The 69979-nt window shown below is 46.3% G+C and overlaps 5 protein-coding genes across 5 annotated transcripts; all 5 read left to right on the plus strand.

The window, feature by feature from the left end:
* The first annotated feature begins 8834 nt into the window (after positions 1 to 8834).
* Positions 8835 to 13074, plus strand: LOC135892140 (immunoglobulin kappa light chain-like). The gene is made up of 6 exons (XM_065419835.1): positions 8835 to 8871; positions 9140 to 9475; positions 10286 to 10591; positions 11404 to 11532; positions 11934 to 11980; positions 12979 to 13074. Exons 1-6 carry the CDS (start codon positions 8835 to 8837, stop codon positions 13072 to 13074), a joined length of 951 nt encoding a protein of 316 aa, XP_065275907.1.
* Positions 13075 to 26607: 13533 nt separating this feature from the next.
* On the plus strand, positions 26608 to 30339 carry LOC135892617 (uncharacterized). Its single transcript, XM_065420415.1, has 6 exons — positions 26608 to 26644; positions 26894 to 27226; positions 27761 to 28071; positions 29072 to 29195; positions 29520 to 29566; positions 30244 to 30339. Exons 1-6 carry the CDS (start codon positions 26608 to 26610, stop codon positions 30337 to 30339), a joined length of 948 nt encoding a protein of 315 aa, XP_065276487.1.
* Positions 30340 to 33984: 3645 nt separating this feature from the next.
* Positions 33985 to 37830, plus strand: LOC135892330 (immunoglobulin kappa light chain-like). The gene is made up of 6 exons (XM_065420052.1): positions 33985 to 34021; positions 34278 to 34604; positions 35425 to 35736; positions 36495 to 36638; positions 37040 to 37086; positions 37735 to 37830. Exons 1-6 carry the CDS (start codon positions 33985 to 33987, stop codon positions 37828 to 37830), a joined length of 963 nt encoding a protein of 320 aa, XP_065276124.1.
* A 6152-nt stretch (positions 37831 to 43982) lies between these two features.
* LOC135892619 (immunoglobulin kappa light chain-like) lies at positions 43983 to 47450 on the plus strand. The gene is made up of 4 exons (XM_065420416.1): positions 43983 to 44019; positions 44292 to 44618; positions 45970 to 46281; positions 47440 to 47450. Exons 1-4 carry the CDS (start codon positions 43983 to 43985, stop codon positions 47448 to 47450), a joined length of 687 nt encoding a protein of 228 aa, XP_065276488.1.
* A 12676-nt stretch (positions 47451 to 60126) lies between these two features.
* LOC135892620 (uncharacterized) lies at positions 60127 to 63028 on the plus strand. Its single transcript, XM_065420417.1, has 5 exons — positions 60127 to 60163; positions 60408 to 60740; positions 61283 to 61594; positions 61960 to 62018; positions 62963 to 63028. Exons 1-5 carry the CDS (start codon positions 60127 to 60129, stop codon positions 63026 to 63028), a joined length of 807 nt encoding a protein of 268 aa, XP_065276489.1.
* The last annotated feature ends 6951 nt before the right edge of the window (positions 63029 to 69979 follow it).

The following is a 69979-nucleotide window of genomic DNA, read 5'->3' on the forward strand; positions in this document are numbered from 1 at the left end:
TATTAGTTGTAATTGAATTATTCTGTGCAATTCATGCTGTGCTAATGAGACAATGAATATTCCCCTGTATGAACAGGTGGGTGCAATCATATAAGAAAGCTTTGTGAATGCTGGAAAAGAACTTGAGTAATATTAAAGTCGTATAAGGAAAGCAGGACAGCTGAAACATACCCCATGTCCTAGGCTCAGGCAGTTTCAGTAGGAATCATCATAAGTATGAATATCAAATCTGAATACTAATGTAACATCCCACCCCAGAAGGCAGGGAAGTACTAACACATAGCACTGATATGGTGCTTTTTATCCATAGATCTCAAAGTGCTTTTACACAGGAGAGTCATTATCCCCATTATACAGATGAGGAATCTGAGATGCAGAGAAATTAAAGGTCAGATTTTCAAAAATGTCCCTGATTTTCAAAAGCTAGGTTTTGATTGGAGCATTTTAAAAATCCGGTCATTTCTTTGGTCACCTAAACGGGAGCTATTGGGTGCTGACTTCTTTTGAAAATCTTGCCTCGGTGCCCAGTGATTAAGGGATATAAACCAGGTCTCCTGATTTCCAACCCAATGCCCTGGCTTACTGCCTGGACCGTATTGCCTCTTTGCACAAATACCAATAGCTTAGAGCTGAAACAGGGGGGATCGGTCACAATCTTGCCAAAAAAGAGGGTGATTTTTTTCACAACATCTCCTAGCATTGGGATATCATTGTTCTGAGCCATTGGAAACTCACCTGTGACAATTAGTCTGGTCCCATTCCCGAAGTTGGGCTGTAGATACATAAAGGAAAAGAGGCCACAGTAATAAACCCCCGAGTCCTCTCTTTGTACATTACTGATCATTAGAGAAAACGTGTTTGCCGCAGTGTTCGCTTCACTCGAGTATTTTCCATCTGGCGATGCAAACTCAGAACTCCGGTAAATCCACCGTAAACTTCCACCCTGTTCCTTGTACCACATTGTGCTCACTTCTTCTTCTAATGTTTTACAGTGCAGCTGGGCATTGTCCCCAGATTTCAGCCACAGCTGGCCTGGGCTTTGCAGGGTCTGTATCTCTTTTCCTGAGGCAGTCACTATACAGGGGAAGAAAGGAGTGGGTTAATACAGTGAGCACTGGAAAAGGTTGAGTTTTTGCAATACACTATATAGAGCAGAGGATCCAAGAATAAACAAGATGCACCTTTTTGTTAAAGATTCATTTTAATTTTCTCTATTTCTAGCCATTTATTTTGTTAGGATTCATGTAGCCTGTGCGGGAATTAATGTAATTTAACAACAAAAATCAACCTCAGAGTTCAGATTTCCAGTGCCCTGCCCTGCCCTAAACCCCAGATTACAAATGCCCACTCATGCTTACCCAAATCAGTGATAAAAAACCTTCCTTTTCACTAATTTTTACATGAGAGTCGTTTAACTTAGCCATTTGTGTTTCAGATTCTATTTTTGATCATTCTGCAGAAAAATATGTCAGCCTGTGTGTAATACATCAGCATAGAAAAAATGTAGATCCAGGACATTATCCAGAACCAGAAACTATTTTCAAGGGGTTCGTGCCTGGCATTCCGATTGTTTTAAAACAGAATATTTCATCACCTCTCAAGATTTCAGTTGATGAACTGAATCAACTGAAAGATGTGAATATCTCTCTCCCAAGTCGATGTTAGCACCTCTTGGAATTGCAGAAGATCCTTGTGCAGAAAATTAATTGTTTTTAATGTGGTAGAAAACAAGCGTGAAATAAATCCGGCTAAAATACTTACTTTGCAGATAGATTAGAATCACCCCAACTATCTGGTGGGACATCTTGTGCCTTTCTTCAGTAATGAATAGGTGATGCTGTGAGACAGACAGACGCCTGCTAGCTAATGGATCTCTTGATGAAAGACTTTGTCACGTGGAGAGGAAAATGTTCTATTTCCTCTTGTAGATCTGTGGGGCAACATGCATGACAGAAAAGGAGGGCCAGGAGGTACTGAGAACCCCGTTCAAAATCTTACTCTGAGAGCCAACAGAGCAAACCGGGGGAAGAATGTTCCTTTGCCTCTAAAATCTATTAGAGAAGAAATTCAAGTTCAGACTGGGTAACAGCATGATGTGTGTGTGTATAGTGCAGTCTGCTGTGTTCTAATTGGATGCCCATAATAAGACCCTCTTCTGACTGCAATTCTGCTTCACAGATGATTAAGGTCAGATGGGATTAGCATCAATATCACAGTGGTGTATGAAAATTGTTAATCTTGTGATTTATCCCTTTAAATTTCAGAGGGGGTTTTCTGGTCCTGCTCCCTGTCTGTAGGGAAGTGTGTAATCTGGGCCTAGCAACTCTCAGTCTGGAAAGAGCCAGCCTAGAAAAAGATGAGGTGAGTTTTGCTTCTCTGCCTTGCGGAGCAGCCTGCTTCGTCTCTCTCTGGTTTTGGTTTTAATGTGTGTTATCTAAGAATAAAAGTCGTGTTAAGCTGCAACCCTCCAGCAAGAGTATTTCATGTTTATTTAACATCTCTGTTTGTATGATGTGAACATAACAATCGCCAAGAGGCATTTCACATGGAGGTCATGGTTTCCCCAAGATTTTAGCAAAGGATGGAAGAAACCAGCAAACATGCTCATTGGGTACCCTGGAAGTGGGAAAATTAGCAAAAATAAAACTTTGTATGAGTGTTTAGTTATAACTCTAGATAAAGGAAAGGGCTGGGAATGGGGCCTACTGGGAAAGCAATGGATGGGGCTAGAGCAGGGGTCCCCAACGCGGTGCCCGCGAGCTCCATGGCGCCCGCCGTGGCATCCATGTGCGCCTGCCTGCTGGCCGCCAGACAAGCCGCCGCCGAAATGCCTCTGTGAAGCGGCAACGTCAAGAAGCGCTACCGCCGAAATGCTGCCGAATTTCGGCGGCATTTCGGTGGCGACGCCTCTTGATGTTGCCGCTTCACGGCGGCATTTCGGCGGCTGCTTGTCCGGCAGCCACGGTCCTCGGCGGGTAGTCGTCTGGCGCCCGCCCCACGGAAAAGGTTGGGGACCACTAGGCTAGAGTATGAGAGTGTGGTGAAGTGACACCATGTGGGACAATTCGGGGCAACAAGTGGTTTAGGACACTTACTTCAGATATACGCAGAATGCATGTTCCCTCACGTAATGTGCAAAATTGTTTACGAAGGGAGCAAAGTGAAATGCCCACTAAGATTCCAAATCCATCCCCTCGAAACGCTTTTCATCAACCAACGGACCAAATTTGGAGGTGAATCCTGGTCACGTGCCACCTGAGGCATGTTGCACATGTGCTAAGAAGACCCACGCAGTCTGGAATACAGCCGACCCGCAGAGATGACCGTACTTGGATATTAGGGCGGAGATTTACAAAGCCCCATCAGGGATTAGGTTGCCAAACTCACATTAACTGAGCATCCAAATTGCCCTTTCAAACCTCAGCCTCAATAAAACCCTACTGCAAATCAGGGCCAGATCCTTTGCTGGGTCCACTCTCCTGTTATCCTAAGTTGATCTTCCAGCCATATCTAAGCTGGCCCAGCCTGGAGGCTGCTCTAAACTACACCAGGCAGTAATGACTCCCAAGGATCCATTTGCCAGCTGGGGGTAACATAAGAACATAAGAACAAAGGCCGTACTGGGTCAGACCAAAGGTCCATCTAGCCCAGTATCTGTCTACCGACAGTGGCCAATGCCAGGTGCTCCAGAGGGAGTGAACCTAACAGGCAATGATCAAGTGATCTCTCTCCTGCCATCCATCTCCATCCTCTGACGAACAGAGGCTAGGGACACCATTCTTACCCATCCTGGCTAATAGCCATTTATGGACTTAGCCACCATGAATTTATCCAGTCCCCTTTTAAACATTGTTATAGTCCTAGCCTTCACAACCTCCTCAGGTAAGGAGTTCCACAAGTTGACTGTGCGCTGCGTGAAGAAGAACTTCCTTTTATTTGTTTTAAACTTGGGTACCCCAAGTGCAGCATGCTCCGGCCACAACCTACATGCCAAGGGCTGTTGGCTGCAAGGGCTGGCTCTGCTGCCTTTACACCCCCAGCACGTGCAGCCAGTTCCTGCTCCCTTGGTGTCACGGGAGCAGCACAAAGGGACCAGGGTGGGGGCAGGGTTTGACCCGTGTCTCATTGATACCTAGCTCCAGGGGAAGTTGAATGTGGTGCAAACACCTCTACTGGCCTAACTGGTTCACTGGGACTTCAGCACTTGCTTGAAGAGAGGAAGGACGGTGCGGTTGTCAAGGTGTTAGCCAGGGACTATGGGGCTCTCCGTTAAATCTCTGCTCTGCCACAGGCTCCGTGTGTGACTTAGGGCTGGTCACTTACATCCCAGTGACGTTCAAAGGATTTAAGAGCCTTAGTCCAAAGTGGGGCTTTGCCTCCCAAGTCACTTGGGGCTTTTGAACATGTTACCCCAAGTCTCTCTGGGCCTCCACTCCCCAGTTGTAAAATGGGGATAATTCTTCGTACCTCACAATGGGGTGATCAGGATAAATAAGTACAGAGCTAGATTAAAAGAGCTCTGCTGAACTGGGGGCCTAGTGCCATAAATGTGCATGCCCAATATCAAGGTCCTGTATATCAGGCCAATCAACTCAGCTAGAATTCAGGCTATGATTTTGGCGTGGTGTTCACGGGATCCACAAATCTGAGGAAACTCCATGACCCCGTGCAGTGGCGGCTCCTGGCCAGCGAGGCTGGGCCCGGCTCCTAGAAATGGACATTGTGACCTGGCCCACATGGTCTCGGCGTCACTCATCTTTGGCATATCTGCCCCTCCGTTTCCTTCTACTGGGGGGGAGGGGAGGGGAACGCACCAAACCTGAGTGGCATTGTTCCCATGTGGGCCAGATCACAATGCCCCGAGCTGGACCCAGCCCCCCGGGACAGGAGGTGCCACTGCAGGGTGAGTGTAGGGGGGTCTCGCTCTCCAACTCCCCCATCTTTCCCCTGCTCCCTCTTTCTTATAGCTGTTTTCCTATATCTCTCTGTCTGAAATTTATTACAAATTTTCATGATAAAATCATAGCCCTAACTGTAATTGTTACAGAAATTTAGCCAAATTGTGGTGGAAGCACCTAAATCACATAGGAGCCTAAATCTTGTTTTCAAAAGTGATTTAGGCACTTGGAAGACTAAGTACCATTGATTTATTTTTCAGTGGTATCTAGGGCCCTCAGAACTAGATTTTCAAAGGTATTTAGGTGCTTAAAGTTCCAGGTAGCCAACTAGCAGGGTTTTCAGAACCAATAGGAGTTAGGCACGTAAGTCATTTAGGCATGTTTGAAAATTTACCCTAAAGACTATTGCCCCCAGTCACACTTAACTGATATACGTTCATTTTGCATTTAATCTTCTCCAATGCAGGACAAAGAGAAAGCTACTGTAATTGTTTTGATTGATTTTTATTTCTACATTGTTTTCTAAGAAAGCAAATTGAAACTGATCTTAAGAAAATCTCAGGCTACAGGACAAAGAGCCATGTTTGCTGCAAAGGAGAAATGGTTTTAAAAAAAGATCAAAACCTGTTTGCTCGGATAATTGCACTTGCTTTTGTGGTCAGTTTCTACCCACTTATTTTGATGCTTTTGTTTTGTTTGTTCACCTAGCAAAGAGCTGGGGTGGATTTCTTCTTTTCAGTTCTATCCCCCTGCTTTTGGTTACCAAGGAAGTGTAAATTGCTCCCCCAATTTATCTGTAGCTAATTATCAATAAGGTAATGTGAATAATTAGCTGTATCCACTAGGCAGTTTTGGACTGAGACTCAGGAGAGTTGGGTTCTATTCCTGTCTCTGCTGTGGGGTGATCCTGGGCTGTCAGTCTCCCTCTCTGTGCCTCAGTTTCTCCATCTGTAAAATGGGGATAATGATACTGACCTCCTTTGTAAAGCACTTTGAGATCTACTCATGATAAGCCTGGAATTATTATTATTATTATTATAAATGAGGAGCCAAACATGCGCAGGTGTCAAAACAACCACAATCAGGAATTAATCATGATGTATTGTGCTGCATGAAGTGTTTGCAGTATACCCACGATGCCTCTTGTTAGCCCAGAGTTTGTGGGGTACAAGGCCAGATCCTGTGTTCCTGGTGCACCCAGCAATCAATGGGAGTTTGGGTGCACAAAAATGCGGGATCTGAACTGCACAATTTGGAGGCAGGTGACCAGGGCCGGCTCCAGGCACCAGCCGAGCAAGCTGGTACTTGGGGTGGCAGCTTGTAGGAGGTGGCATTCCACCCAATCCTAGGGCGGCACGGCCGCTTTGTTGTTGTTGTTGTTGTTGTTGTTGTTCCGCTCTGCAGCAAGCCCGGCAGGGCAGCCCGCGTCCTTCCCTCCCAGCCGACCGGAGCGGTGTGGAGCCCTCCCGGCAGGGGGCACGGCGGGAGGGGCCATGTGGCAGCGCCCCCATAAGCTCTGGCCGCCCCCCTTCTCTCTCTCCCCCGCTCCCTCCCCCCCCCCCCCGCTAGCCGGGGCACATCTGCAGGGCAGGGAGTCCCCCTGCACCCTGGCTCCGGCCGCGCCGCAGGTTGTTTTTTTTGTTGGTTTTTTTTGCTTGGGGCGGCCAGAAAACCAGAGCCGGCCCTGCAGGTGACAAAGCTGTTCTGAACTCTGGAAATTCAGCCACAGGGCTCTGGTTCCTTGGCCACTGTCCCATTTGGGTGATCACAAGAGCTGGTCAGGGGTCTCTAGAAGGAACATTTCTTTGTCAGAAAATGCCCATTTGTTCAAATGCAGATTTTTTTTTTCATGGAAAAAGAGTCGGTTCTGATGAATTTCTTGACGTGGAAAAAAAAGTTTTTCAAAAATTGCAAAAGGAAAAATTCCAGCTCCCCAGTTCAAAATGACGTCCTGTTTAGAAGTTTATGGTAATTCTAGTTGTATGGTCAAAATTCCGTTCGCCCAAACCAAAAATGATTTTCGGTTCAAGAACATTTTTGAGATTGTCACTTTTCGTCCTAGTTCGAGACAGGAACATTTTTCGATATCTTGAAAATTTGTGTGGGGTGGGAAATCCATTTTCTGCCCCAGCCCTGGTAATTACATGAGTGTAAAATTCCTCCTGTAGCTGCACTTGGCTACATTGCTCCTTTTCACTTCCTGCCTAAGCCACTGCGCAGTGCTGCTGTGGGGCTGTCAGACAGCTGCCCCGCTCCACCCCCACAGTGTCTAAAGAGATTTCTATATATACTATAAGGGCCCAATCCTGCCTGGTGCTGAGGCACCTGCTGTGACGTGCTGGGCACCTGCCCCACTCAGCAAAGTCAAGGAGAATGGTGGGTGCTTAGACGCTGTTAGAGTCAGCGTCTAAGTTCAGTTCCTTAAAGCATTTTCGCTGGGAACCTTAGAGCAGTAAATAGGGCTTTGTGCCATTGTCAGTCAGTGTTACTGGGAGGTTTATAACAGGCCCTTACAGGAACTGGGCTGGGCAGACATTGTGCTCGAATAGCGTTAGGATTTCTATGGTCTTATCTGTACAACCACTGACAATATGCAGCCCCTTAACAGCGAGCCCGGGGACCAGATTCTCATTTGCATTAAGCCTCTTTCCACCATGGTAATGCCCAGGGGCCTGGAAGTGGGTGTCAGTGTAATTTCTGCTCCTCTAAAGTCCTCTTTACATTGGTGCAAAGGGGAAGCTGTGTCATTGTGAGTAATGCCCTTGGGCTAGAAATCAGACAGAATCTTGTCCAGTCCAGCCGTCCTTCGTCAGGCCAAACTCCTGCTTCCACGTAACATTGCCTCAGTCAGGGACTGCAGGATTTAGCCCAGGTCGCTCCCCAACCATGGGAGGCAGGGGAGGGACAGGAAGAAGGAAGATGGACCCCAGCATTAGAGAGCTGCCTGCAAGGAGTTTGTGACAGATCGAGCCTCACTCTGCCAGGGGACCTGCCGTCAGTCAGTGCAGCCTCAAAATGCAGTCTAACGAGACATGGCCAAGGCACCTAGGGAATCTGGTCTTTCTTCAGTCAATTGCTCTAATAATCACTATCCCATGTCACCCACTATGATCAGCGGTTTCAGAAAGGACATTAACAGATGTACCTTTAATTTTCTCTCCCAACTTTGTGTGGCCCTAACAGCTCTCTAACCAGTCCCATTCAGTTCATTTTCAGTCAGTTTATTGCTAGATCCAAGGGTATGCAGGTGAGGCGCTTAACTTCCACTGATTTCAGTAGAAGTGAGGCACCGAACCCACTTAGCGATGTTTGAAAATCCCTCTAGGTGCCTCTCTGCATTTATAGGCACCTAAATACCTGTGAAAACTGGCCCTAAGTCACTTTTAAAAATTGTATTGTTCATTGTCTTATTTCTCCAACATGTCAGAGCTTTCAGTTTGATGATTAAAGGTGCAGTTAAAGTCCTCCAAACCTAGACTCCAAATTTTGTTACAGGTCAGTGTTGTAGCACCAAGAAATATGGTACAATAATGGCCCAAACATGGAAGGTTGGGGAGAAACTTAGTCCTTATGACTATCCCAGCTAAGTGAATTCCTTTGAAAGCCAATGGCACTTGTGCTCCAAAGTCATGTGGGTTTGTTTATACAGCTCATCCATAGGAGACATTGTGCCATATCCTATATGTTTAAATTTTTTTTTGAATCATTATAGTACACCCCTGTTCCATGGGAATGCAGAAAAATTCTACAAGAAATTCTGTCCCCTCTGTAGATTCTTTACCCCACCCATCTAGTATCTATCACCACAGCACATCCTCCTCAGAGGCGTTCCTCACTGGAAATGACCAAGACACTGAACCCAGTCACTGCAGCAGTGGACTAGGCATCAGCCTTTGGGCCAGTGTGTCAGGATTTTGTTCTACTTTTTTTATGAAAATGATCTTTGCCGAGTATCTGGTTTTATCTTCCTTAGGTAAAACTTCTGCATTAAGCTTTGGAATTGAGAAATCAGCCTCTTCAATAGGGCATCAGAATTGAATATCATATGTTTGGAAACTTTAGCTGGATTGTAATTGCATTTCCATTCACTTGTACAAAGTTATAGCCATTTTTTTTAGCATTTAGGCTGCAGAGCGTAGATGTTATCAGATTAAGTAAATTCTATTGCTGAGCTATCCAGTCCATCTGTGGCAGTTGGAGACCTGATGGAAACCGACTATAACAATATTTTATTTCTCCAGTGCTAGGAGTGCGGTTATATCTGTACCAGACTCAGCAGATCCAGTTTGTTGAAGTTAATGACACCGCAAAGATCCACTGTTCTTCCAAAGAGAAATTGGAAGGAGGAAGTAAAATGTTTTGGTATTTGAGAAGAGAAGGTGAGACCATAACATGCATTAAGAGCTGTTTCGAGGATCAAAATCAAAACGTAAGTAAATTTGCTTGCAAACACGAGACACACAGCTCGACACTGGAAATCAGCAATGTCCAAAAAAATGACTCTGGCATTTACTACTGTGCCTATATAGACAGCAGCTACCTGCTTTTTGGGAATGGAACCACACTGATTGTTGGAGGTAAGGAACCATAGCTTGTTTAAGGAGACTAATAACCGATTGACAAAGCATATTTCATGTTCTTATTAAAATGTGACAAGATACCACAGCTACTGATGAATGGTTAAAAAGAAAGAATGCTTTAAGCGAAACAGATCAGCTAAACATTAAATGCTATGAGTACAGAAGGGATATAATACACACACATTTTATAATTAAAATGTTTTAAAAGTTGGAAATGCCAAAAATAAACTATTGAAGTTTCTTGGAGACTGTTCAGGGCACCCAGGTTGGGAATATTTCTAACCTAAGAGCCATGACTGCATGAAACTATATTTTGAATTAATGAAATGTTTATAAAAGTGCACACAATTTTCCTCGTGGCTAGTGCAGATAATATATATGTATATGTATCCTAATTAGTGGTAGTGTGATGATTTACTATTTCCTTCTTCAATAGATTTGTATTTTTGAATTCATGTCTTAGTGACAAATTGTCTGCAGTGTTGTTGTAGCCGTGTTGGTCCTAAGATATGAGAGACAGGGTGGGTGAGATAATATCTTTTATTGGACCAATTTCTGTTGGTGAGAGGGACAAGCTTTTGAGTTCATACAGAGCTCTTCTTCAGGTCTGGAAAATGACACTGAATATATTTCCCAGACCTGACGAGGAGCTCTGTGTAACCTTCAAACTTGTCTCTCTCACCAGCAGAAGTTGGTCCAATAAAAGATTTTACCTCACCCACCTTGTCTTAGTGAAAGATTAACATCTTTAATCAGACTTCAGCTTATTTGATCATCACACTGAATTCTCCACCTCCTTCTGCTCAGACAGTTATACCAACAGCAGCTGGGTGATGCTTCTGGTCCCATTTCCACGTGGCACTCAAGTCACTGGGACAGCGAATCTGGCCTGTGTGATCCATGGAGTGTCCAGCCCAGTCCATGTTTCCTGGAGTGTTTCTGGGGAGCTGCAGGAACAGGGGCTGACGCGCTCATTGAAAGCAAAGGATGGATCTTTAACGCTCATAAATCACATCAGCGTCCCGAGGGACACCTGGACCAGTGGGAAGAATTTCACCTGTGAAGTCAAATTCAACTCTTCTGGCACCAGTGTGAAGAAAAGTACCAGGTATCCTGCAGGTGAGTGATAATGTATTTGAGGCTAAAGGAGACTCAGATGTGAAATACGTGTGAATTGGCCACAATCAGAGCTGCTTCTACGTACCTTTCCATCACAGAAAGCTGGAATAGTCTATGTCTTAGTTAGAATTTCTCTAGAGAATTTGGTTAAAGGTAACTTGAGACGATACAGGGATCACAAGACAACATAGCTCTGATTTCTAGGGCAACTTTCACCCAGATTGTACATATGAATCCCTGTAAAGAGCTAAATAATAATCAATATCAAAAGTAAACGGGAATTGAGACATTTGAGAAGACGTGCTCTCCAATGAGATATGCAAAGTGATGGAGAGGTGATGACATGAGGAGAGACCTACAGGGAGGATTTTATAGATGTGCAGAGAATTTTGGGAAAGGAAACGAGGAATTGCAACATTCACAAGACAGTAATTTTCTGTGGAAACTTTCACACCAGCTGTATCTGTAAAACACCCTCCAGAGTTAAATGATGAGCAGTGTCAGAGGGAGAAGGGAACAGAGGCACTTGAGGGAGACGAGAGCTCTTTTCTGGTGAGATGTGGAGAGGTGAGGAGAGAGCTACAGGGAGGATTTTGTAGATGGCAGAAGGTGCAGAGAAGATTCTGATTGCAGGAGAAATCATCAGCCTAACGAAAAGGACAAAACACAGAGACTGAAAGGTGCTGAAGGCTCCTGTAGCCTCGCTCCTCGGGGGTTAAGGTCCGGGGTGAAATGGGGTCAGGAGGGAAGAGCTGGATGCGGTGGCATCACGACCCTCTTGGCTGAAGTCAGGCACGCGTGCCTCTTTTTTGCTTCCTCCACAGCCCCTGCCAGGGAGTGCTCACATTACATTGTGCCCATTGCGGCTGGTGCTGGTCTGCTGCTGCTGTTGGTGTCTCTGAGCCTCGTCTGGACACTCTGCCCTTCCACTCTAGGTAAGAAACACAGCCCAGCCCAGACACTCTCCCACAGAGAGAAATCCTACTCCCCTGCTTGTAACTGTCCCGTCCAACACATGAACATGCTGCAAATGTCACAACTACCAGCACTGATTGCAGAATGTTTGTTTTCTGAAACTTGAATTTCCTGTGTCGGGAGAACGGCTTTGTTCTCCGTGACAAAGGGAGCGATGTAGAAAGGCTTCTACTGCCCATGGCCCAGGCACCTTGTCTATAGTTCACAAAGAGCACTAGCCTTTCTGATGAGCCTCTCTCCATGTGCCATGCATGGTGGTGCCCTGCGCACCCACAGCTCGGATGCACCATTAGTCAGTAAACTACAGCTGAGGGAGTGACCGTGGAAGAGGAATTTTTACTGTTGTCTTTGTTTGTTCCAGGATTCCAGCCCAGGGTCTCATCACCCCCAGCTTCAGAGGAGCACCAGGTACGGCTCTTTGCAAACTGTCTCTGTCTAAATCACTGTGTCTGTCTCAGGCATTTCTAATCCATATATCAACTTCATATATTTAGTAATTAATCTGGTTGTTCTGGAAGGAGAAGGTGAAAGTGAGATCTAGTAGTTGGAGTAGCTGAAAGGGAGCAAAGAGCCTTACTGCTAACTCTGGTACCAATTTACTGGGGGATAGTGGGCAAGTCACTTACTGCTCTGTGACTCTGTTTCCCCATGTGTAAAAAATGGATAACTAGACTTACTGCGCAAGGATGATGGGAAGTTTGATGTTTTATTGGTTCTGACTGAGTCCTTTACAGGGTTTTTGCAAACTATCTCTGCCTAAATCAATGTGTCTGTCTCAGGCTTTTCTAATCCATCAACTTCATATATTTGGCACTTCAATTGATTGTTCTGGAAGGAGGAGGTGAAAGTGAGATCTAGCTTTTGGAGTAGCAGAAGGGGAGCACGGAGTTTTACTGCTAACTTTGCTACTAAGTTAATGTAGGATAGTGGGCAAGTCACTTAGTGCTCTGTGACTCAGTTTCCCCCTACATAAATAGTGGATAACAAGACTTATGATGTTTTATTGGTTCTGACTGTGCCCTTTACAGGGTTTTTCTCTGCAGCTGGGAACATTTCTGGCACTTATAAGATAAACAATATAAGAAATTATATTTGTAAGGCACATGAAGATTTTCCAGTGACAGGTTCTACGGGCCTGATCCAAAGCTCGGTGACCTCAATAGGAGACTGTCCATTGACATGGGATTTGGATCTGGCAAAATGTTGTCAGTAGCTGAGTTCTTAAATTGAGAATCCAGCGCTGGTTTCCATTCTGATAACATGCACCATTTACAGGACAAGCAGGAGAATCAGAGATGAGGGAATTTTTCATCTGGCTAAATTCACTTGGATGTTCAGTTCTGTCTCAGCTTGTAGCCCTTCATTTTACAAGGAAGGGGCTAATTTTACTAACTGTCACCAAACAGGGTGGGATCTTATACGCTCATCTGGATTTCGATTCGCGGAATCGCAACGGGCGCACGATGCAGCGATCGGCCAGAGGGAAACATGTAAAACCGTGAACCGTCTAGTGCAGGGGAATCCACACGTGGGAACTGATGGCTGGTTCTCTGCTGATCGGACGTAGCAGCTGGAAGAAGGCTCTGTCCGTCTCCGTCTCCTTTCTTTTTTTTATCTTCTCCACTTCTCTGTTTAGAATATAAAGGTCAGAAGATCCCCACAGGGTCCAGGCTCATCAGGTAGGAAATCTCCTTTTGGGATATAAAGGCATCACGGTGTAGATGACTTTACATGTCACTTGTGTATTCGATTGGAAGCTCTTTGGGGGCAGGGACTGTCTCTTTGTTCTGTGTTTGTGCCGCCCCGAGCACCATGGGGCCCTGGTCCATATCTGGAGCTCATGGAAGGTTGGGCAATACCATCATCATCCATCTGCAGAGGGACCCGGACGCAGCTGAACGGCTGCAGCTTCCCTGCCCAAAGAGTGAGTCCGGATAGCAGGAGCCTGCAGAGGGGACGTGCAGCCCCTGTATATGCCACAGCTCCCAGCTCCCCTGATCGTCGGAAGGCGCATGCTCCCTTTGCAGTAACGTTATGTGGACATGCAATGGGATTTGGAACTGGCAAGATGGATACAGGAGAAGCTGGAAGGGATGAGAGTCTCTCCCCAGGCTAGGGCCGGAGCTGCTAATAGTGTTCCTTCTAGAGACTGCTGCTTTTCCCCAAGGGCGAGATCCACAGACCCCCATGTGCCAGCCCCTCTGCACCATCTAACGATAACAACACCTTATCAATGACTGGAACTCTCCTGGTGCCTGAGCCTACACGCGCTGCCTGTTTACATCACAACTTGTTATTCAAGCTGTCATTCTGTCACTCATTAAAAAGAGACATGAACCCCATTAGTGATGTGTGTGTTGCCTTTTTACCTGTTCAATGCATCAATCTGTTTATTGTGTAATAAGAAAGGTGACGTCTTAAATCCTTTGGGCCCGATTCTGCTCTGGTTTGCAGCAGTATAAACCTGGAGGAGCTCTGTTGCAGTCAGTGGCGTTATGCTGGATTTACACTGGTGACTCTGAGAGCAGAATCTGGCCTTTTCTATCCCACTTAGCAGCTGTGTTTCTTTTGAAGGACGATACAACAAATGTGCAACACACCACTTGTTTCAAAGAGGATGGTGATCAATTGTTCTCCATGCCCACCAGAGGAAGGGCAAGAAGTAATGGGAGATTTCCAACTCCAAGGGTAGTTCAGCTCTAGAACAGGCGTCCAAGGGAGGCTGTGGAATCCCCGTCATTGGAGGTCTTAAGAACAGGTTGGACAAACACCTGTCAAGGATGGTCCAGATTTACTTGGCCCTGCCTCAGCATAAGGGGCTGGACTTGAAGGCTTTTTGAGGTCCCATCCAACCTGACATTTCTATGATTCTATGAGTGCCAATAAAAAATGAATGACTAACGGTCTGAACCTGGTCCCGTGTTACCCTGAGAACTGAACCCACCGGGGCTACAGGAGGGCCCAGATTTCCATTGAAACTTAAACCTGAGGGCTGGAATAAATGGTGACTTGAACTCCCTGGCAATCCCATGATGCTTTGTGCAATACGAGAGCAGCTGGCTCTGGTGCCTTGGCCACCTTCCCATTTGGGAATTTTTTGTGGGTTGGTTTTGATAAAGATTTTTTTTACCTGAACAAAAGGTTTTTCCGAATGGTTGAAATTTTTTGTTTTGATATTTTGCAAAATGAAAAATTCCAGTTTTCCCAGTTCGCAATGACTTCTTGCTTAGAAATTTAAGCTAATTATAGTTGAATTATTTTTTAAATTTAATATGCTCAAAGTTGAAAGGAAAAATTTCATAACTGTGAAAAGAAAATGCCTCCACTCATCCAAACCAAAGATTATTTTTGGATATTTGGTTCAAGAAAGTTATTGAGATTTTGACTTTTCATCCCAATTTGAGATGGGAACATTTTTTTGATATCTTGTAGGGCTATCAGTGCTGCTCAGTGTGACCCTAGGGAGAGGGATGGGGTTAGCAGGGAGTGAATCTGCCACTATACCAATCCTCTCAACAACAGCCCCTGTGGAGCTGGGGCACTAGGACTACGGAGCCTGCTCCAGTGGCTCCACCATTGTTCTGTGACCCGTGAAGGAGACGATTCCTCCCCTCTTCCCCCCCTAGAGATCCCGAGCTCAGTTACTCAGGCTGGTAACAGGAGCTGGGGCTCAGGGCCTGCCTTACTCACATAGGCCGTCGCAGTGAACTCAGCTACTCTCATGTCTAAGCCGAGCCCTTAGTGGTTTTGAAAGGAGAGGTGGGAAGTTGTACCCACGAGAACCTGAACATCCACCTGACTGGGTGATACTCAGGTGTGTTACTGGTGGCAGAAGAGGGACCAGAAAAACCTAGATTCAGAACCAGCCTTGGCCCCCTGACACGCACAGCAGATGGAAGGGGCAGAACCAGACTGAAGTGACGCTTTCCAGTTGGGTGGAGGCTGCTTCCTAGGAGCTGCCATCAGCAGGACCATGCTGTCTGGCTAGCAGTGTCGTTCCATGGTGTGAGGGGAGATTATGAATGCGAAACTGTGTCTGGATGGAGCTGTGTGAGGTCAGGCTCTCTCCACATCCCTGTCCTGGAGCAGCTACTCCAATGAATTCCTTGGGAGACTGCTGCTTTTCCGTCTGTCTTCTCTCAGTAACAATGCTTTATCAATGGGAGGGGCTCCCCCAGCCACGGAGCCTACACATGCCGCCTGGTTTGATACTAACTCCTCATTTTGAAGCTGTAATTCTAAATGTTGCTTACTAAAAAATACACCCCTCTCCTCCCTCATGTTTCTGTTCCTTTCTCTAGCAACTGAGATGCACGACGCTCAGCATATTGTATATGACAGGTGACATCATACATTCTTTGGGACAGATTTTGCTCTCTTTGACATGGTGTACACCCAGGAGAACTCTGCTGAAGGCAGTGGAGTTACTCTGGGTTTACAGGGGGTCACTGAGAGCAGTATGTGCCCTTTGTATTTCATTTGGGGCCAGGCGATGAACCTCTCACTCCCATTGGGGAGCTGTTATTCACAGCGGGAGTGCCACTGACGTTCTAGGGACTGCTCACAACTGTAACGTCTCACCAGTGTGGGTACAGGTGTTACAGTCTGACCCTTAACATCCATGTTCTGTTACTGGATGCTAAACCAGCCCTGTCGCTCACCATGAGTGACAGTACAAATGTGACAACTCAGGACTGATTCTGATCTAAGTACTGACCCCAACACCACAGCACGACCGGCCTTGGGCTGGGATCCCTTTAGATTGCTCCCTCCAGCCGGGGTCAGTGCTCTGAAGGGAAACCTCATCTAGTGTAAGAAATAGCTTCACAAATTCAGTAGCTTACGCAATCAGCAACAATTGCCCATCATAATGATAGAGGGTGTGACCCGGGTGTGACCCCACGCTAGCCTAGAAGGGGTTAATGAGGGTGAAAGGGGCCAGTTAAGGGGCTGCAGTGAGGAAGGCTGCATTAGACAGGGAAAGAAGGAAACCCAGGGGCAGAGCAGAAGCCTTGCAGATCCAGGCCCTGAAGGAAGGGTTTACCCGGGAGGGTGATGGAGTGGTGGTGCAGCAACAGAGGCGAAGTAGGAAAAGGCTCAGGAAGCCCCAGGTGGGACATTGCAGACCTTAGCCGCTGATTGGAGGGTCCCTAAACTGGAACCAGGAGCAGACGGTGGGCCTGGGTTCCACCTACCAGCCAGTGGTGAAGTGGCACAGTCAGGGCAGTGGGTTTGGAGACTGCCTGGGACATTGATACCCTGGCAGGGGGGAAATACCCAGTGACCCAGCCAGAGGGCCAAGGCCTGAAGACGAAGAAACCAAGCCAGGAAGAGCAAAGGTGCAGAGTCCCAGAGAGCAAGTGTGGCTGTGGCGAGAGTGAGAGGACGGAAGGGACGTTGGAGCTGGAAGGAGAGAATCCAATGAGCAGCCAGGAGGAGGTGCCTGAGGGGTGAGTGAACTCTGTGACCGGGCACTATGGTGTGGGAAGTGGCATGTTTGTAATGAGAGGTAAATCCAACATGCCATCCACCTGGAGGCAATTCACTAATGACCCCTTGTGACCCCATTCTTTTTGCAAGAAGGGAGGTGTCAGCCCAGACTATGGATCAGAGAAATGACCATGGAAGTGGTTGTATTTCAAGCAAACTCGCATCACATCATAGCTCATTACAAACATGAGACTTCCTGTATTTCTCTTGCTTTCTCTTTCATTCTGTCTTTCTGCATCGCTTGTTTTAAAAAAATTGTCTCACAAAAATGGTTTATATGTCTGGTTTACAGGAGTGTTTCTGTTCCTGCATATCAGAGTCTCATATTCAGTCTGAAAGAGAAAAAGGAAAGAGCCGATATTATAAATTTTATTTAGAAAGTTCAAAAGGCATCAGCGGATTGGGGTTCTGGTATAAGAATGTGAAGAACATATTTCAATGGTGCAGATTTCTCTTCTGTCCTCGGCTGTTGTCTTTTATCCTGGGTACTGAGGTTAGTGTGTGGTGGCTGGGTGGTGTTGGTGGCTTGTGATACACATGAGGTCACACTAGATGATCTGGTGGTCCTTTACAGAAATATACACCATGCTATTTCACCATCCCTGATTTGCAGCCACCTCTAGGGTGGAATCCAACAGTTCTTCTGTACCAGTAACCCTAAACAACACTTAAGCTGGAAGGGTGGAGAATAATAAATTCAAATGAAAATTAAGGAGGCAATGTGTAGATGATAGGGTAGGAAATCAGCTAGGATATTGGTTCTAACCCCTTGTTGTTAATATACTGTATCTTTCTGATGTACCAATGATGGAAAAAAGCAGTTTACCTGTGGGATCTGTCTCATAGGTATTGGAGTCCCTCTTTGCACAGCTCTCCCTGATGGATGAAACAGACAAAAGGACAGTTATAGGGATGTGGGATGAGTTTCTGCTTTACCGCAGACAGAGTTATGACTGAGTTACCTCCTATGGGGCACTTTCACCAGAGCAAGATCAACAGCTGGATCAGGAGAAGGATGAAGATACAGGGCAGCCCAGCGTAGAACACAATCCTACAGTCTCCTGCAGAGAGAAGAGATGCTGAGTATAGAAAACTCCTGTCAAAATGGATGTCCCCTGATCTTTACGTCCCATGGACAAAGGGAGCTCTTTTTCCACAGACCTCCGCAGCCGTTACTTCATGCTCTGTAACCTTCTGCCCTCCTTTATGTGACTGCAGTGGGATGTGCGAGGCCTGGTCTATACTACAGAGTTAGGTTGACCTACCTCTATAAGCATCTACACTAAAATGTGTAGCTCCCACCAATGTAACTCACAACTACACCGACTTGATAACTTCACCTCCGTGAGAGGCGGAGCGGTCATGTCCATGTAGTTAGGTTGACGCAGTATCAGTGTAGACACCGCGAAGCTTACACAACTGTTTCTGCCTTTCAGAAACCGTCCCTCAGTGTTGGCCGTTAAATCGGTGCAAGAACTCCTGGTGAGGACCACCGACACAAGGAGCATAGTGTGTCTGTGTAAAATCAATTCCATTACTGCCGTAGCTGCATGTCGACATAACTTAGGTCGACTTAATTTTGTAATGTAGATTTGCCCAAAAGGACAGGGGAGAGGGGATCTGCTATGTGTATTCGCTCTCTCCCTTCCCCCCCAAGTCCTCTAATGTGTGGATCATTAAGTGTTGTGGTGGTCAGATTCTAGCTGATTCTTTCTTTCCCAGGAAAAGTTTGCTGCAAATGCCGAGGCAATCAGGAAAGGAAATGGCCATTCGGCAGGCTGGACACGCCTATCTGTGTCACCTGGAATTCGTTTGGTTGGTGAAGGGCTCGTCTACACTTAAAAGTGTTGCCTCTGTAACATTGCTGGCACAACTTCTCCTGGCTCAGAACAGAAATAAGCTGTGCTGGTGTAAGGCATCTTTATCCCGGTATAACTGTGTCCACACTAAGGCTTCTACCGGCATAGCCATATTGGCAAAAATTCAGAGCTAGAGATGACCCTGTAACACTGGGTGCCCTCTAGCTCCCCCGCCCCCAGGCACTGCAGGATTGTTCCCTCTGTTATATTCACTAGTGCTTTGTCCACACCCCTTGACAGGGGCTTCCCGCCCTGCCCCTCAGCATCTCTTCTACTATCTGTTAGATCTCGCTGTCAGGAAGCCATTCCTGCCATTCATCCTGCTGTTGCGTCTGTCAATTTCCTTCCCGATGCTCCTAGTTCTTCCCCTTTGGCTCACCCTAAGTGACCCTTCTGTGTCCTTGCTGTGCTCACATGGAGGGGAAGGCTCGGGCTGCTTGACCAGAAACCCATTTCTCATCCCTGAGGGTGGAAAAATGAAGGTTTTCAGAAGGGCTGGGGGTGGGAAATGTGGGTGACAAGGGAGTGACCGTAACTGTCTGCCCCACACTTCAAGCATCCTCTCGGTGGTTTCCAAAACCTCTGCTCGCTCCCATTAGTTATCATTCACCTGAGCCATCCCATCTGATTCTGTCTATTTCTCTAGCCTGGAGTAGATGTCTCTGACTCTTGGTGCCCAGATACCACGGTGAGGGGCGTAGCATAAATACCCAGGAAGGCTGGACATGCCCATCTGTGCCACCTGGAATTTGCTTTGTTTTTCAAGGGTTTGTCTACACACAGTTTTGCCACTGACCCATGGTGACGGGCGTAGCATAAATACCCAGGAAGGCAGGTTAGATTGGGTGATTCGATACTGGACCTGTTTTCTTGGCGACTGAAGCACTGATGCTTCTCCCCGTGCTGCTCTCGTTGGCTGTACAAGTGCAGATCGTCTCCTGGTTCCACGTCTCAGAAGGGATTGTCATTAGGCTCCAAACACTAAAGACCCCGTTCCCATCTATGGCTCCAGCATCCGTCTGACCCTCAGGCACCTGCTCACCAGTGTCCCAGAGAACAGCACTCCAGGGAGGAGTGAAATCAGAGAGCAGGCAGAGCAGAGGAATGACGGGGGGAAGCTCAGCATCCTCCGGGATGGAGGGAACCAGGATGGAAAGACTCGGCTTGGAAGCATCTAAAGGAGAGTCACAGAAACTAGAGATTGGAAAGATCTGTTATCGGTAGCACTGCTAGTCCCAATCCAGCTCCTGCCCCTGCCACAGCAGTGACATTTTCAATGTCTAATGCTTTGTCTGTTCCACTTCTCAGTGATTTACACTCATAGATTCATAGATTCTAGGACTGGAAGGGACCTCGAGAGGTCATCGAGTCCAGTCCCCTGCCCGCATGGCAGGACCAATGGTTCTAAGCAAGAACCATTCTTGCTTAGATATTATAGTCAATCTAAAATTTCCTATTCCTCCATACATCCCATTTGTCTGAGTTACAGCCTCTTAGCTACACTCCTTGGAATATTTGCAGAATGTAGATCAAAAATACATAGATATCACTACTCATATATTGTTTTTATGTTCAATTCATGCTGTGCTGATTGAGACAATGAATATTCCCCTGTACAAACACATGGGCGGAATCATTTCATGAGGTTTGGTGAATGCCTGGAAAAGAACCTGATTAATATTAAAGTATAAATAGGGTAGCAGGGCAGGTGAACATACATCCTAGGCTCAGGCAGTTTCAGTAGGAATCATCACAAGTGTGGATAACAAATCTGATTGCTAATTTAACATACCACCCAGGAGGCAGGGAAGTACTAACACATAGCAATGATATGGTGCTTTTTATCCATAGATCTCAAAGTGCTTTTACACAGGAGACTCATTATCCCCATTATACAGATGAGGAATCTGAGATGCAGAGAAATTAAAGGTCAGATTTTCCAAAATGTCCCAGATTTTCAAAAGCTAAGTTTTGATCAGAGCACTTTAAAAATCTGGTCATTTATTTGGGCACCTAAATGAGAGCTATTGAAAGCTGATTTCTTTTAAAAATCTCACCTTCTGTGCCCAGTGTTTCAGGAACAGAACCCAGGTCTCCTAATTCCCAACCCTATGCCCTGGGTCACTGCCTGGACCATGCTGCCTCTATGCACAAACCTAGCCAAAAAAGGATGGTTTTTTTCACAGCACCTCCTGGCATTGCAATATCATTGTTCTGAGACACTGAAAACTCACCTGTGACAATTAGTCTGGTCCCATTCCCAAAATTGGGCTGTAGATCCACAGAGGCAGAGAAGCCACAGTAATAAACCCCTCAGTCATCCCTTTGTACGTTACTGATAAGTAGAGAAAACGTGTTTGCCGCAGTGGTCACTTTACTCGAGTATTTTCCATCTGAAGTTCAGACTCAGAACTCTGATGAATCCCATGTAAACTTCCATTCTGTTGTTCCTTGTACCACCGAACTCGCCATTCTTCTTCTGATATTCTACAGTACAGCTGTGCGGTCTGTCCAGAGGTCAGCCATAGCTGTGCTGGGCTTTGCAGGATTTGTATCGCTTCCTCCGAGGCAGCCACTATACAGGGGAAGAAAGGAGTGTGTTAATATAGTGAGCACTGGAAAAAGCTGGGCTTTTGCAATACACTATATAGAGCAGAGAATCCAAGAATAATAGCACATCTTTCTTATATATTCACCTCTCTTAATATTTCAGTTGATGGACTAAAAGATGTGAATTTATCTCTGATCAGGTTGATGTTAAAACCTCTTGGAATTGCAGAAGGATGTTCTGTATAAAGTTAATTGTTTTTAGCATGGTAGAGAACAAGCATGAACTAAATCAGGCTAAAATACTTACTCCACAGATAGACTAGAATCATCCCAACTATGTGGTGGGACATCTTGTGCCTTTCTTCAGTAATGAATAGGTGATGCTGTGAGACAGACAGACACCTGCTAGCTAATGGATCTCTTGATGAAAGACTTTGTCATGTGGAGAGGAAAATGTTCTATTTCCTCTTATAGATCTGTGGGGCAACATGAATGACAAAAAAAAAAAACAGGGTCAGGAGACATTAATAACCCCATTCAAAACCTGCTCTGAGAACCAGCAGAGCAAACCTGGGAGAAAATATTCCTTTGCCTCTGAAATGTATGAGAAAAGAAATTCAAGCTCAGACTGGATAACACCATGGTGGAATACAAATATTTGTGGAATATTTGTGTTATAATTGGATGCCCATAACAAGACATTCTTCTGACTGCAGTTCAGGTAGAATATTTTCTGTGCTTCAGGGATTGATAAGGTCAGATGGTATTAGCATCAATAAAAAGGCAATAAACTCTAGTGTGGTTCATGAAAACTGTGTTAAAATTGTGATTTATCCCTTTACATTTCAGGGGGTTTCCTGGTCCTGCTTGCTGTCTGTGGGGAAGTGTGCAATCTGTGCCTAGCAGCAGTCAGTCTGGAAAGAGCCAGCCTAGAACAAGGTGGGAGTGAGTTGTGCATCTCTCTTTTAAGGAGCAGCCTGCTTTGTCTCCCTTTGTTTTTTGTTACTCTTTGTTGTTCTGGATTCTAAGAATAAAAGTCGAGTCAGCTTGCAATCTTCCAGCGTGAGTATTTGATATTTTTATCGAACATCCCTATTGTATGTGGCGAATGTAATAATCACCAAGATGCATATACCATGATTTTAGCAAAGGATGGAGGACATCAACAAACAGGCTCATTGTGCAGCATGGAAGGGGTGATGTTAGCAAAAATACACCTTAGCTTGTGTGTTCAGTTATTATGATAGATTAAGAAAAGGACTTGGGGTGGGGCCCTCTGGGAAAGCAATGGATGGGGCTAGAATATGGAAGTGTGGTGGAGTCACCCCACTCTGGAAAGTTTGGGGCAAAACCTACTTTTAGGACACTTATTTCAGATCTGTGCATAATTGCATGTTTCTTAATGTAATGTGCAAGATGCTTTATAGCGAGAACAAAGTGAAATGCCCCCGAAGAGATTCCAAATCCATCCCCTCTAGCCAGTTGTCACACATGCAGTTTGGAATACGGTCATCTCTGCGGCTTGTCTTGACTTGAACATTAAGGCTGAGAGTTGCAAAGCTCCATCGGGGATTTGATTGGCCAGATCAATGGAGCATCGAATTTGCCCTTTCAAACCTCAGCCTCAATAAAATCCTACTGCAAATCAGGGCCAGAGCCTCTGCTGAGCCCACTCTCCTGTTATCCCATGTTGATCTTCAGGCCATATATAAGCTGGCCCAGCCTGGAGGCTGCTTTAAACTGCACCAGCAGGTCATGACTCCCAAAGAGCCATTTGCCAACTGGGGATACCCCGAGTGCAGATTGCTCCGGTCACACCTCACATGCCAAGGGCTGTTGGCTGCAAGGGCTGGCTCTGCTGCCTTTACACCCCCTGGCACGTGCAGCCAGTTCCTGCTCCCTTGGTGTCATGGGAGCAGCACCAAGGGACCAGGGTGGGGACCAGGGTCTGACCCGTGTCTCATTGAGACCTAGCTCCAGGGGAAGTTGAATGTGGTGCAAACACCTCTCCTGGCCTAACTGGTTCACTGGGTCTTCAGCACATGCTTGAAGAGCAGAAGGACGGTGCGGTTGTCAAGGTGCTAGCCAGAGACTTAGGGGCTCTCCATTCAAATCCCTGCTCTGCCACAGGCTCCGTGTGTGACCGAGGGCCAGTGACTTACATCCCAATGACTTTCAAGCCTTAGTCCCTGTTGAAAGTGGGACTTTGCCTCCCAATCACTTAGGGGCTTTTGAACATGTTACCCCAAGTCTCTCTGGGCCTCCACTCCCCAGCTGTAAAATGGGGATAATTCCTCCCGACACTGCAGGGGGGGGGTGAGGATAAATAAGTAAAGAGCTAGATTAAAAGACCTTTGCTTAACTTGGAGCCTAGTGCCATAGATGTGTTTCGTACAGGGACACTGGCATCGTCCCATACAAAGGTCCTTGGATCAGGCACATCAGCTTAGCTAGAATTCAGACTATGATTTTGGCGTGGTGTTCACGGAAACCATGAATCTGAGGAAAGTCCATAGCCCCTGTGGTGACGGCTCCTGGCCAGTGAGGCTGGGCCCGGCTCCTAGCTACGGGCCTTGCAACCCACGTGGTCACAGCTCTACTTGGACACAATGGACACAGATCAGACATCAGGAATGGTAACTTAGAAAAGCCAGTAGGAGAACACTTCAATCTCCCTGGACACTAAATAACAGATTTAAAAGTAGCCATCCTTCAACAAAAAACTTCAAAAAGAGACTTCAAAGAGAAACTGCAACGCTACAATTCATTTGCAAACTTAACACCATTAATTTGGGCTTGAATAGGGATTGGGAGTGGCTGGCTCGCTAGAAAAGCAATTTTCCCTTTTTTAGTATTGACACCTCCTCATCAATTATTGGGAGTGGACCACATCCACCCTGACTGAATTGGCCTTCAACACTGGTTCTCCACTTGTAAGGTAATTCCCTTCTCTTCATGTGCCAATATATATTTATGCCTGTATCTGTAATTTTCACTCCATGCATCTGATGAAGTGGGTTTTTTTACCCACGAAAGCTTATGCCCAAATAAATCTGTTAGTCTTTAAGGTGCCACCAGACTCCTCGTTGTTTTAATGATAAAATTATAATCCTAACACTAATTGTTACAGACATTTAGCCAAATTGCAGTAGAGGCATCTAAATCACTTAGGAACCCGTCTTGCTTTCAAAAGTGATTTAGGCACTTGGAAGACTAAGTACCATTGATTTATTTTTCAGTGGTATCTAGGGCCCTCGGAACTAGAGTTTCAACGGTATTTAGGTGCTTAAAGATTGAGGTAGGTGACTAGCAGCGTTTTCAGAATCAATGGGAGTTAGGCACCTAAGTCATTTAGGCATGTTTGAAAATTTACCCTAAAGACTTTTGCCCCCAGTCACACACAACTGATATACGTTCATTTTGCAAGTCTATTAAAATCCAAGACACAGAGAAAGCAACTGTAATTGTTTTGGTTGATTTTTATTTCTACGTTATGTTTGATAAGAAAGCAAATTGAAACCGATCTTAAGAAAACCGCAGGCTACAGGACAAAGAGGCATGTTTGCTGCAAAGGAGCAATGGTTTAAAAAAAGATCAAAACCTGTTTGCTCGGATAATTGCACTTGCTTTTGTGGTTAGTTTCTACCCACTTATTTTGACGCTTTTGTTTTGTTTGTTCACCGAGCAAAGAGCTTGGGGGGATTTCTTCTTTTCAGTTCTATCCCCCTGCTTTTGGTTACCAAGAAAGTGTAAACTGCTCCCCCCGATTCCTCTGTAGCCAGTGGATGGTTAGAGCAAAGGTGAAGCAGAACAGTTGAACTAACTACAAAAACTGGGATTTACCTTTCAGCAGCGTGAAACAAATGAAATTTCATGGCACAAACACAGAGACATTGAGAAAATAGGTCAATCGCTAATTATCAACAAGACCATGTTAATAATTAGTTCTATCCACTAGGCAGTTTTGGACTGAGACTCGGGAGAGTTGGGTTCTATTCCTGTCTCTCCAGTGAGGTGATCCTGGGCAGGTCAATGGCCCTCTCTGTGCCTCAGTTTCCCCATCTGTACAATGGGGATGATGATGATGATGATGATACTGACCCCCTTTGTAAAGCACGTTGGGATCTACTCATGACAAGATCAGAATCGTTATGATTATAAATATGGAGCAGAACAACTTGCTGCATGAAGTGTTTGCAGTGCACCCACGATGCCCCTTGTAGCCCCACAAACTCTGGGCTGACAAGGCCAGACCCTGCGTTCCTGATGCACCCAGCACTATTCCACTCAAATCAATGGGAGTTTGGGGTGTGCAAAATGAGGGATCTGAACTGCAGAGTTTGGAGTCAGGTGACAAAGCTTGAGTTGTTCTGGGGTCCGGAAATCCAGCCACGGGGATTTCCTGGTCTCATTTCTCAAGCGAGCCGCACTGTGAGCGTTCAGGATTCCCTTAAAGACCTCCAAGGGCCAGATGCTCATCTAGTGTAAATCAGCGTCAGTTCATTGGCGTCAGTGGAGCGATGCTGTTTTACACCAGCTGAGGATCTGGTCCCAAATTACTGTTCACTATCATGTTGTCAAGCAGTAAGGCGCAGCGGTGGGTAAAATACTGAGGCCGCAGGGAGAAGCCCGTTTCTCAGCTGTTCATCACCCACAGCTGGGGCCACACTTCCAGAAGAGCCCAGCTCCCATTTAGGGCACGTCTACACTGCAGCTGGGAGGGTAGCCGCTCAATGTAGCGCACTGAGAGATAGCGGTGTGACCACGGCGGCACAGGTGGCAACCCGGGCTACCCTCTCCAATGCAATCGTGCCCGACCTTCTGGACACGTACGGCTAGCCTGAGCCACCGCCCATGCCGCTGTAGCCACACTGCTATTATTTCTTGCATATTCTACATTGTGCCACGTCCTGGTGGTCATTTCATTATTCTGAATCATGATAATATATCCATGTTTGATTCAAATGCAACAACAGCCGACAAGAAGCCCCTGTGAAAAGTATCTGTCACCACAGCACTTCCCCCAGGAGGCGTTCCTCAGCAGAACCGACCAGGGTGTTGGACCCTTTGCACTTGAGCAGCGTACCAGATGGGTGCTTTTAAATTTCATCTTTCCGAATATTGCTTGTTACAGTCATGCTGTCCTCCAAATACCTGCTCTTGTCTTTCATGGGTAAAGCTTTTGCATTAGTTGTACCATTAAGCTTGGAATTGAGAAAGGAGTCTTTTCAATTGGACATCAGCTTTCATGTTATCTGGTAGCTTAGGACAATTCTGCTGCAGTTTAGATGCTCTTCCATTTACTTTTGCACAATGTAATCTGATTGCATTTGGTTTAATTCTGAATTATCCTGATTATTTAGGGCAGATTGTGACCTGCTGAAAATTGGCTCTAATAACACACCCTCTTTTATTCCTACAGTGGTACAAGGGCAGTTATTTCTGCACCAACTTCAGCCGTTCCTGTTTGTGAACATTAATGATACAGCGAAGATCCGGTGCTCTTCCAAAAAACAGTTTGTAGCAGGAGGTGTGACAGTTCAGTGGTACAGGAGACGGGAAAGGGAGGCCCCCATGTTAATTAAAAGATGCTCAGATAATCAAAGAGTCAGTAAAGTTGCTTGCATATTGGAAGGACACGACTTGACACTGGAAATCTACAATGCCCAACGGAATGACTCGGGGGTTTATTACTGTACTGATTCATACATGAGCTTCTTGACTTTCGACAACGGATCCACCTTGATTGTAGGAGGTAAGGAAACAACTGGATGATTAGGAAAGAAATGGAATGACAATGCTGACATAGTTCATGTGCACGTTAAAATGTAAAAAGCTGGTTTGACTGCTTATCAAAGATTCCATTGTTCAAAGACAGACTGTTTGAAACCAAAAAAGAGCAAGTAAACAGTAATTGCTGAAAGAAGAGAAAAAATTAAAACTAGAAAAATAGTGAAAATGAACTCTTGAAAATGTTCTGTCTTATTCCTGGTCAGGGCACACGCTGGGAATATTTTTAACCTAAGAGCCATGTTTAAATGAAAGAATGTCTTGAAATTAGGAAATGTTCCTAGGACTGCATCAGTTTCTAAGATAGCACAGAGTTTCCCTTCTGCCAAGTGCAAATATGTGGTTAGTTTGGGTGGATCTGATTTTTCAGTTTCTTAACATTTTCTTATTTATACAACATATTTTTCCTTTGAGTTATTTTCATCTTGTACGAGTAACCCCCTAAATCAAACTGCAGCTCAGTTGAGCATCACACTGAACTCTCTGCTTTATTCTGCAGACAGTTACACCACCAGCAGTTGGGTGCTGCCTCTGGCTCCATCTCCCCACGACCTCCTCTCCCCCGGGACGGCTGATCTGGCTTGTGTGGTCCATGGAGTTTCCAGCCCAGTCCAAATTTCCTGGAGTATTTCTGGGGATCTGCAGGAACAGGGGCTGACACGTTCGCTGAAAGCAAAGGATGGCTCCTTGGTGTTCATAAATCGCATCAGTGTCCCCGTGGCCACCTGGACCAGTGGGAAGAATTTCACCTGTGATGTTAAATTCAACTCATCTGGCAAGAGTGTGAAGAAAATTGCCAGGTATATGGAAGGTGAGTGATTTTATATTAGCTTCTGGGAGTAGAGGGGAGTCAGATCGATAGCCCAGTGAGGGCCTGGTCCATGACTGGGACTCTGAGGCGCTATGATAATTATGACGGTAATTAGACATGTAAAGTGTCCATGGTCAGAGTGGCTTTAATGCAATTTGCAATTAGAGAAAGTTGTGAAATGTCGGGTAATATGCAGGAGCAGGCAGAGCTGGAGAGAATTTTGGGGAAGGAGGAAAGGGGACTTGCAGTGCTCACAGGGCAGTGATTTCCTGTGGAAACTTTCACAGCAACTGTGTCTGTAAAGCACCCTATAGAGTTAAATGACAGCCAGTGTCAGAGGGAGAAGGGAACAGAGAGCTGTTTTCTGGTGAGATGTGGAGAGGTGATGAGGTGAGGAGAGAGCTACAGGGAGGATTTTGTAGGTGGCAGAAGGTGCAGAGAAGATTCTGATTATAGGAGAAATCATTGGCCTAATGAAAAGGGCAAAACAGAGAGATTGAAAGATGCTGAAGACTCCTGTAGCCTCACTCCTCGGGGGTTAAGGCCTGTGGTGAAGTGGGGATCAGGAGAGAAGAGCTGGATGTGGTGGCATCAGTACCAGAGGCGTATTAAGGTTTGATGGGGCCCTGGGCCAGAGCAAGTGGGGGGCCCCTCCCCATCCCTTTTGCCTCCAGTCCTGCCCCGATGCTGCCCCTTCTGCCTGTCCCCCCCCCCAATTCTGCCCCTTCCACTGCAGTCCACCCGATTCCACCCACAGTCTGTTCCACTCTGCCCGGCGCTACTGCTTGGGATCAGGGTCGGGACACCGGGGCTTGCCCCACCCCACCCACCTGCCCAGCGCTCCTGCCAGGGGTCAGGGTGGGGGGTGCCCATTTTTCTGGGGGGCCCCAATTTGCCAGGGCCCCTAGGCGTGGGCCCCGTCAGCCCAGTGGCTAATCCACCACTGGGTAACCTGACCCTTTTTACTCAAGTCAGACACATATGTCTGGGGTTTTTTTTGCTTCCTCCACAGCCCCTGCCAGCGAGTGCTCACATTACATTGGGCCCCTTGCGGCTGGTGCTGCTCTGCTGCTGCTGTTGGTGTCTCTGAGCCTCATCTGGACCCTCTGCCCTTCCACTCTAGGTAATAAAGACGCTGCAAATGTCACAACTGCCAGCACTGATCTCAGAATGTTTGTTTTCTGTATCTTGAATTTCCTGTGTCGGGAGAACGGCTTTGTTCTCCGTGACAAAGGGAGCGATGTAGAAAGGCTTCTACTGCCCATGGCCAAGGCACCTTGTGTATAGTTCACAAAGAGCACTAGCCTGTCTGATGAGCCTCTCTCCATGTGCCATGCCTGGTGGTGCCCTGCGCACCCACAGCTCGGATGCACCATTAGTTAATGAACTACAGCTGGGAGAGTGACCGTGGAAGAGGAATTTTTACTGTTGTTTTTGTTTGTTCCAGGATTCCAGCCCAGGATCTCAGCACCCCCAGCTTCAGAGGAGAACCAGGTACGGCTCTTTGCAAACTATCTCTGTCTAAATCAATCTGTCTGTTATCAACTTCATATATTCATATATTTGGCACTTAAACTGATCATTCTGGAAGGAGAAGGTGAAAGTGAGGTTTAGCTGTTGGAGTAGCAGAAAAGGACCAAAGAGTCTTATTGCTAGCTTTGCTGCTAATTAACTATGGGATAGAAGGTAAGGCACTTACTGCTCTGTGACTCAGTTTCCCTGTATGTAAAAAAACTTACTGCGCAAGGATGATGGGAAGTTTGATGTTTTATTGGTTTTGACTGTACCCTTTACAGGGTTTTTGTGTACAAGGGAACATTTTTGCCACTTAAAAGATAAAGAGCTATAACAAAGTATATTTGTAAAGCACATGAAGATTTTCCTGTGAAATGTGCTAGGGACCTGATCCAAAGCTCACTGACTCCATAGGAGATTGTCCATTTATATGGGGTTTGGATCTGACAAAATATTATCAGTAGCTGAGTTCTTAAAGTCAGAATCCAGCGCTGGTTTCCATTCCTATAACACGCAATTTATAGGAGAAGCAGGAGAATAAGAGATGAGAGGGGATTTTTCATCAGGCTAAACTCACTTGGATGTTCAGTTCTGTCTCAGCTTGTATCCCTTCATTTTACAAGGAGGGGCTAATTTTACTAATTGTCACCAAACAGGGTGGAATCTTATACGCTCATCTGGATTTCGATTCGCGGAATCGCAACAGGCGAATGATGCAGAGATCGGCCAGAGGGAAATGTGTTAAACACTGAACAGTCTAGTGCAGGGGAATCCACACGTGGGAACTGATGACTGGTTCTCTGCTGATCGGACGTAGCAGCTGGAAGAAGTCTCTGTCTCTCTCAGTCGCCTTTTTTATTTATTTTCTCCCCTTCTCTGTTTAGAAATAAAAAGTCAGAAGATCCCCACAGAGTCCAGCCTCATGAGGTGGGAAATCTCCTTTTGGGATATAAAGGCATCAGGGTGTGGATGACTTTACACGTCACTTGTGTATTCGATTGGAAGCTCTTTGGGGCAGGGGCAGTCTCTTTGTTCTGTGTTTGTGCAGCGCCTAGCACAACGAGGCCCTGGTCCATAAATGGGGCTCCTGGGTGCTATAGTAACACAATCATCATCCTCCCTGCATCTGTATAGGGACCCGGACACAGCTGAACGGCTGCAGCTTCCCTGCACAGAGTGAGGCCGGACGACAGGAGCCTGCAGAGGGGATGTGCAGCCCCTGTATATGCCACAGCTCCCAGCTTCCCTAATCTCTTTCCCCAGCAGGCGCATGCTCCCTTTGCAGTAACGTTACATGGACGTGCAATGGGATTGTGAAGGGGCAGGATGGATGCAGGAGGAGCTGGGAGAGATGAGAATCTCTCCCCGGGCCAGGGCTGGAGCTGCTACTCCAGTGCTTCCTCTGCAGGCTGCTGCTTCCCCCTCATGGGCAAGATTCACAGCCCCCATGTGCCAGCCCCTCTGTACCATCTAACAATAACAACATGTTATCAGTGACTGGAGCTCTCCTGGTGCCTGAGCCTGCACGCGCTGCCTGTTTGCATCACAACTTGTTGTTGTTCAAGCTGTCATTCGAACTGTCACTCATTAAAAACAGACAGCAACGCCATTGGTGGTGTTTACATGGCCTTTTTTACTTGTTCAATGCATCAAGGTCAGCTCATTGTGTGATAAGAAAGGTGACCTCTTCAATCTTTTGGGCCAGATTCTGCTCTGTTTTCCAGCAGTGTAAATCTGGAGGAGCTCTGTTGCACTCAGTGGAGTTACTCCAGTTTTACACCAGTAACTCTGAAAGCAGAATCTGGCCCTTTCTCTCCCATTTAGTATCTTTCTTTTGAAGGATGCTACAACCGATGTGTTACACACCCCTTGTTACACACACACGCACCTCTTCACATATGGTAAGGGCTGTTTCAAAGAGGATGGTGATCAAATGTCTGCTAAAGGCAGGACAAGAAGTTATGGGCTTAATCTGTAGCAAGGGAGATTTAGGTGAGATGTTAGGAGAATCTTTCTAACTCTAAGGGGAGTTCAGCTCTGGAACTGGCTTCCAAGGGAGGTTGTGAAATCCCCGTCACTGGAGGTTTTTAAGAACAGGCTGGACAAACACCTGTTAGGGACGGTCTAGGTTTACTTGGTCCTGGCTCAGCACTGGGGGCTGGACTTGATGACTTTTCGAGGTCCCTTCCAGCCTGACATTTCTGTGAATGCAAATAAAAAATGAATGAATAAGGGCCTAAATCTGGTCCCATGTTACCCTGAGAACTGAAGTCAATGGGGCTGCAAGGGGGCCCATATTTCAATTGAACCTTAAACCCGAGGGCTGGACTGAATGGTGACTTGAACTCCCTGGCAATCCCATGAATCTTTCTGCAAGATGAGAGCAGCTGGCTCTGGTGACTTGGCCACCTTCCCATTTGGGTAATTACGAGGGCTGGTTGGCTAGAAAATTATTTTTGGTTCAAGAAAATTTTTGAGATTTTGATTTTTCATCCCAGTTTGACACAGGAAATTTTTTCAATATCTTGAAAATTTGTGTGGGGTAGGAAATCCATTTTCTGCCCAGCCCTGGTATTTACATGAGTGTAAAATTGCTCCTGTAGCTGCACTTGGCTACATTGCTCCTTTTCACTTCCTGCCCTAAGGCACTGCGCAGTGCTGCTGTGGGGCTGTCAGACAGCTGCCCCACTCCACCCCCACAGTGGATGAAGACATTTCTATACTCAGCAAAAGGGCCCAATCCTGCCTGGTGCTGAGGCACTTCCTGTGAAGTGCTGGGCACCCACAACACTGAGCAAAGTCCAGGGGAGTGGTGGGTGCTCAGCTGCTGTTAGGATCAGCTCCTACCTTCCGTTCCTTAAAGCAATTTACATTGTAACGCATTGTCACTGGGACCCTTATGGCAGTAAATAGAGCTTTGTGCCATTGTCGATCAGTCTTATTCTGAGGGTTATACTTACAGGAACTGGGCTGGGCAGACATTGTGCTCGAATAGCGTTATGATTTCTATGGTCTTGTCTGTATGACCACTGACAACATTTAGCCCTTTGACAGCGAGCCTGGGGACCTGATTCTCATTTGCGCTAAGCCCCTGTCCACCATGGTAATGCACCGGGGCTTGGAAGTGGGTGTGAGTGTAATTTATGCTCCTCTAAACTCTTCCTTACATTGGTGCAAAGGGGAAGCTGTGTCATTGTGAGTAATGCCCTTCGGCTAGAAATCAGGCAGAATCTTGGCCAGTCCAGCCGTCCTTCGTCAGGCCAAACTCCTGCTTCCATGTAACATTGCCTCAGTCAGGGACTGCAAGATTCTGGTCAAGTAGCTCCCTAAGAAGGAGAGGGCAGAAGGTCCGGAGGGAAAGGAAGATGGTCCACAGCATTAGAGAGCTGCCTGGAAGGGGTTTGTGTCATAACGATCCCCACTTTGCCAGGGGAACTGCAGCCAGTCAATGTAGCCTTAAAAATGGGGTGCAGGCTAAGGAGAAGTGGCCAAGGCACCTAGGGAATCGGGTCTTTTCTGAGCCAATTGTTCTAATCACTAGACCATGTTGCCCTCTATTGTCAGCTATTTCAGAAGGGTCACTGATAGATACATTTTACTTCTCTCCCCCTGCTTTGTGTAGCCAGACGCAGCTTTCTAACCAGCCCCATTCAGCTCATTTTAGCCAGTTCATTGCTAGATCCAAGATGAGGCCCTTAACTTCCCTTCACTTCAGTAGACATGAGGCCCCTAACCCTCTTAGCCATGTTTGAAAATCCCACTAGGTGCCTCTCTGCATCTATAGGCACCCAAATACTTCTGAAAATCTGGCCCTAAGTCTCTTGAAAAAGGGACTTGGGCACTTTTGGAAATCGTATCCTTCATTGTCTTATTTTTCTCACATGTCAGAGCTTTCAGTTTGATGATTTAAAATGCAATTTAAGTCCTCCAAGTCAAGACTCCAAATGATTGTTACAGGTCAGCATTGTACCACCAAGAAAGATGGACAATTATGGACCAATCTTGGATAGCTGGGGAGAGACTTAGATTGGGACTGTCAAAAACTGTAAGTGATTTAGAAGCATTTTCCTTTGAAAGTCAGTGAGACTTGTCCTCTGAAGTCATGTGAGTTGGTTTATATAGCTCATCCACTGAAGACACTGTGCCATGTTCTGGATGTTTAAAATTATTCTCAATCATTATAGTACACCCCTGTGCCATTGGAATGCAGAGAAATGCTGTACCCTCTGTAGAGTCTTTAACCCACCCCTCTAGTATCTATCACCACAGCACATCCTCCTCGGAGGCGTTCCTCACTGGAAATGACCGAGACACTGAACCCAGTCACTGCAGCAATGCACTAGCCATCAGCCTTTGGGCCAGTGTGTCAGGATTTTCTTTTCCTTTTTTTTACAAAAATGATCTTTGCCAAGTATCTGGTTTTATCTTCTTTAGGTAAAACGTCTGCATTAAGCTTTGGAATTGGGAAAACAGCCTCTTCAGTAGGACATCAGTGTTGAATATCTATGATATGTTTGGAAACTTTTGCTGGATATAAATTGCATTTCCATTTAGTTGTACAAAGTTAAAGCAGGTTTATTTAGCGGAGCATAAATATTATCAGACTAAGTATTTTCCGAACTAGCCAGTTTATATATGGCTGTTGGAGACTTGATGATGGAAACTGACTAAACATATTTTATTTCTCCAGTGCTAGGAGTGCAGTTATTTCTGTACCAGACTCAGCGGATCCTGTTCGTTGAAGTTAACGGCACTGCAAAGATCCACTGTTCTTCCACAGAAAAAATGGAAGGAGGAGACGTGTTTTGGTATTTGAGAAGAGAAGGTGAGACACCCACGTGCATTAAGTACTGTTTGGATAATCTAAATGTAAGTAAATTTGCTTGCAAACATGAGACACACCTCTCGACACTGGAAATCAGCAATATCCAAAAGAATGAGACTGGCGTTTACTACTGTGCATTTATATACAGCAGCTACCTGCTTTTTGGAAATGGAACCACACTGATTGTTGGAGGTAAGGAACCACAGCTTGTTTAAGGAGACTCATAATTGATTGACAAAGCATATTTCATGTTCCTATTAAAATGTAACAATATACCTTAGCTACTGAGAAACAGTTAAAAGAAAAGCATACTTTAGATAAAAAAGATCAGCTGAACATTAAATGCTATGGGCAGAGAAGGAATATAATAGGTGTATATTTCATAACTAGAAAACTTCACATTTGAAAATGTTGAAAGTAAACCTTTGCAGTTTCTCTGTGACCGTTCAAGCCACCTAGGTTGGCAATATTCCTAGCCTAAGAGCCATGACTGCATAAAACAATATTTTGAGTTAATGAAATGTTCTTAAGAGTGCATCTCTTTATAAAATTGCACACAATTTTCCTTCTAGCAACTGTGGATATTTATTGCGTTATATCCTAGTTGGTGTTGGCGTGTTGATTTAATACTTCCCGCTTCAACAGATTTTTTTTTAATTAATGTCTTAGGGGAAGATTTATGCAGTGTTGTTATAGCTGTGTTGGTCCTAAGAGAGACAAGGTGGGTGAGATAAAATATTTTATTGGACCAAGTTCTGTTGGTGGGAGAGACAAGCTTTTGAATTTACACAGAGCTCGCCTGTAGATCCGGGAAATTACACTCTGAATTTATTTCCCAGACCTGGAGAAGAGCTCTGTGTAAGCTTGAAAGCTTGTCTCTCTCACCAACAGAAGTTGGTCCAATAAAAGATTTTACCTCACCCACCTTGTGTCTGAGTGAAAGGTTAACATCTTTAATCAGACTGCAGATCATTTGATCATCGCACTGAATTCTCCACCTCCTTCTGCTCAGACAGTTATACCAACAGCAGCTGGGTGATGCTTCTGGTCCCATTTCCAAGTGGCAGTCAAGTCACTGGGACAGCGAATCTGGCCTGTGTGATCCATGGAGTGTCCAGCCCAGTCCATGTTTCCTGGAGTGTTTCTGGGGAGCTGCAGGAACAGGGGCTGACGCGCTCATTGAAAGCAAGGGATGGATCTTTAACGCTCATAAATCACATCAGCGTCCCCATGGCCACCTGGACCAGTGGGAAGAATTTCACCTGTGAAGTCAAATTCAACTCTTCTGACAAGAGTGTGAAGAAAAGTACCAGGTATCCTGCAGGTGAGTGATATTATATTTGAGGTTAAGGGAGACTCAGATGTGAAATAGATGTCAAGTGGCCACACTCAGAGCAGCTTCTACGTAACTTTCCATCACAGAAAGCTGGAATAGTCTATGTCTTATTAGAATTTCTCTAGAGAATTTGGGGAAAGGTAACTTTACATTACAGGGATCACTAGACAATTTAGTCGTGACCTTTAGGGCAGCTTTCACCCAGATTTTACAGGGATTCATATGTACAGAGGCATTTGAGAAGACATGCTCTCCAATTAGATATGCAAAGTGATGGAGAGGCAATGAGATGAGGAGAAACCTCCAGAGAGGACTTTGTAGATATGCAGAGAATTTTGGGAAAGGAGATGAGGAATTGCAATGTTCGCAAGACAGTAACTTCCTATGGAAACTTTCACACCAACCGTGTCTATAAAGCACCCTACAGAGTTAAATGACAGCCAGTGTCAGAGGGAGAAGGGAACAGAGGCACTTGAGGGTGCAGAGAGCTGTTTCCTGGTGAGATGTGCTGAGGCGATGAGGTGAGGAGAAACCTACAGGGAGGATTTTGTAGATGGCAGGAGGTGCAGAGAAGATTCTGATTACAGGAGAAATCATCGGCCTAATGCCAAGGGCACAACAGAGAGGCTGAAAGGTGCTGAAGGCTCCTGTAGCCTCACTCCTCAGGGATTAAGGTCCATGGTGAAATGGGGTCAGGAGAGAAGAGCTGGATGTGGTGGCATCACGACCCTCTTTGCGGAAGTCAGGCACATGTATCTCTTTTTTGGCTTCCTCCACAGCCCCTGCCAGCGAGTGCTCACATTACATTGGGCCCATTGCGGCTGGTGCTGGTCTGCTGCTGCTGTTGGTGTCTCTGAGCCTCGTCTGGACCCTCTGCCCTTCCACTCTAGGTAATAAACACAGCCCAGCCCAGACACTCTCCCGCAGAGAGAAATCCTACTCCCCTGCTTGTAACTGTCCCGTCCAACACATGAACATGCTGCAAATGTCACAGCTACCAGCACTGATCTCAGAATGTTTGTTTTCTGAAACTTGAATTTCCTGTGTCGGGAGAACGGCTTTGTTCTCCATGACAAAGGGAGCGATGTAGAAAGGCTTCTACTGCCCATGGCCCAGGCACCTTGTCTATAGTTCACAAAGAGCACTAGCCTTTCTGATGAGCCTCTGTCCATGTGCCATGCATGGTGGTGCCCTGCACACCCACAGCTCGGATGCACCATTAGTCAGTAAACTACAGCTGGGGGAGTGACCGTGGAAGAGGAACTTTTACTGTTGTCTTTCTTTGTTCCAGGATTCCAGCCCAGGATCTCAGCACCCCCAGCTTCAGAGGAGCACCAGGTACGGCTCTTTGCAAACTGTCTCTGTCTAAATCAATGTGTCTCTCAGGCTTTTCTAATTCATCAACTTCATATATCTGGCACTTCTGGAAGGAGGAAATGAAAGTGAGATCTAGCTTTTGAAGTAGCTGAAGGAGAGCACAGAGTTTTATTGCTAACTTTGCTATTAAGTTACTGTAGGATAGTGGGCAAGTCACTTAGTGCTCTGTGACTCAGTTTCCCCCTACATAAATAGTGGGTAACAAGACTTATGATGTTTTATTGGTTCTGACTGTGCCCTTAACAGGGTTTTTGTACAGCTGGGAACATTTCTGGCACTTATAAGGTAAAGAGCTATAAGAAATTATATTTGTAAAGCACGTGAAGATTTTCCAGTGACAGGTGCTGTGGGCCTGATCCACAGCTCACTGGACCTCAGTAGAAGACTGTCCATTGACATGGGGTTTGGATCTGGCCAAATATTGTCAGTAGCTGAGTTCTTAAAGTCAGAATCCAGCGCTGGTTTCCATTCTGATAACACGCACAGTTTATAGGACAAACAGGAGAGTCAGAGATGAGGGAATTTTTCATCAGGCTAAACTCACTTGGATGTCTGGTTCTGTCTCATTTTACAAGGAGGTGGCTAATTTTCCTAACTGTCGCCAAACAGGGTGGGATCTTATACGCTCATCTGGATTTTGATTCACGGAATCGCAACAGGCGCATGATGCAGGGATCGGCCAGAGGGAAACGTGTAAAACCCTGAACTGTCTCGTGCTGGGGAATCCACAAGCAGAAACTGATGGCTGGTTCTCTGCTGATTAGAAGTAGACAGAGCCTTCTTCCAGCTGTCTGGCTGTCTATTTTCTTTTTTATTTTCTCCACTTCTCTGTTTAGAATATAAAGGTCAGAAGATCCCCAAAGAGTCCAGCCTCATGAGGTGGGAAATCTCCTTTTGGGATATAAAGGCATCAGGGTGTAGATGACTTTACATGTCACTTGTGTATTCGATTGGAAGCTCTTTGGGGCAGGGACTGTCTCTTTGTTCTGTGTTTGTGCAGCGCCTAGCACAGAGGGGCCTGGTCCATAACTGGGGCTCCTGGGTGCTATGGTACAATCATCATCATCATCACCCCCCTATCTGCAGAGGGACCCAGACACAGCTGAACGGCTGCAGCTTCCCTGCACAAAGAGTGAGGCCGGACGGCAGGAGGCTGCACAGGGGATGTTCAGCCCCTGTATACACCACAGCTCCCAGCTCCCCTGATCCTCAGCAGGTGCATGCTCACGTTACATGGACGTGCAATGGGATTGTGAAGGGGAAGGATGGATGTGGGAGAAGCTCTGAGGGATGAAAATCTCTCCCCAGGCCAGGGCTGGAGCTGTTAATAAAGTGTCCCTTCTAGACACTGCTGCTTTTCCCCATGGGTGAGATCCACAGGCCCCCATGTGCCAGCCCCTCTGCACCATCTAACAATAACAACACCTTATCAATGACTGGAACTCTCCTGGTGCCTGAGCCTGCACGCGCTGCCTGTTTACATCACAACTTGTTGTTCTTCAAGCTGTCGTTCGAACTGTCACTTATTAAAAAGAGACGGCATCTCCACTAGTGATGTTTGTGTTGCCTCTTTTACCTGTTCAATGCATCAAACTCAGCATATTGTGTAAAAAGAAAGGTGACCTCTTAAATTCTTTGGGCCCGATTCTGCTCTGGTTTGCAGCAGTGTAAATCTGGAGGAGCTCTGTTGCAGTCAGTGGAGTTACTCTGGATTTACACCTGTACCTTTGAGAGCAGAATCCAGCCCTTTCTATCCCCCTTGTTACACACACCTCTACACATATGATAAGGGCTCTTTCAAAGAGGATGGTGATCAATTTTTCTCCATGCCCACCTGTCAAGGCTGTATCCCCACTTTGAACTTTAGGGTACAAGTGTGGGGGCCCGCATGAGGACTTCTAAGCTTAACTACCAGCTTAGTTCTGGTCCGCTGCCACCATTCCCTTCCCTGGGAAGCTTTTAGAAACTTCTCACCAATTCCCTGGTGAATACAGATCCAAACTCCTTGGATCTTAAACAAGGAGAAATTGACCCTTCCCCCCTCCTTCCTTTCACCAACTCCTGGTGAATACAGATCCAAACCCCCTTGGATCTTAAAACAAGGAGAATCAATCAGGTTCTTAAAAAGAAGGCTTTTAATTAAAGAAAAAGGTAAAAACCATCTCTGTAAAATCAGTATGGAAAATAACTTTACAGGGTAATCAAACTTAAAGAGCTCAGAGGACCCCCCTCTGTCTTAGGTTCAAAGTACAGCAAACAAAGATAAACACTCTAGTAAAAGGTACATTTACAAGTTGAGAAAACAAAGTAAAACTAAGACGCCTTGCCTGGCTTTTTACTTACAAGTTTGAAATATGAGAGACTTGTTTAGAAAGATGGGGAGAACCTGGATTGATGTCTGGTCCCTCTCAGTCCCAAGAGCGAACAACCCCTTAAAACAAAGAGCACAAAACACAAGCCTTTCCCCCCCACCCCCCAAGATTTGAAAGTATCTTGTCCCCTTATTGGTCCTTTGGGTCAGGTGTCAGCCAGGTTACCCGAGCTTCTTAACCCTTTACAGGTAAAAGGATTTTGGAGTCTCTGGCCAGGAGGGATTTTATAGTACTGTACACAGGAGAGCTGTTACCCTTCCCTTTATAGTTATGACACCACCAGAGGAAGGACAAAAGGTAATGGGCTTAATCTGCAGCAAGGGAGATTTAGGTTAGATACTAGGAAAATCTTTCCAACTCTAAGGTTAGTTCAGCTCTGGAACAGGCGTCCGAGGGAGGTTGTGGAATCCCCGTCACTGGAGGTTTTTAAGAACAGGTTGGACAAACACCTGTCAAGGATGGTCCAGGTTTACTTGGCCCTGCCTCAGCAGAAGGGGCTGGACTTGAAGGCTTTTTGAGGTCCCTTCCAACCTGACATTTCTATGATTCTATGAGTGCCAATAAAAAATGAATGACTAACGGTCTGAATCTGGTCCCGTGTTACCCTGAGTACTGAACCCACCGGGGCAGCAGGAGGGCCCAGATTTCCATTGAAACTTAAACCCGAGGGCTGGAATAAAGGTGACTTGAACTCCCTGGCAATCCCATGTTGCTTTCTGCAAGACGAGAGCAGCTGGCTCTGGTGCCTTGGCTACCTTCCTGTAGTAGGGTTGTGCCGGGGCTCTACCCTCCGAGATGGAGGGGTGCCACACCAGCTCACTAAAGTGCAGACAGTCCAACCTCAGGTCCCTTCACGCAGGGGCTGAGCGGCCCACAGTTCAGGAGCTCAGGCCCTTAGGCAGGGGCTGAGCGCTAACTAACAGTCTAAACAAGCCCAGGCCCTGGATCCGGGCGGGGCACCAACAGTCACAGCTCAAGCCCTTTTGGGGCAGGGGTTGAGCAAACAAACAGTTAAGGAGCTCAGGCCCCCTGGTGCAGGGGCTGAGCGGACAAGCAGTTAAGGAGCTCAGGCCCTGGGTCAGGGCGGGGCACAAAACAGTCACAGCTCAGGCCCTTGGATGCAGGGGCTGAGCAGACAAGCGGTTAAGGGGCCCAGGCCCTGGGTCAGGGCACACACACAGTCACAGCTCAAGCCCTTTGGGGCAGGGGTTGAGCAATCCAGCAGTTAAGGAACTCAGGCCCTCTGGGGCAGGGACTGAGCAGACAAGCGGTTAAGGGGCCCAGGCTCCTACACCTGAGCGTCGGGTGAGGGGGAAGCCTGCCACCCGTGCGGGGTGGCCTGCCACCCGTGCGGGGTGGCAGGGGGGAAAGCAGGCCCACCCACTCCACTGCGTTCCAGCCTGGGGCCCTAGCAGCGGTTACTGTCGCTGCCGGTCAGTGGGGTATCCTGACCGAAACACACTGACATCGGCTCACAGGCCTCTGCAGCCTGACGGGGGTCGGCTACCCCCGGGCTACTTCCTTGTTCCCCCTCGGGGCTTACCTCGGCGCCGATGCCGGGTTCTGGCCAGTCCAGCAGCATCGGCTCCTCAGGTGCGGGGCTTGGGGGCCGGTCCGGCAGCTCTCCCCCAGGGTAGCTGGCACGGGGCAGGCTTGGCTCCTCCTCGGGGCAGCTGGTCCGGGGCAGGCTGGGCCAGTCCTCCTCGGGGTAACGGGTCCGGGGCAGGCTGGGCCAGTCCTCCTCGGGGTACTGGGTCCGGGGCAGGCTGGGCCAGTCCTCCTCGGGGTAACGGGTCCGGGGCAGGCTGGGCCAGTCCTCCTCGGGGTAACGGGTCCGGGGCAGGCTGGGCCAGTCCTCCTCGGGGTAACGGGTCCGGGGCAGGCTGGGCCAGTCCTCCTCGGGGTAACGGGTCCGGGGCAGGCTGGGCCAGTCCTCCTCGGGGTAACGGGTCCGGGGCAGGCTGGGCCAGTCCTCCTCGGGGTACCTGGCGAGAGGTAGGCTTGACCGGCGCGGGGGGTTAGCAGGCGGCTCGCGGCCTGCGGCTGTCTCCCAAGCGGAAGCTCGGCCCGGGACGTCTGCTCTCTCTGGCGGTCTGGGCCTCACTGAGCTCTGCTGGCAGGCTTTTATACTTCCGGGTCGGGGCCGTGACCTCGGAGGGGCGGGCCCCGGACCCGGTGGCTCCGCCCACGCTGGGATTGGAGGAAGCTCGGCCCTGTCGGAGACGGAGGGGTGCCACACCGGCTCACTACACTTCCCATTTGGGAAATTTTTGAGGGAAAAGGGCTGGTTTTGATAAAGATTTTTTTTTTTACTTGGAAAAAGGGTTTTATAAATTGTTGAAATTTTTCATTTTGATATTTTACAAAATGAAAAATTCCAGTTTTCCCGGTTCCCAATGACTTCTTGCTTAGAAATTTAAGCTAATTATAGTTGCATTTTCTTTTTTAAATTGAATATGCTCAAAATTGAAAGGATTCATTTCATAACTGTGGAAAGAAAATGCCTCCACTCATCCAAACCAAAAATTATTTTTGGATATTTGGTTCAAGAAAATTATTGAGATTTTGACTTTTCATCCCAATTCGAGATGGGAACATTTTTCGATATCTTAAAATTTGTGTGGGATGCGAAATCTATTTTCTGCCCCAGCCCTGGTAATTACATGAGTGTAAAATTCCTCCTGTAGCTGCAGTTGGCTACATTGCTCCTTTTCACTTCCTGCCGTAAGGCACTGCGCAGTGCTGCTGTGGGGCTGTCAGACAGCTGCCCCGCTCCACCCCCACAGTGGATGAAGAGATTTCTGTATACACTGTAAGGGCCCAATCCTGCAAGGTGCTGAGGCACCTGCTGTGATGTGCTGGGCACCTTCCACACTCAGCAAAGTCAAGGGGAGTGGTGGGTGCTCAGCTGCTGTTAGGATCAGCTCCTTAAAGCACTGCACATTGTAAAGCATTTTTGCTGGGAACCTTAGAGCAGTAAATAGGGCTTCGTGCCATTGTCAGTCAGTGTTAATGGGTGGGATATAACAGGCCTTTACAGGAACTGGGCTGGGGAGACATTGTGCTCAAATAGCGTTATGATTTCTGTGGTCTTATCTGTATTACCACTGACAACCTTCAGCCCCTTAACAGCGAGCCTGGGGACCTGATTCTCATTTGCACTAAGCCCCTGTCCACCATGGTAACGCACAGGGGCCTGGAAGTGGGTGTGAGTGTAATTTATGCTCCTCTAAACTCCTCTTTACATTGGTGCAAAGGGGAAGCTGTGTCATTGTGAGTAATGCCCTTGGGCTAGAAATCAGGCAGAACCTTGGCCAGTCCAGTCGTCCTTCGTCAGGCCAAACTCCTGCTTCCACTTAACATTGCCTCAGTCAGGGACTGCAGGATTTAGCCCAGGTGGCTTCCCAAGCACGGGAGTGTGAGAGGGAAAAGGAAGGAAGATGGTCCCCAGCATTAGAGAGCTGCCTGGAAGGGGGTTGTGACAGATCAATCCCCACTTTGCTAAGGGAGATGCAGCCAGTCAGTGCAGCCTAAAAAATGGGGTGCGGGCTAAGGAGATGCTATCAAAGCACCTAGGGAATCTCGTTTTTTCTGAGCCAATGGCTCTGCTCACTAGCCCATGTAACCCTCTATTGCCCACTGTTTCAGAAGGGTTACTGACAGATACGCTTTAATTCTCTGCATACGCTGTAGAGCCAGATGCAGTTCTCTAACCAGCCACATTCTGTTCATGTTTAGCCAATCCATTGCTAGATCCAAAGGGAGGCAGGTGAGGTGTTTAGCTTCCATTGACTTTGGTAGCAGTGAGGCCCCTGACCCGCTTAGCCATGTTTGTAAATCCCACTAGGTGCCTCTCTGCATCCTTAGGCAACTAAATACCTTTGAAAATCTGGCCCTAAGTCACTTTTGAAAATCGTATTCTTCACTGTCTTATTTCTCAAACATGTCGGAGCTTTCGGATTGATGATTAAAGGTGCAGTTAAAGCCTCAGTTTGATGATTAGAGGTGCAATTTAAGTCCTCCAAGACGAGACTCCAAATGTTCATTACAGGTCAGTGTTGTAGCACCAAGAAATACGATACAATAATGGACCAACTATGGATGGCTGGGGAGAGACTTAGGTTGGGGCCGTCAAAAGAACTAAGTGATTTAGGAGCATTCTCCTTTGAAAGTCAATGGGACTTGTGCTCTGAAATCATGTGGGTTGGTTTGCATAGATCATCCAGGTTCTGGATGTTAAAATTATTCTAAATCATTAGAGTACACCCCTGTGCCATTCGAATGCAGAGAAATTCTACAAGAAATGCTGCACCCTTTGCAGAGTCTTTAACCCACCCCTCTAGTATCTATCACAACAGCACATCCTCCTCGGAGGCGTTCCTCACTGGACATAACCAAGACACTGAACCCAGTCACTGCAGCAGAGCACTGGGCATCAGCCTTTGGGCCAGTGTGTCAGGATTTTATTTTACTTTTTTTATGAAAATGATCTTTGCCGAATATCTTGTTTTATCTTCCTTAGGTAAAACGTTTGTATTAAAATTTGGAATTGAGAAAACAGCCTCCTTTAATAGGACATCAGTGTTGAATATCTATGATAGTTTGGAGACTTTTGCTGGATTTTAATTGTATTTCCATTCAACTTGTACAAAGTTATAGCAGGTTTTTTAGCATTTAGGCTGCAGAGCATAGATATGATCAGATTAACTAATTTCTATTGCTGAGCTATCCAGTCCATCTGTGGCAGTTGGAGACCTGATGGAAACTGACTATAACAATATTTTATTTCTCCAGTGCTAGGAGTACAGTTATTCCTGTACCAGACTCAGCGGATCCAGTTTGTTGACGTTAGTGACACCGCAAAGATCCACTGTTCTTCCAAAGAAAACTTGGAAGGAAGTAGGATGTTTTGGTATTTGAGAAGAGAAGGCGAGAAACCCACATGCATTAAGCGCTGTTTGGATGATCTAAATGTAAGTAAATTTGCTTGCAAACACGAGACACACAGCTCGACCCTGGAAATCAGCAATATCCAAAAGAATGACTCTGGCATTTACTACTGTGCATATATAGACAGCAGCTACCTGCTTTTCGGGAATGGATCCACACTGACTGTTGGAGGTAAGGAACAATAGCTTGTTGGAGGACATTAATAACTGATTGACAAAGCATATTTCATGTTCCCAGAGCCGGATTTAGGGGCAGGTGATCCAAGTGACCCCTTAGGGTGTTGGGCTTGGAGGGTGCCAGGTTCAGGTGCTGTTTTTGCAGTTCGCGAGAGCAAAGGTGAGAAAAGCGACCCTTTGAACTAAAGGACCAGGGTTAACATTCTAAGGCTGTCACCGACTGTAACACTATTTAATACTGGTCACCCACTGTTGGTGCACAGTTCCATTTCTTGATGTAAGTACATTTAAAAGTTAAATTTAAAAGTTTCTATTAGCTCAGAGGAAACGTATTTTTTATTTTGCTTATATAGAGCATGAATCCATACAGATTTACAGATCCTAGCATGCAAATTTATCGGCTTATATGACAGGGATAAATCATGCATGCAAAGTTGTGAAATGCGCTACAAATGCAATAAAAAATAAGGTATTCAAAAGTTTAACAAATGGAGAGGTGGGGCGCTCCTCGCCTGGGGCGCCCTTTGGTCTAGGGCAGGGGTCGGCAACCTTTCAGAAGTGGTGTGCCGAGTCTTCATTTATTCACTCTGATTTAACGTTTTGCGTGCCAGTAATACATTTTAACGTTTTTACAAGGTCTCTTTCTATAAGTCTTTAATATATAACTAAACTATTGTTGTATGTAAAGTAAATAAGGTTTTTAAAATGTTTAAGAAGCTTCATTTAAAATTAAATTAAAATGCAGAGCCCTCCGGACTGGTGGCCAGGACCCGGGCAGTGTGAGTGCCACTGAGAATCAGCTCGCGTGCCGCCTTTGGCACGCGTGCCATAGGTTGCCTATCCCTGGTCTAGGGCTAGCCCTGCATGTTTCCAGTAAAATGTAATTAGATACCATAGGGAAAGCATACTTTAAACCAAAAACATCAGCTAAACATTAAATGCTTTGAGTACAGAAGGAATATCATACACATATATTTTATATCAAAAAGATTAAAACTTGAAAGTGCCGGAAAAAAACTACTGAAGTTACTCTGTGACTGTTCAGAGCACCCAGGAGGGGAATATTTCCACCCTAAGAGCCATGACTGCATGAAACTATATTTCAATTTAATAAAATGTTCTCAAGAGCGCATCTCTTGATAAAAGAGCACACAATTTCCGTTCTGGCTAATGTAAATATGTATTGTGCTATATTATAGTTTAGTCTTGGCGTGGTGATTTCATATTTCCTTCTTCTTCAATAGCTTTTTTTCTTTGAATTAATGTCTTAGTGAAAGATTAACATCTTTAATCAGACTGCAGCTCATCTGATTATCACACTGAATTCTCCACCTCCTTCTGCTCAGACAGTTATACCAACAGCAGCTGGGTGATGCTTCTGGTCCCATTTCCACATGGCAGTCAAGTCACTGGGACAGCAAATCTGGCCTGTGTGATCCATGGAGTGTCCAGCCCAGTCCATGTTTCCTGGAGTGTTTCTGGGGAGCTGCAGGAACAGGGGCTGACGCGCTCATTGAGAGCAAGGGATGGATCTTTAACGCTCATAAATCACATCAGCGTCCCCATGGACACCTGGACCAGTGGGAAGAATTTCACCTGTGAAGTCAAATTCAACTCTTCTGGCAGGAGTGTGAAGAAAAGTACCAGGTATCCTGCAGGTGAGTGATATCATATTTGAGGCTAATGGAGATTCAGATGTGAAATAGGTGTCAAGTGGGCACAATCCGAGTTGCTTCTACGTAACTTTCCATTCCAGAAAGCTGGAATATTTTATGTCATAATTAAAAGTAGGCAGATTTGCAGAGAATTTGGGGAAAGCTAAACTGAGACATTAGAGAGACCCCAAGACAATGTAGCTCGGATTTCTAGAGCAGCTTTCACCCAGATTGTACCTATAAAGCACTGTAAAGAATTAAATAATAACTACTGGGGAGAGGTGAATACAGAGTTGGGATTGGAAGTTAAAACCAAAGGGTTCAATGAAAAGATTCAAAAAAGATTCTTTCACCTCCTGATGGTCCACTGGTGTCCACTTCCTCCACAGCCCATCCCAGCGGGTGTGTGGCACAGATGCTGCGCTATGCAGTGGCGATTTCCCTGGTGGTGTTGATGGTGTCCCTGAGCCTGGCCTGGAGTCACTGCTGTTCTACTCCAGATAATCAACACACTACAGTCCGTCCCAGGTGTGGAGACGTAGCAGCAGCCCTATTAATAGTGGGGCTGATTTCTCACAAAATAATTGAAAACAGTTCTCTCAGTTCTTTCTGTTCGTCCCTATTGAACATTTATTCCTTCCTACACTCATGTAACGCAGCAGCTCTTCTGTAGAGACGAGTGCTGTATTCAGCCAGGCTCGGCTCTTGGAACCGCCAGTGCATCTGATGGCTGACACACAATTTCTATCACTCATCATTTGCGTTATCACACAGGGCAAACTTCTGCCTGAAATAAGCAGGTGAAACTCCCATGGGAATCTTTGGGCAAATTCCATTGGAATGTAACCAGTGATGTAAATTACACAGCAGAGGCCTGGTTAGCCATTCAGTTGTAAATGCACAACTCCCATTGAAGTGGCAGGATAATCTGGGTTGGGGTATAAATTGGTCAGAAAACAGCTGTAAATGGTGAAGAAAAACTGAGTCTTCAAAATGAGTGAATTTAGGATTCAGGCAGTTCTAATACCGCTGTCATTCTGCTAAGGCTGGATTTGGCCTTTTCTGTCTGTTTTGGAAATTCAGTAGAAGAGCGAAAGCAGCAGACTTAGAGGAGTTCATGGGCAGATGAAAAACTGTCTCAATCCTAAACTCCTTTTTCAGCCAAGTGTTGAACTTTTAAAGCAAGATTCCCATGATGGTTTCAGTGCTAATGACATGCACTGTTTGGACAGAGGAATTTTAAATACAATTTAACAATCCGTTTGTAAATGTAACTGACTGTTGTGTCCAAATCCATCGAAGTTTTACTAATTAACCTTGCAGGGAGGTGTCTAATGTTGCTAAATGTTGTCAAACAGGGTCAAACCGCTTATGCCCAACTGGAGTTTGATTCAAGGAATCCCAACCAGAGCAGGGAGCAGTGACCAGTGAAAGGGGAAAGGGGGAAATCGTAGCCCACACGGGGATCCAAGCCTGGACACTCACAGCTGTTTCACTGCCGAGCTCAATGACAGGCCCATCCTGTAAGGTGTGGACTTTCTGTAATAGCTGTTGGTTGGTTTTACTGCTTCTTACTGCTGCTGCATGTGGCTCAGTTCCAAAATGTAACTGAAAATTAACCTACTCGTCCATCCAGCCTATACAGAGCAGGAAGTCACAAAAAGAACCAGACTCTTGATGGTGAGAGAGATCTTGGGAAACTGTGTCTGGATGGAGCTGTGTGAGGTCAGGCTCTCTCCGCATCCCAGTCCTGGAGGGAGACTGCTACTTTTCCTGAAGGGCTCGATCCACAGGGCCTCGGGCCAACACCCGTCTACCTTCTCACAGTAACAATGCTTTATCAATGGGAGGGGCTCCCCCAGCCACAGAGCCTTCACATGCTGCCTGGTTTGATACTAACTCCTCGTTTTGAAGCTGTAATTCTAAATGTTGGTCATTAAAAAATACACCCCCTCCTCCCGCATGTTTCCGTTCCTTTCTCTAGCAGCTGAGATGCACAAAGCTCAGCATACTCTACTCCAGTGGGTCTCAAACTTTTTTTTTTCGCGGACCACTTGAAAATTGCTGAGGGTCTCGGCGGACCACTTAATGATCTTTCCAAATGTTGTTTGTACTGTTAGCTAACTATTGTAAAGCGCTTTGGATAAAAGTGCTATATATAAAAAAAACCTTAATAATAATTAACGTTTTTTGTTCTACAAATAAAAGTACACAACTCATATTTTAATATCAGTAGTCTTACCTTTCTAATGCGATGGATGTGCCCTCTCTCCCCCGCTGCAGCAGCCCCCGAGCCGGGGCTGGGAAGGAGTGGGGGGTCTCTCCCCCACCACAGCAGCCACAAAGCTGGGGCAGGGAAGGAGTGGGGGGTCTCTCCCCTGCCACAGCAGCCACAGAGCTGAGGCTGGGAAGCAGGGCCGTCTCTCCCTGGCAGCCGCAGCCCAGGAGCTGGGGAAAGTCGCCTCTTTCTCTGGCCGCCGCAGCCTTGCGCATCCCAAATTCCCCCACCCACTCTTCTCACCCCAGTGCCCACTGCCCCCTCCCACCTACCCCCTATTCCCCCCAAGGCCACCACCTCACCTTACATGTGCGTCTTCCCCAGGGTCCAGGCACCTAATTAGTAGCCCTTCATTCTCGTGTGCGGACGCCCAGGCGCGCACCTTAGAAAGACCTATCCGTGGACCACCTGAATGGAGCTCGCGGACCACTGATGGTCCACGAACCACAGTTTGAGAACCTCTGCTCTACTCCAGACTCATTCTTACAGTCTTTGGGCCAGATTCTGCTCTCCCTGACACTGGTGCACACCCAGAGGAACTCTGCTGATGGCAGTGGTGTTCTTCTGGTTTTACAGGGGTCACTGAGAGGAGTAGGTGGCCCTTTGTATTTCATTTGGGGCCAGGCGATGAACCTCTCACTCCCATTGGGGAGACGTTAGTCACAGCAGGGGTCCCACTGAAGTTCTAGGGACTGCTCACATCCGTAACTTCTCACCCGTGTGGGTACAGGTGTTATAGTATGACCCTTAACATCCATGTTCTGTTACTGGCTGCTAAACCAGCCCTGTGGCTCACCACAAGTGAAAACACAGGCCTGATTCTGATCTAAGTACAGACCCCAAAGCCACAGCGCGACCGGCCTTGGGCTGGGCTCCCTCTGCAGAGGGTCAGTGCTTGGACAGGAAACCTCCTCCGGTGCAGGATATAGCTTAACAAACTGAGCAGGTGACTCCATCACCCTCAATCAGCAGCAAATGCCCGTCCTGGTGATAGGGGGTGTGATGGGGTGTTCACCCCCACTAGACTAGAAGGGGTTAATGAGGCTGAGAAGGGCCCAATTAAAGGGATAGACTCCAGCTGAGGGGAACTAGGTGGCCTAAGTAACCCCTGAACGATGATGGAGCCCAGCTGAGCAGGAGCAGGCGGGGCTGGTATAAAGCCAGGAACCCGGCAGCAGAGAAGGGCTGCAGCGAGGAAGCTCCGGGCAGAGGAGAAACCCTGAGGACCCAGGCCCAGGCCCTGAAGGAAGGATTTACCTAGGAGGGTGGTGGAGCGAAAGCCTGAGAGAGGTGGAGGAGGAAAAGACTCAGGGAAGCCCCAGCAAGGCAGGACATTGCAGACCTTAGCTGCTGACTCAAGGATCCCTGAGCTGGAACCAGGAGTCGAGGACAGGCCCAGGTTCCCCTACCAGCCACTGGGGAAGTGGCACAGTCAGGGCAGTGGGTTTGGTGATGACCTGGGACAGTTTGTTCTGTGGCACTTTGATAGCCTGGCAGGGGGAAAACACCCAGTGACCTGGCCAGAGGGCCAAGGACTGAAGAGGGAGCAGCCAAGCCAGGAAGAGGAAAGTGCAGAGTCCAGGAGAGCGAGTGGAGCTGCAGCAAGACCGAGATGACGGAAGGGGGTGTCGGAGCTGGAAGGGGCTAATCCCATGAGCAGCCAGAAGGAGGCGCCCTAGCGGTGAGTGAATTCTATGACAGGTGCCATGGTGCGGGCAGTGCCATGTTTGAGATGAGAGGTCTAGCCAATGCCTGACCAGCCTGCAGGCAATTCACAAATGACCCCACGTGGCTTTTTGCAAGAAGGGAGGTGTCAGCCCAGACTATGGATCAGAGAAATGACCATGGAAGTGGTTGTATTTCAAGCAAACTCACATCACATCATAGCACATTACAAACATGAGACTTTCCGTATTTCTCTCGCTTTCTCTTTCGTTCTTTCTTTTTGCATCTCTTGTTTTAATAAATATAAACCACTTTTGTGAGACTGCATCAGTCACAGAGGAGCATTTCTGTTCTTGTACGTCCGAGTCGCATATTCAGTCTGAAATATAAAAAGGAAAAATCTGGTGTTATAATTAATTATTTGTATTAGAGCAGCTTTTGCGTTATAAGAATTTGAAAACCCTATATCAATGGTGGAGATTTCTCTTTTGTCCTCGGCTGTTGTCTTTTGCCCTGGGTGCTGAGTTTAGAGTGAGCATTGCTGGATGGTGTTGGTGCTTTGTGATATGCATGAGGTCAGACTAGATCATCTGGTGGTCCTTTACAGAAATATACTGTGACGTTATCTCATTAAACTATGACCATGTTGATCATTGTTGCTACCACTGTTACATAATTGCAACAAAGCTTGTACAAAATGCTGCATGTAAGATGTCTATGGAAAGGTTATGGTTCGCTGAATATGATGATGCTATTTGCATACATGTATCATTTTTGTATCTGAAGTTATGAGTATTGGCTCTATGCCTGTATTTCTAATGTGTTTGCTTCTGGGAAACACCAACAAGATGTTTAGCCAGCACATTGTGAAGGAACTATTCAAGTTAAGTAGCTCATCAAAAGGACACTTAACTCACATGGACTGTCCTGTGAACGTTCTGTGGCTTCTTTTGTGACTAAGCGGAATCATGCAGGGACGTGTGACTTGCCCATGTGACTCCAAACTCCATCTTTTACCTGTAATTTTCCACTCCCTGTGCTGAGGGCTTTGTTTGAAACAATGGATTTCCCTCCACGTGGCAGAAGCTATAAAACGCACTGCAAACACCTCCATTTTGCCTCTTTCCTGCTCAAGCCTCTGGACTATGGACTTATACTAATGGGAGCATTATTTCTAACCAAGAGACTGAGGACCATCCAATGATTTGGAAGCAACCAGAGACTTGTTATACCAACAACCCTACACAACACTTCCACTAGAAGAGCAGAGAAGAATAAATTCACATGAAACCTCAGAGAATTCAGGAGGCAATGTATAGACCCTAGGGTTGGACATTGGCCAGGACATTGGTTCTAGTCCCCTGTTATTAATACACTGTATCTTTCTGATGTGCCAAATGCTGAAAAACCAGTTTACCTGTGGGATCTGCCTGATAGGTATTGGATTCCCTCTTTGCACAGCTCTCCCTGGTGGATGAAACAGACAAAGGGACAGTTATAGGGATGTGTGATGAGTGGCTGCTTCATAGCAGTCAGAGTTATGACTGAGTTACCTCTGATGGGGCACTTTCTCCAGAGCAAGATCAACAGCTGGATGAGGAGAAGGATGAAAATACAGGGCAGCCCAGTGTAGAACACAATCCAACAGTCTCCTGCAGAGAGAAGAGATGCTGAGTATAGAAAACACCTATCAAACCATGGGCTGCCGATCTCTGCGTCCCATGCAACACCATGGGCAAAGGGAGGTGTTTTCCCCAAAGCTCTGCACCCGTTGTTCTGTGCTCTGTGCAGGTCATTCTCAACCAGGGGTACACATGTCCCCAGGGGCAAGCAGAGGTCTTCCGGGGGGTACATCAACTCATCTAGATATTTGCCTAGTTTTCCAACAGGCTACATAAAAAACACCAGCAAAGTCAGTACAAACTAAAATTTCATACAGAAAATAACTTGTTCATACTGCTCTCTATACCATACACTGAAATGTAAGTACAATATTTATATTCTGATTGATTTATTTTATCATTATATGATAAAAGTGAGCAAGTCAGCAATTGTTCAGTAACAGTGAGTTGTGACACTTTTGTATATTTATGTCAGATTGTATAAGCAAGTAGCTTTTAAGTGAGGTGTTGCTTGGGGGTACACAAGACAAATCAGGCTCCTGAGAGGGGTACAGTGGTCTGAAAAGGTTAAGAGCCGCTGCTCTGTGGTCCGCTGCCCTGTTGAATATGGAGGGAGAGGGACCTTGCAAAATGATCTGTCGTGGGTATTCTGTCTCTCTTCTCTCTCCCTCTCACCCCCCATAACTCCTCTAATGTGTGGATCATTGAGTTTTGCAGTCAGATTTTAGGTGGTTCCTTTTTTCCCAGCACAATGCTGCAAAAGCCGAGGTGATTAGGAAATCAAAAGGCCTTTGGGAAGGCTGGACATGCCCATCTGTGCCACCTGGAATTTGCTGTTTTTCAAGGGTTTGTCTACACACAATTTTGCCACTGACCACGGTGAGGGATGTAGCATAAATACCCAGGAAGGCAGGTTAGATTGGATGATACAATACTGGACCTGTTTCCTTGGAAACTGTAGCACTGATGCTTCTCCCCGTGCTGCTCTCCTTGGCTGTACAAGTGCAGATCGTCTCCTGGTTCCATGTCTCCGAGGGATTGTCATTAGGCTCCAAACACTAAAGACCCCGTTCCCGTCTATGGCTCCAGCATCCATCTGACCCTCAGACATCTCCTCACCCATGCCCCAGAGAACTGCACTCCAGGGAGGAGTGAAATCCGAGAGCAGGCAGAGCAGAGGAATGATGGGGGGAATCTCAGCATCCTCTGGGGCGGAGGGCACCAGGATGGACAGTCTCGGCTTGGAGGCATCTAAAAGAGAGTTGAGTCACAGGAGAGATCGGAAAGAGAGTTTACCGGTAGCTGAGCTAGTCCATACCCAGCTCCTACCCTTACCCCAGCCAGTGCAGAATGTTTTAAATGTCTAATGCGTTGTCTGTTCCAGTTGTCAGTGTTTTACACGCTGGGGTATCCACTTTTGGGGACTCCCCTGATCCGTCACTGCTCGGACGTTTGTCCTGATATGACCATCCTGGATTATTTGCTGAGTGCCAACAGCACGTTTGGTTCAGTACAAAATGCAACAGAAGAGCTGGTCAGTCTGGTGGGGAGGACACCAGACTGGGAGTCAGGAGGCCTGAGATCTATGCCCAGCCCTGCCTTGCTATGTGACCTTGGAGACAAGTTCACTTCCCCCTGGCTGTGCCTCAGTTTCTCCAACCGTAAAATTAGGGAAATGATACTTACTTACATATGATATTTAGTCACCTTTGCAAGGCGCTTTGAGATCTACTATAAAAAGCCTGATAGAGGAACCATTCTTACTTAGACATAACAGTCGGGCTACATTTTCCTATTACGTTCATCTCATTAGTCTGAGTTACAACTGCTAGTAGTGCCTGAAATAATTCCTTGCCTTCCTTTTTATGTGCACTCTTTGGAATAATTGCAACCAGTGTGGATCAAAAATATATAGATATCACTAGTCGTACATTGAATTATTATGTGCTGTTCTTACTGTGCTGCTTGAGGCAATGAATATCCCCCTGTATGAACACGTGGGTGGAATCATTTCATGAAGCTTGGAGAAGCCTGGAAAAGAACCTGATTAATATTAAAGTCTTAATAGGATAGCAGGACAGGTGGAACATACCCCAAGTCCTAGGCTCAGGCAGTTTCAGACTATCAAATCTGATTTCTAATGTAACATACCAACTAGAAGGCAGGGAAATAACACCTAGCACTGACACGGGGCTTTTCATCCATAGATCTCAAAGTGCTTTCACGCAGGAGAGTCATTATCCCCGCTATAGAGATGAGGAATTGGAGAGGCAGAGAAATAAAAGGTTCGATTTTCCAAATATTCCAGATGTTCAAAAGCTGGTTTTTGGTTGGAGCATTTTTAAAATCTGCCATTTCTGTAAACATCTAAATGGGAGCTGTTGGGTCCGGGTGTTTTGCAAATCTCACCCTAAGGGCCCAGTGATTCAGGGACAAAACCCAGGTCTCCTAATTCCCCACCCCATGTCCTGGGTCACTGCCTGGAACATGGTGCCTTTTCTCACAAATACCTAAGGCTTAACGCTGAAATGGCAATCACTCACGACCTAGCATTGCGATGTCATTATTTTGGCCCATTGGAAACTCACCTGTGACAATCAGCCTGGTCCCATTCCCGAAGTTGGGATGTAGATATACAGCAAGGCCACAGTAATACACTCCAGAGTCATTTCTTTGTACGTTACTTATAGTCAGAGAAAACGTGTTTGCCGGAATGTCCACTTTACTCAAGTATTTTCCATTTGAAGGTTGACGCGGAGAACTCTCATAAATCCATTGTAAACTCGGATGTTCCTTGTACCACAGAACTCTCCGTACTTTTAGTGAATGGCTACAGTCCAGCTGTGCGGTCTGTCCAGATGTCAGCCACACCTGGGCTGGGCTTTGCAGGATTTGTATCGCTTCCTCCGAGGCAGCCACTATACAAGGGAAGAAAGGAGTGTGTTAATACAGTGAGCACTGGACAAGCCTGGGCTTTTGCAATACACTGCACAGAGCAGGTGATCAAAGAATAACAAAAAGGTATTTCTCCGTTAAAGTTTCATTTTAACTTTTCTCCATTGCTAGCCAATATTTTTGTTAGGTTTCATGTAGCCTGTGCTGGAATTAATGTAAAGTAACAACAAAAACAAACCTCGGCGTTTAGAACCGAGGGGTACAGACTTCCAGCTCCCTGCCCTATTCACCAGGCTGCGCATTCCCACTCAAGCTTAACCAAATCAGTGGTAACAAACTTTTAACTAAATTGTACATGGGAGAGTCTTTTAGCAACTTGTATTTCAAATTCTCCTTTTGATCATTCTGCAGAAATGTAGAATGTAATGCATCAGCATGAAGGAAAAGTAGATTTTTCACCCCAATCCAGAATATTAACCAGAAACTATTGTCAAGGTAACAGGAGTACTTGTGGCACCTTAGAGACTAACAAATTTATTAGAGCATAAGCTTTCGTGGGCTACAACCCACTTCTTCGGATGCATATTGAATATTGTCAAGGTGTTAGTATCTGGCATTCAGGTTGTTTTAATGTAAAATATTTCATCACCTCTCTTCAGATTTCAACTGATGAACTAAAATATGTGAATTCCTCTCTCAGCAGGTAGATATTAGCACTTTTTTGAATAGCAAAAGGTCCTTGTGCAGAAAGTTAATAGTTTTTAGTATGGTGGAAAATAAGCATGAAATAAATCAGGCTAAAATACTCACTGTGCAGACAGACTAGCATCATCCCAACTATTTGGTGGGACATCTTGTGCCTTTCTACAGAAATGAATAGGTGATGTCTGTCTGTCTCACAGCGCCTGCTAGCGAATGGATCTCTTGATGAAAGACTTTGTCACGTGGAGAGGAAAATGTTCTGTTTCCTCTTAAAGATCTGTGGGGCAACATGCATGACAAAACAAGAGGGCCAAGATATATTGATAACCCCTTTGAAAATCTTGAGCAAAACGGGAGGGGGGGGGGAATATTCCTTTGCCTCTAAAATCTTTTAGAGAAGAAATTCAAGCTTAGATTGGATAACAGCATGGTGTGTGTCTCAGGTGGAATATTTATGTTAGTCTTCTTATAGGCATCCAATTATTTTTACTGCAATTCAGGTGGAATGTTTTCTGTGCTTCAGGGATTTATAAGGTCAGATGGTATTAGCATCAATAAAATGGCAATAAACTCTCTCATTGTGGTGTATGAAAACTGTTAAAATTGTGATTTATAACTTTAAATTTCAGGGTGGTTTCCTGGTCCTGCTTGCTGTCTGTGGGGAGGTGTGCAATCTGGGTCTAGCAGCAGTCAGTCTGGAAAAAGCCAGTCTAGAACAAGTTGTGGTGAGTTGTGCAACTCTCTTTTAAGGAGCAGCCTGCTTTGTCTCTCTCTGGTTTTGGTTACTTTTTCTTATCATTCTGGATTTGAAGAATAAAAGTCGTGTTAGGTTGCAACCTTCCAGCATGAGTATTTGGTGTTTCTATTTGTATGCTGTGAACATAAGTCACCAAGAGGTATATTACATGATTTAAGCAAAGGATGGCGTAAACCAACAAACAGGTTCATTGGGCACCCTGGAAGTGGGGAAATTAGCAAACATAAAACTTGGCTTTTGTGTTTAGTTATTACTGTAGATTAAGGAAAGGACTGGAGGTGGGGGCTCACTGACGAAGGAATTGATGGGGTTAAAATATGAAAGTATGATGGAGTCACCCCACTTGGGAAAATTTGGAGCAAAATCAACTTTTAGGACACTTATTTCAGATATGTGCATAATGCATGTTCCATAGTGTAATGTGCAAAATTGCTTAGAGAGAGAACAAAGTGAAATGCCCCCTAAGAGATTCTAAATCCATCCCTTCTAAACAGTTTTCACCCACGTAATCTGGAATACGGTTCTCTCTGCAGCTTGTCTTTACCTGGAAATTAAGGCTGAGAGTTGCAAACCTCCATCAGGAATTTGGTTCCTCGGGTACATTGAGCATCCAAATTGCCCTTTTAAACCTCATCCCCAATACAATCCTACTGCAAATCAGGGCCAGATCCTCTGCTGAACCCACTCTCCTGTTATCTCAAGCTGATCTTCAGGCCATATATGCGGTTGTCAAGGTGCTAGCTAGGCACTCGGGGTCAAACCCCTGCTCTGCCACAGGCTCCGTGTGTGACCGAGGGCCGGTCACTTACATCCCAGTGACTTTCAAGCCTTAGTCCCTGTTGAAAGTGGGACTTTGCCTCCCAATCACTTAGGGGCTTTTGAACATGTTACCCCAAGTCTCTCTGGGCCTTCATTCCCCAGCTGTAAAATGGGGACAATTCCTCCCTACTCTGCTGCAGGGCGGTGAGGATAAAAAAGTACACAGCGAGATTAACAGAGCTTTGCTGAACTGGGGGCCTAGTGCCATAGATGTGCTTTGTACAAGTGCATTGGCATCATCCCATGCAAAGATCCTGTGGGCCAGGCAAATCAGCTTAGCTAGAATGCAGGCTATCATTTTGGCATGGTGTTCACGGTGACCATGAATCTGAGGAAAGTCCATGACCCTTGCAGTGGCTGCTCCTGGTAGGTGAGGCTGGGCCTGGCTCCTAGCCACGGGTCTTGCAAATTGACCTATGTGATCAGAGCCCTACTCTGGTTTGGCACATCTGTCCCTCCGTTTCCATCTATAGAGCGGCAGAGGAACCAAACCTGAGTAGCACTGTGATCCTGTGGGCTAGATGCCAATGCTGGGAGCCAGACCCAGCCCAACGGGGCAGGAGGTACCACTGCAGTGTGAGTGCAGGGTGGTCTTTGCTGTCCAACCCTCCACGTGCTCCCTGCTTCCTCCTTTTCCTGTGGTTGTTTTCCTGTACCTCTGCCTGAAATTTATTGTCAATTGCCATGATAAAATTGTAGGCCTGGCTATAGCAGAAATCCTGAATAACTATGGAGCCAGGTGATTTTTCAAAACTGATTTAGGTTACCAAGTGGTAATCTAAGTCCTGCTGACTTTCAATGGTATCTAAGACCTTGACAACCAGATTTCGAGATATTTAGGTGCTTGAAGCTCCAGCTAGGTGCCTAGGGAGGTTTGCAAAATCAGTGGGAGTTAGACATCAAAGTCGCTGGACAAATTTTCAAACATGCCCTAAGATTATTGCCCCCAGTCACACTTAACTGATACAAATTCCTTTTATACTTGATCTTCTTCTGTACAAGTCTATTAAGAGCCAAGACAAAGACAAAGTGACTGTCATAGTTTTGATTTTATTTCTACATTATGTTTTATAAAAACAAATTAAAACCGATGTCAGAAAACCACAGACGATAGGACAAACAGCCGTGTTTGCTGCAAAGGGCCAATCGTTTAAAAATAGATCAGAACTGACTACTCGGAAAGCTGCTCTTGCTGCTGTGGTCAGTTTCAGCCCACGTCTTTTGCCACTTGTCTTTTGTTTGTTCCGCTACCAAAGTGCTTGGGCTGTTTGCTTTTTCAGGTCTCACTCCCTGTGTTTGGTTACCAAGAAAGTGTAAACTGCTCCCCTCAATTCATCTGCAGCCAGGGGACGGTTAGAGCAAAGGTGAAGCAGAACAATCCATGAAATAACTGCAAAAACTGGGATTTACCGTTCAGCAGTGAAAGAAAGTAAATGTTACAGCACAAACCAGAGACACTGAAAAAAATAGATCAGTCACTAATTATCCACTGTGCAGTGTTGCCTAGTGGATAGAGCACTGGACAGAGACATGGGTTCTATTCCCAGCTCTTAGGTAAGTCACTTCCCTGCTCTGTGCCTCAGTTTCCCCATCTGTAAAATGGGGATGGGGTTACTGACCTCCTTTGTAAAGCACTTTGGGATCTACTCATGATGTGCCTGGAATTATTATCATAAAGAGGAGCCAAAGAATATGCACAATTATCAAAGCCACCCACTCCTGGGATTAATCATGGTGTATTGTGCTGCATGAAGTGTTTGCAGGGCACCCACGAAGCACCTTACAGCCCCACAAACTCTGGGCTAACAAGGCCAGACCCTGTGTTCCTGGTGCACCCAGCACTATGCCACTCAAATCAATGGGAGTTTGGAGTGTGCAAAATGCAGGATCAGAAACTGCACAGTTTGGAGGCAGGTGACAAAGCTTGAGCTGGTCTGGGGTCTGGAAATCCAGCTACAGGGATTTCTTGGTCTCATTTCTCAAGCGAGCCGCACTGTGAGCGTTCAGGATTCATTTGAAGACCTTCGGTGGAGCGATGCTGATTTACACAAGCTGAGAATCTGGTCCCAAAGTACCGTTCAGTATCATGTTGTCAAGCAATAAGGCGCAGCCGTGGATAAAATACTGAGGCCGCAGGGAGAAGCCCGTTTCTCAGCTGTTCATCACCCACAGCAGGGGTCACGCTTCCAGAAGAGCCCAGCTCCCATTCAGGATACGTCTACACTGCAGCTGGGAGGGTCACTGCTCAATGTAGTGCCCTGAACAATAGCAGTGTGGCCACGGCGACACAGGTGGCAGCTTGGGCTGACGTCCCAAGTACAATTCTTCCCGAAATCCTGGACATGTACTTGCATAGCTGGCCCGAGCCATCGCCCATGTCTCTGTGGCCACACTGCTATTTTTAGCACGTTAGCTTAAGCAGAGCTGGCGCATGTCTGTCTACCCGGGCTGGGAACTACCCTGCCAGCTGCAGCATAGACGTACCCTTAGGCACCTCAATAAGGGCCAGATTTTTACAAGTGCTCGGCTCATTAGACGCCCATTGGATCCTGATCTCTTGGGAATCCAGCCGTAAGTGTGCCAGGGGGCTGCTGGCGGCTGAGCACAGTTGAAAATCGTGCCATTCGTTAAGTGCCTAAACGGGAGCTGGGCTCTTTAAAAATCTGGCCCCAATGGTGGGTGCTGATCCCTTGGGAAAATCATTTGCAATAGGCAGCAGGGTGCAATGCTGTCTACAGAATCGCACCTTTAGCCAGTGTCATCTGCAGGTTTCTGACCCGTCAGAAAGCCCTGGTACCTGCTGTCTCTGCAGTAGACATTCTTCACTGTTGAACTATCTCAGGCATATTCTACATTGTGCCGCATCCTAATGGTTATTTTGTTATTCTGAATTGTTCTAATACATCCATATTAGATTCAAATGCAGCAACAGCCGACAAGAAATAGATTGTCCCCAAAGGGTTCTTTAAGAAGCCTCGGTGAAAAGCATCTATCACCACAGCACAACCCCCTCAGCAGTTCCGACCAGGAGGTTGAACCCTTTGCACTTGAGCCGCTTGCCAGACAGATGCTTTTAGATTTCATCTTTCAGGATCTTGTTTGTAACGATCATGCTGTTCACCAAATATCTGCTTTGGTCTTTCATGGGTAAAGCTTTTGCTGTAGTCGTATCCTTAAGCTTTAGAATTGAAAAAGGAGCCTTTTCAATAAGACATTCATGGTGTCTGGTAGCTTAGGACAGTTCTGCTACAGTTTAGATGCTCTTCCATTTACTTTTGCACAATGTAATCTGATTGCATTTGGTTTAATTCTGAACAATCCAGTTTATTTAAGGCAGATTGTGACCTGCTGAAAAATGACTCTAATAACACAACCTCTTTTCTTCCTACAGTGGTACGAGTGCAGTTATTTTTGCACCAACTTCAGCCGTTCCTGTTTGTGAACATTAATGATACAGCAAAGATCCAGTGCTCTTCCAAAGAACAATTATTAGCAGGAGGTGTGACAGCTCAGTGGTACAGGAGACGAGAAGGCGAGGCCCCCATGTTAATTAAGAGCTGCTCAGATAATCAAAATGTAAATAAAGTTGCTTGCATATTGGAAGGACACAACTTGACACTGGCAATCTACAATGCCCAACGGAATGACTCTGGGGTTTATTACTGTACCGATTCGTACATCATCTTCTTGACTTTTGGCAACGGATCGACCCTGATTGTTGGAGGTAAGGAAACAGAACTGGATGGTTAGAAATGAAATGGAATGACAATGCAGACATAGTTCATGTGCACGTTAAAATGTAAAAAGCTGCTGTGATTGTTTATCAAAGATTGAATTGTTAGAAGACAGACTGTCTGAATCCAAAAAAAGCAAGTAAACTTTGGTTGCTGAAAGAACAGAAAAATATATTTTGCACAAATAAAATATGAAATTAGTGAAAATGAACTCTTGAAGATTTTCTGTCATATTCCTGTTCAGGGCACATGCTGGGAATATTTTTAACCTAAGAGGCATGTTCAAATGACACGAAATTGGGAAATGTTCCTAGGACTGCATCAGTTTCTAAGATAGCACAGTTTCCCTTCTGCTAAGTGCAAATATGTGTTTAGTTTGGGCTGGATTTAATTTCATTTGTCAGTTTCTTCATATTTTCCTATTGCACAACACATTTATCCTTTGAGCTACTTTCATCTTGTAGGAGTAACCCCCTGAATCAAACTGCAGCTCAGCTGAGCGTCACACTGAACTCTCTGCTTTATTCTGCAGACAGTTACACCACCAGCAGTTGGGTGCTGCCTCTGGCTCCATCTCCCCACAGCCTCCTCTCCCCCGGGACGGCTGATCTGGCTTGTGTGGTCCATGGAGTTTCCAACCCAGTCCAAATTTCCTGGAGTATTTCTGGGGATCTGCAGGAACAGGGGCTGACGCGTTCGCTGAAAGCAAAGGATGGCTCCTTGGTGTTCATAAATCGCATCAGTGTCCCCGTGGCCACCTGGACCAGTGGGAAGAATTTCACCTGTGATGTTAAATTCAACTCATCTGGCAAGAGTGTGAAGAAAATTGCCAGGTATATTGAAGGTGAGTGATATGATATTTGAGGCCAATGGAGACTCAGTTGTAAAATACTTTTAAAATGGCCACAATTAGAGCTGCTTCTATGTAATTTTCCGTTTCAGAAAGCTGGAATATTTTATGTCTTATTTAAAAATAGGCAGATTTGTGGAGAATTTGGGAAAGCTAAACTGAGACAATAGAGGGCCCGCAAGACAATGTAGCTCGGATTTCTAGAGCAGCTTTCACCCAGATTGTACCTATAAAGCACTGTAAAGAATTAAATAATAAGTACTGGGGAGAGGGGAATTAAAACCCAAGGATTTAATGAAAAGGTGCAAAAAAGATTCTCTCAGCTCCTCACAGTCCACTGGTGTCGGCTTCCTCCACAGCCCATTCCAGCGAGTGTGTGCCGCAGACGCTGCGCTATGCAGTGGCAATTTTCTTGGTGGTATTGATGGTGTCTCTGAGCCAGGCCTGGAGTCATTGCTGTTCTAATCCAGGTAATCAACACTCTATAGTCTGTCCCGGGTGTGGAGACGTAGCAGCAGCCCTGTTAATAGTGGGGCTGATTTCTCAGAAAATCACAAAATTTGAAAACAGCTCTACCATCCCTTCTCTTTGTCCTGACTGAACATTTATTCCTTCCAACACTCCTGTAACGAAGCAGCTCTTCCATAGAGACGAGTGCTGTATTCAGCCAGGCTCGGTGCTTGGAACTGCTATTACATCTGATGGCTGAACACACTATTTCTACCATTCATCGTTTGCGTTATCGCACAGGGCAAACTTCTGCCTCAGATAAGCTGGTGAAACTCCCATGGGAATCTCTGGGCGAATTGAGTTGGGATGTGACCAGTGATGTAAATTACACAGCAGAGGCCTGGTTAGCCCATCAGTTGTAAATGCACAACTCCCATTGAAGTGGCAGGATAATCTGGGCCTGGGTATAAATTGATCAGAAAACAGCTGTAAGGGGTGAAGAAAAACTTTAATTTCCTCTAATGAGCCATTGACTGGGCCTTCAAAATGAGTGAATTTAGGATGCTGATGGTTCCAATGCCCCAGTAATTCTGCTAAGCCTGGATTTGGCCTTTTCTGGCTTATATGGAAATTCAGCAAAAGAGCGAAAGCCGCAGACCCAGAGGAGTTATTGGGTACATGGAAAAACTGTGTCAGTCCTAAACTCCCTTTTCAGTCAACTGCTGGACTTTTAAAGCAAGATTCCCATGATCATTTCAGTGCTAATGACGTGCACTGTTTGGACAGAGGGATTTTAAATAAAGCTTAACAATCTGTTTGTAAATGTAACTGATTGTTGTGTCCAACTGTATCAAAGTTTGGCTAATTAACCTTGGAGGGAGGTGTCTAATGTTTCTAAATGTTGTCAAACAGGGTCAAACCGCTTATGCCCAACTGGAGGTTGATTCAAGGAATCCCAACCAGAGCAGGGAGCAGTGACCAGTGAAAGGGGAAAGGGGGAAATCGTAGCCCACACGGGGATCCAAGCCTGGACACTCACAGCTGTTTCACTGCCGAGCTCAATGACAGGACCATCCTGTAAGGTGTGGACTTTCTGTAATAGCTGTTGGTTGGTTTTACTGCTTCTTACTGCTGCTGCATGTGGCTCAGTTCCAAAATGTAACTGAAAATTAACCTACTCGTCCATCCAGCCTATACAGAGCAGGAAGTCACAAAAAGAACCAGACTCTTGATGGTGAGAGAGATCTTGGGAAACTGTGTCTGGACGGAGCTGTGTGAGGTCAGGCTATCTCCGCATCCCAGTCCTGGAGGGAGACTGCTACTTTTCCTGAAGGGCTCGATCCACAGGGCCTCGGGCCAACACCCGTCTACCTTCTCACAGTAACAATGCTTTATCAATGGGAGGGGCTCCCCCAGCCACAGAGCCTTCACATGCTGCCTGGTTTGATACTAACTCCTCGTTTTGAAGCTGTAATTCTAAATGTTGGTCATTAAAAAATACACCCCCTCCTCCCGCATGTTTCCGTTCCTTTCTCTAGCAGCTGAGATGCACAAAGCTCAGCATACTCTACTCCAGTGGGTCTCAAACTTTTTTTTTCCGCGGACCACTTGAAAATTGCTGAGGGTCTCGGCGGACCACTTAATGATCTTTCCAAATGTTGTTTGTACTGTTAGCTAACTATTGTAAAGCGCTTTGGATAAAAGCGCTATATATAAAAAAAAACCTTAATAATAATTAACGTTTTTTGTTCTACAAATAAAAGTACACAACTCATATTTTAATATCAGTAGTCTTACCTTTCTAATGCGATGGATGTGCCCTCTCTCCCCCGCTGCAGCAGCCCCCGAGCTGGGGCTGGGAAGGAGTGGGGGGTCTCTCCCCTGCCACAGCAGCCACAGAGCTGAGGCTGGGAAGCAGGGCCGTCTCTCCCTGGCAGCCGCAGCCCAGGAGCTGGGGAAAGTCGCCTCTTTCTCTGGCCGCCGCAGCCTTGCGTGTCCCAAATTCCCCCACCCCCTCTTCTCACCCCAGTGCCCACTGCCCCCTCCCACCTACCCCCTATTCCCCCCAAGGCCACCACCTCACCTTACATGTGCGTCTTCCCCAGGGTCCAGGCACCTAATTAGTAGCCTTTCATTCTTGTGTGCAGCCACCCAGGCGCGCACCTTAGAAAGACCTATCCGTGGACCACCTGAATGGAGCTCGCGGACCACTGATGGTCCACGAACCACAGTTTGAGAACCTCTGCTCTACTCCAGACTCATTCTTACAGTCTTTGGGCCAGATTCTGCTCTCCCTGACACTGGTGCACACCCAGAGGAACTCTGCTGATGGCAGTGGTGTTCCTCTGGTTTTACAGGGGTCACTGAGAGGAGTAGGGGGCACTTTGTATTTCATTTGGGGCCAGGCGATGAACCTCTCACTCCCATTGGGGAGACGTTAGTCACAGCAGGGGTCCCACTGAAGTTCTAGGGACTGCTCACATCCGTAACTTCTCACCCGTGTGGGTACAGGTGTTATAGTCTGACCCTTAACATCCATGTTCTGTTACTGGCTGCTAAACCAGCCCTGTGGCTCACCACAAGTGAAAACACAGGCCTGATTCTGATCTAAGTACAGACCCCAAAGCCACAGCGCGACCGGCCTTGGGCTGGGCTCCCTCTGCAGAGGGTCAGTGCTTGGACGGGAAACCTCCTCCGGTGCAGGATATAGCTTAACAAACTGAGCAGGTGACTCCATCACCCTCAATCAGCAGCAAATGCCCGTCCTGGTGATAGGGGGTGTGATGGGGTGTTCACCCCCACTAGACTAGAAGGGGTTAATGAGGCTGAGAAGGGCCCAATTAAAGGGATAGGCTCCAGCTGAGGGGAACTAGGTGGCCTAAGTAACCCCTGAACGATGATGGAGCCCAGCTGAGCAGGAGCAGGTGGGGCTGGTATAAAGCCAGGAACCCGGCAGCAGAGAAGGGCTGCAGCGAGGAAGCTCGGGGCAGAGGAGAAACCCTGAGGACCCAGGCCCAGGCCCTGAAGGAAGGATTTACCTAGGAGGGTGGTGGAGCGAAAGCCTGAGAGAGGTGGAGGAGGAAAAGACTCAGGGAAGCCCCAGCAAGGCAGGACATTGCAGACCTTAGCTGCTGACTCAAGGATCCCTGAGCTGGAACCAGGAGTCGAGGACAGGCCCAGGTTCCCCTACCAGCCACTGGGGAAGTGGCACAGTCAGGGCAGTGGGTTTGGTGATGACCTGGGACAGTTTGTTCTGTGGCACTTTGATAGCCTGGCAGGGGGAAAACACCCAGTGACCTGGCCAGAGGGCCAAGGACTGAAGAGGGAGTAGCCAAGCCAGGAAGAGGAAAGTGCAGAGTCCAGGAGAGCGATTGGAGCTGCAGCAAGACCGAGATGACGGAAGGGGGTGTCGGAGCTGGAAGGGGCTAATCCCATGAGCAGCCAGAAGGAGGCGCCCTAGCGGTGAGTGAATTCTATGACAGGTGCCATGGTGCGGGCAGTGCCATGTTTGAGATGAGAGGTCTAGCCAATGCCTGACCAGCCTGCAGGCAATTCACAAATGACCCCACGTGGCTTTTTGCAAGAAGGGAGGTGTCAGCCCAGACTATGGATCAGAGAAATGACCATGGAAGTGGTTGTATTTCAAGCAAACTCACATCACATCATAGCACATTACAAACATGAGACTTTCCGTATTTCTCTCGCTTTCTCTTTCGTTCTTTCTTTTTGCATCTCTTGTTTTAATAAATATAAACCACTTTTGTGAGACTGCATCAGTCACAGAGGAGCATTTCTGTTCTTGTACGTCAGAGTCGCATATTCAGTCTGAAATATAAAAAGGAAAAATCTGGTGTTATAATTAATTATTTGTATTAGAGCAGCTTTTGCGTTATAAGAATTTGAAAACCCTATATCAATGGTGGAGATTTCTCTTTTGTCCTCGGCTGTTGTCTTTTGCCCTGGGTGCTGAGTTTAGTGTGAGCATTGCTGGATGGTGTTGGTGCTTTGTGATATGCATGAGGTCAGACTAGATCATCTGGTGGTCCTTTACAGAAATATACTGTGACGTTATCTCATTAAACTATGACCATGTTGATCATTGTTGCTACCACTGTTACATAATTGCAACAAAGCTTGTACGAAATGCTGCATGTAAGATGTCTATGGAAAGGTTATGGTTCGCTGAATATGATGATGCTATTTGCATACATGTATCATTTTTGTATCTGAAGTTATGAGTATTGGCTCTATGCCTGTATTTCTAATGTGTTTGCTTCTGGGAAACACCAACAAGATGTTTAGCCAGCACATTGTGAAGGAACTATTCAAGTTAAGTAGCTCATCAAAAGGACACTTAACTCACATGGACTGTCCTGTGAACGTTCTGTGGCTTCTTTTGTGACTAAGCGGAATCATGCAGGGACGTGTGACTTGCCCATGTGACTCCAAACTCCATCTTTTACCTGTAATTTTCCACTCCCTGTGCTGAGGGCTTTGTTTGAAACAATGGATTTCCCTCCACGTGGCAGAAGCTATAAAAGGCACTGCAAACACCTCCATTTTGCCTCTTTCCTGCTCAAGCCTCTGGACTATGGACTTATACTAATGGGAGCATTATTTCTAACCAAGAGACTGAGGACCATCCAATGATTTGGAAGCAACCAGAGACTTGACTTAAGCCAGTAGTTTATTTCATCACCGCTACAAGCCTGAACCAAGAACTTTGCAATTGTTGTATGTATTTGATTCCTTTAACCAATTTTAACTCTCTTTCTTTCTTTCTTATAAATAAACCTTTAGATTTTAGATACTAAATGATTGGCAACAGCGTGATTGTTGGGTAAGATCTGACTGATATATTGACCTGGGTGTGTGGCTGGTCCTTTGGGATCAGAAGAACCCTTTGTTTGATGAAACTGGTTTTAAGGAATTACTCATCTGTAAGTCTAGTGCTTTGGTGGTGATACAAGGACTGGAATACCTAAGGAAACTGCTTTTCTGACTTCTTGTTAGCCAGTGTGGTGAAACAGAAGTTTTGTTGCTTGTTTGGTATATCTTTTGGGGGAATAACCTCCAGTTTTGGGGTGTCTCTGCCCTATTTCTCAGCCGTTTGTCCTGAATTTGGTATTCTCAGTTGTGCCCACTGAGGCACGGTGACATATACACTGTAGTATTTCACCATTCCTGACCTGCAGCCACCTCTGGGGTGGAACCCAGCAGTTCTTTTATACCAACAACCCTACACAACACTTCCGCTAGAAGAGCAGAGAAGAATAAAGTCACATGAAACCTCAGAGAATTCAGGAGGCAATGTATAGACCCTAGGGTTGGACATTGGCCAGGACATTGGTTCTAGTCCCCTGTTATTAATACACTGTATCTTTCTGATGTGCCAAATGCTGAAAAACCAGTTTACCTGTGGGATCTGCCTGATAGGTATTGGATTCCCTCTTTGCACAGCTCTCCCTGGTGGATGAAACAGACAAAGGGACAGTTATAGGGATGTGTGATGAGTGGCTGCTTCATAGCAGTCAGAGTTATGACTGAGTTACCTCTGATGGGGCACTTTCTCCAGAGCAAGATCAACAGCTGGATGAGGAGAAGGATGAAAATACAGGGCAGCCCAGTGTAGAACACAATCCAACAGTCTCCTGCAGAGAGAAGAGATGCTGAGTATAGAAAACACCTATCAAACCATGGGCTGCCGATCTCTGCGTCCCATGCAACACCATGGGCAAAGGGAGGTGTTTTCCCCAAAGCTCTGCACCCGTTGTTCTGTGCTCTGTGCAGGTCATTCTCAACCAGGGGTACACATGTCCCCAGGGGCAAGCAGAGGTCTTCCGGGGGGTACATCAACTCATCTAGATATTTGCCTAGTTTTCCAACAGGCTACATAAAAAACACCAGCAAAGTCAGTACAAACTAAAATTTCATACAGAAAATAACTTGTTCATACTGCTCTCTATACCATACACTGAAATGTAAGTACAATATTTATATTCTGATTGATTTATTTTATCATTATATGATAAAAGTGAGCAAGTCAGCAATTGTTCAGTAACAGTGAGTTGTGACACTTCTGTATATTTATGTCAGATTGTGTAAGCAAGTAGCTTTTAAGTGAGGTGTAGCTTGGGGGTACACAAGACAAATCAGGCTCCTGAGAGGGGTACAGTGGTCTGAAAAGGTTAAGAGCCGCTGCTCTGTGGTCCGCTGCCCTGTTGAATATGGAGGGAGAGGGACCTTGCAAAATGATCTGTCGTGGGTATTCTGTCTCTCTTCTCTCTCCCTCTCACCCCCCATAACTCCTCTAATGTGTGGATCATTGAGTTTTGCAGTCAGATTTTAGGTGGTTCCTTTTTTCCCAGCACAATGCTGCAAATGCCGAGGTGATTAGGAAATTAAAAGGCCTTTGGGAAGGCTGGACATGCCCATCTGTGCCACCTGGAATTTGCTTTGTTTTTCAAGGGTTTGTCTACACACAATTTTGCCACTGACCACGGTGAGGGATGTAGCATAAATACCCAGGAAGGCAGGTTAGATTGGATGATACAATACTGGATCTGTTTCCTTGGAAACTGTAGCACTGATGCTTCTCCCCGTGCTGTTCTCCTTGGCTGTACAAGTGCAGATCGTCTCCTGGTTCCATGTCTCAGAGGGATTGTCATTAGGCTCCAAACACTAAAGACCCCGTTCCCGTCTATGGCTCCAGCATCCATCTGACCCTCAGACATCTCCTCACCCATGCCCCAGAGAACTGCACTCCAGGGAGGAGTGAAATCCGAGAGCAGGCAGAGCAGAGGAATGATGGGGGGAATCTCAGCATCCTCTGGGGCGGAGGGCACCAGGATGGACAGTCTCGGCTTGGAGGCATCTAAAAGAGAGTTGAGTCACAGGAGAGATCGGAAAGAGAGTTTACCGGTAGCTGAGCTAGTCCATACCCAGCTCCTACCCTTACCCCAGCCAGTGCAGAATGTTTTAAATGTCTAATGCGTTGTCTGTTCCAGTTGTCAGTGTTTTACACGCTGGGGTATCCACTTTTGGGGACTCCCCTGATCCGTCACTGCTCGGACGTTTGTCCTGATATGACCATCCTGGATTATTTGCTGAGTGCCAACAGCACGTTTGGTTCAGTACAAAATGCAACAGAAGAGCTGGTCAGTCTGGTGGGGAGGACACCAGACTGGGAGTCAGGAGGCCTGAGATCTATGCCCAGCCCTGCCTTGCTATGTGACCTTGGAGACAAGTTCACTTCCCCCTGGCTGTGCCTCAGTTTCTCCAACCGTAAAATTAGGGAAATGATACTTACTTACATATGATATTTAGTCACCTTTGCAAGGCGCTTTGAGATCTACCTATAAAAAGCCTGATAGAGGAACCATTCTTACTTAGACATAACAGTCGGGCTAAATTTTCCTATTACGTTCATCTCATTAGTCTGAGTTACAACTGCTAGTAGTGCCTGAAATAATTCCTTGCCTTCCTTTTTATGTGCACTCTTTGGAATAATTGCAACCAGTGTGGATCAAAAATATATAGATCTCACTAGTCGTACATTGAATTATTATGTGCTGTTCTTACTGTGCTGCTTGAGGCAATGAATATCCCCCTGTATGAACACGTGGGCGGAATCATTTCATGAAGCTTGGTGAATGCCTGGAAAAGAACCTGATTAATATTAAAGTCTTAATAGGCTAGCCGGGCAGGTGGAACATACCCCAAGTCCTAGGCTCAGGCAGTTTCAGACTATCAAATCTGATTTCTAATGTAACATACCAACTAGACGGCAGGGAAATAACACCTAGCACTGACACGGTGCTTTTCATCCATAGATCTCAAAGTGCTTTCACGCAGGAGAGTCATTATCCCCACTATAGAGATGAGGAATTGGAGAGGCAGAGAAATAAAAGGTTCGATTTTCCAAATATT

This window comes from Emys orbicularis, chromosome 20 (assembly GCF_028017835.1).
Source record: "Emys orbicularis isolate rEmyOrb1 chromosome 20, rEmyOrb1.hap1, whole genome shotgun sequence".
Taxonomy (NCBI): domain Eukaryota; kingdom Metazoa; phylum Chordata; order Testudines; family Emydidae; genus Emys; species Emys orbicularis.

Coding starts and splice junctions, on each gene's coding strand:
- LOC135892619 (XM_065420416.1), top strand. CDS start 43,983: ATGATCTTTGCCGAATATCTTGTTTTATCTTCCTTAG. Junction 44,020..44,291: donor TCTTGTTTTATCTTCCTTAG/GTAAAACGTTTG, acceptor TTATTTCTCCAG/TGCTAGGAGTACAGTTATTC. Junction 44,619..45,969: donor ATCCACACTGACTGTTGGAG/GTAAGGAACAAT, acceptor CCTTCTGCTCAG/ACAGTTATACCAACAGCAGC.
- LOC135892140 (XM_065419835.1), top strand. CDS start 8,835: ATGATCTTTGCCGAGTATCTGGTTTTATCTTCCTTAG. Junction 9,476..10,285: donor AACCACACTGATTGTTGGAG/GTAAGGAACCAT, acceptor CCTTCTGCTCAG/ACAGTTATACCAACAGCAGC. Junction 10,592..11,403: donor GAAGAAAAGTACCAGGTATC/CTGCAGGTGAGT, acceptor ACGCGTGCCTCT/TTTTTGCTTCCTCCACAGCC.
- LOC135892620 (XM_065420417.1), top strand. CDS start 60,127: ATGCTGTTCACCAAATATCTGCTTTGGTCTTTCATGG. Junction 60,164..60,407: donor TCTGCTTTGGTCTTTCATGG/GTAAAGCTTTTG, acceptor TTCTTCCTACAG/TGGTACGAGTGCAGTTATTT. Junction 61,595..61,959: donor AATTGCCAGGTATATTGAAG/GTGAGTGATATG, acceptor CTTCCTCCACAG/CCCATTCCAGCGAGTGTGTG.
- LOC135892617 (XM_065420415.1), top strand. CDS start 26,608: ATGCTGTCCTCCAAATACCTGCTCTTGTCTTTCATGG. Junction 26,645..26,893: donor CCTGCTCTTGTCTTTCATGG/GTAAAGCTTTTG, acceptor TTATTCCTACAG/TGGTACAAGGGCAGTTATTT. Junction 28,072..29,071: donor AAATTGCCAGGTATATGGAA/GGTGAGTGATTT, acceptor GGGGTTTTTTTT/GCTTCCTCCACAGCCCCTGC.
- LOC135892330 (XM_065420052.1), top strand. CDS start 33,985: ATGATCTTTGCCAAGTATCTGGTTTTATCTTCTTTAG. Junction 35,737..36,494: donor AAGTACCAGGTATCCTGCAG/GTGAGTGATATT, acceptor TGCGGAAGTCAG/GCACATGTATCTCTTTTTTG. Junction 37,087..37,734: donor CAGCTTCAGAGGAGCACCAG/GTACGGCTCTTT, acceptor GTCGCCAAACAG/GGTGGGATCTTATACGCTCA.